At 44.7% G+C, this 72089-nt stretch overlaps 2 protein-coding genes across 4 annotated transcripts; both read right to left on the bottom strand.

The window, feature by feature from the left end:
• Positions 1-22222: 22222 nt before the first annotated feature.
• C9H5orf15 (chromosome 9 C5orf15 homolog) lies at positions 22223-35232 on the bottom strand. The gene is made up of 3 exons (XM_006042814.4): positions 35049-35232; positions 25934-26460; positions 22223-23702 (listed from the first exon to the last, which is right to left on the bottom strand). Exons 1-3 carry the CDS (start codon positions 35185-35187, stop codon positions 23571-23573), a joined length of 798 nt encoding a protein of 265 aa, XP_006042876.1. The 5' UTR covers positions 35188-35232; the 3' UTR covers positions 22223-23570.
• A 2817-nt stretch (positions 35233-38049) lies between these two features.
• On the bottom strand, positions 38050-64116 carry VDAC1 (voltage dependent anion channel 1). 3 transcript variants are annotated; one of them, XM_006042813.3, is made up of 9 exons: positions 63964-64116; positions 52491-52563; positions 51903-51952; positions 50848-51000; positions 50700-50752; positions 44454-44681; positions 41638-41788; positions 39925-39982; positions 38050-38994 (listed from the first exon to the last, which is right to left on the bottom strand). In XM_006042813.3, exons 2-9 carry the CDS (start codon positions 52555-52557, stop codon positions 38903-38905), a joined length of 852 nt encoding a protein of 283 aa, XP_006042875.1. In that variant the 5' UTR covers positions 52558-52563; positions 63964-64116; the 3' UTR covers positions 38050-38902. The 3 variants fall into 3 exon arrangements, with proteins under 3 accessions (XP_006042875.1, XP_006042874.1, XP_044803594.1); XM_006042812.4 differs by having other exon boundaries at positions 52491-52560; positions 63964-64040; XM_044947659.1 differs by lacking the exon at positions 63964-64116 and adding an exon at positions 54965-55076.
• Positions 64117-72089: the final 7973 nt, after the last annotated feature.

Genomic DNA, 72089 nt, shown 5'->3' with positions numbered 1-72089 from the left:
CTTTGGAACCAAGATTTGACCCCAGGAGCCAACTCAAGCATCATATCCTGGATGAATCGTCCCCTTACCCTGCATCCCTGGCTGCCAACATAGGGCCTGGCTCAGTATAGGCGGTCATCAAGTGTCTGTTAAATGAATGAGTTGCCTGTGGGCTCCTAGAGCAGGGTGAAATGCCAAACTTTATACTTCGTTACAGGCATAGCATGTCTCAGAGTAACTTCTCTGTTTTGGTGTTTGACTTGGCAGTGCCCCCTTCCTAATGGGCTGAAAGACATCCCTTGTGTGTCCTCCTCTGCTGAAACATGGTTTATGACATGGCTTTCTGCCTGCAGGCCCAAGGTCTGGAGTCTGGTCTGTGTGCTAATGACTTACAACAGCAAAGAAGCTAAATAGATTTTGAAAGTGTTGTGTTCCCATCCACCTTCAACCAAGTAACAGGACAACTTTAGCTTCCTTGCTGCAAAAAGGGCAAGCTAATGTAGGCAGAACTGACTTCTCAATGAGAAATGAACACACTATTTGTTGGCAGCAATGAGGTGGAGGACTTCCAGGGTCCAGGAGGCTCTTGCCATCAATGCTCATATAGTAGAAGTCCCCTTGACTGAAGTACACTAAGGACAGGGAGATACAAGGTATCATATCTACTCACTGGCAGAGCCTAACAAGCGATTGTCCTATTGCTCAGAAAGAACTGACCAAGGCAAGGGATCAGAAGAACTGGCTCGCTCTGCCTGGCATGTCTCAGCACTTTTGCCAACACATAACCCATTTCATCCAGGAAGAGGGAAAATGCTGCCTCTAACTATGATAAAGTAGATAGTACCCATCCAGTCCTCCCACCATAAACAAATATAAAACTGGAATACTTATTCGCTTGTTCATTCATTGATTTATTTCCCAATCATGTTTCAAAGAACTGGAGTCGAAACAGAGCATAACAGCCCTGCTTACTGAGCTGAAGAGGCAGAGATCAGAGTTTAGAGCAGCTAAAGCAACTATAATCTGAGAGGTAGGTCATTGAAAAGACAAGAGCTGTGGGACTTCCCTGGTGGTCCAGTGGCTAAGATCCCACACTCCCAATGCAGGGGGCCCAGGTTCGATCCCTGGTCAGGGAACTAGAGCCCACATGCTGTAACTAAGAGTTCACACGCCACAACAAAAAGAGCTCACATGTCACAACTAAGATCCCACGAGCTGCAACTAAAAGCCAGCACAGACAAGTAAATAAATAAATATTTTTAAATAAATAACTTTATTCCTTGAGGAACTAGAAAAAGAAGAGCTGCTGCTGCTGCTATGTCGCTTTAGTCGTGTCTGACTCTGTGTGACCCCATAGACAGTAGCCCACCAGGCTTCCCGTCCCTGGGATTCTCCAGGCAAGAACACTGGAGTGGGTGCCATTTCCTTCTCCAATGCATGAAAGTGAAAGTGAAGTCGCTCAATCATGTCCGACTCTAGCGACCCCATAGACTGCAGCCCACCAGGCTCCTCCATCCATGGGATTTTCTAGGCAAAAGTACTGGAGTGGGGTGCCATTGCCTTCTCCGAAAAGAAGAGCAAATGAGCCCAAAGCTAGGCAGAAGGAAAAAAAATAAAGATTAGGAAAGAGATAGAGAACAGAAAAATAATAGAATCAGGAAAACCAAAAGTTAGTTATTTGAAAAGATCACACAAAACTGACAAGCTTTTAGCTAGACTAATAAAGGGAAAAGGCAGGAACACACAAATTACCTAAATGATTCAAGATAAAACAGAAAATTTCTACAGATTTGTAACAAGTAATGAGACTGAATCAGTAATCAAAACCTTCTGACAGAAAAAGTCAGGACCAGATGGCTGCACTGGTGAATTCTACCACACATTTAAACAAGAACTAACACCAATCCTCTCAAATTCTTCCAAAAAATAGAAGAGGAGGGAACACAGAATGAGAATGGCCTTTCATTCTATGAGGCCAGCCTTACCATGATGCTGAAATTAAATAAAAAATCACGAGAAAAAAAATTATAGACCAATACCCCTATGAATACAGACATAAAAATTCTCAGCAAAATACTAGCAAAAGTTGCAGAGTACCAAATCCAACAGCATATTAAAAGGATTATACTTCATGACCAACTGGGATTTATCCCAGGAATGAAAGGGTGGTTCAACTATGAAAACCAATCAATGTGATATATCACATAACAGAAAAAGGGGAGGGGAGGAAATCATCTTAATTGATGCAGAAAAGGCATTTGACACAATGCAAGAACTTTTCATGATTTAAAAAACACTCAAAACTAGGACTACAAGAGAACTTCCTTGACATGATAAAAAACATTTACAAAAAATACACAGCTAAAATCATACTCAGTGGTAAAAGACTGATGCAGAATACAACCAAAATACCCATGTTCACCAGTGCTATTCAACATCATACTGAAAGCTTTAGCCAGAGCAATTAGAAAACCAAAAAAAAAAAAAAACTACATTCAAATTAGAAAGGAAGAAGTGAAACTATATTTGCAAATGACATTATTCTACATACTGAAAATCCTGAAGAATCCACAGACAGCTACTAAAACTAATGAACAAGTTCAGGAAAGTTGCAGAGTACAAGATGAAAATACAAACATTTGTTTCTATACACTACCAGTGAATAATCCAAAAATGAAATTAAGAAAACAAATTCATTTACAATAGCATCTGACAGGATAAAATGCCTAGGAATAACTTTAATCTAGTAAAAGACATATACACTGAAAATTTTAAACATTGCTGACAGAAATTTTAAAAGGCTTAAATGCAAAGACATCCTATGTCCATAGGTAGTGATAGCTTATGGTGAACGATGTTGGATTCAAGATCTCCAAAGAAGAAGATTTAGCTTCAGGACCAGGCTTGGTCACTTGACTCTCTGTCCCTTTTCATACTTTAATAAAACTCAGCTACACAAAAGCTCTTGAGTGATAAAGCCTGGTCCCTGGTCCTGAAGCTAAATCTTCTTCAGAGATCACAAATCCGATATTGTTCACCGTAAGCTATCATCTTGGGGGCTCGTCCCGGATCTTCAGGACAAGGTAAGAACACTCGGAGCTCTGGCCTCTCTGCTTTCTCAGGATACACATTTTCTGCTTTACTAACTCTACGGTGTGCTTGTGTGAATGAATGACACACCCTGTGCAGAGCCAGTGAGGAGCCCTGCTCTGCGGTTTCACGGTGCCTCAGAATGACTAAAGGCAGACCCAAAGAGGGAAGCCTTGTTGGGGGGTTTATACCAACCTGCCAACGCCAAGAGACACCCAACACCCCTGAGAAGGGAGCAGCCAGAAATGGGCGAAGTGTGTGTACCGAACTTTCCTTTCTCGGTCACCTTTTCCTGGTCTCTTTGACCATTTGTAATTGAGCAGGGAATTACAACTACTAACACAATCTGCTGTATTATAGACTTTCAAGGGACTTGTGATCCATGCTGTTATTGTGCACTTTTACTTAGAGCTTCCCATGTATGGAAGCTTTCCATGTATGGAAGCGCTTAGCCTTGCTAGACTAGGCAAGCCTTGCTAGAAAGTTACTAAGAGCACGTTTGGGAGCGAGGCGGAACTCTAGCTCCAGGAACATCTCTCAGGCTAGAGGTTACTCTCTTGGCTGCCTGCCTCAGGGGCCAGTGACCTGAAAGTGAATCTTGGTCACGGCTGTGTCTCCTATATGTGCATAGAAGCACTGCTGGTGACCATGAGGTTTTTGAGGACACAGATTGGGAATTGCAGGATCTTGTCAGATCGGAACTGCAATGGGCTTCTTCCTTTGGAAGCGCTAGCTCTTGGCAGACCAGAGAAGGCTCTCTGATGGCTTCTGTCTCAACTCCTTAGATATTTCTTTTGTGGAAGCTGTGGAAATGAACTGGAAGGGTTGGCCCTGGTAGCTTGAGGACAAAAATCACTCTTTCCTCGTTGGCCAACCCTCCACAACCTCTTTTGCTATCACATATACTGTGATATAAGGGACATCTTGGTTGTTGTTCATCCCTTTATGACTCACCATTTCTACTGTGGTCAGGACTGTACTCAGGAATGTGTATAGGCACATGAAAGACAGATGCTTTCCCTAGTCGTACTAGCTTGGGAGGCATTCCAAAAAGATACTCTGCTCCACCCCGAGTGGCATCAGAGGAAAAGGGCAAATCTAACAAAGGTCTTGGTGACATGGAACTAAATCAATCCGGGATGCCATCAGGTCTACCCCTGGTGCATCTCCACCCGGCCTTGGTGGTAGAAATGGGAGGGACAAGTAAGACGCCTACATCGATAAGGGATGAACTAAGTCCGACCAGGGAAGGAAAGCTTTGGTGGAGAGTCTGTCTACACCCCCATCTAGAACAGGGAAGGACACTTCCAGTGGAAAAAAAGCCATGGCTGTGGATGCCACTTTTTTCTCTCTTACAGGTGGGAGCTAAAAGTTCCAGAACCACTCCTTTAAAATGTATGTAAAAACTGGAACAAGTTTGATCCCTAGAATTTAAAAAGACACTCCTGATCTTCTTCTGTGATACTGAAGGGCCACAGTATCCTTTGGAAGACAGTGAACACTGACCTGGTGAAGGATCTCAGTTATTACTGTTTTACAACTAGACCAGTGCTGCAGAAAACAAGAGAAATGGGTAGAACTGCCATATGTGTTGCTCTTTGTCTCTCTGTGAGATGTGCCAGACTTAGGTCCTAAGGATGCAGGTTTGGGTGTGAAACCTTCAGCTCCCTCCTGTCCTCTTACTTTGCCCCTTTATCCAGGGCTCTCAACTGAACAGGCTGAGAATCAGGGCACCCTTCCAGGAGGGGTTGCCTCAGTCTCAGTAGAAATTCAAACAGTACCATTTGCAGTCGAGACTATTTAGAGGAGCCAGAAAAGTATATAGAAGCCGTTACAGGACCAACTTTACTTTATGAGCTTACTTGAAGAGATATAATGTATGTCTTGGGATAGACAATGACTCCTGACTCAAAAACTTGAGTTTTGGAGGAAGCTACTATTTTGGAGACAAATGGATTGAACGTGAGACAAGGGAAAAGAGGGAACATGAAATAGACCTCCTTCCTACTAGGAGCCAAGTGGTTCCAATAACAGAGCCACTTTGCCGGATGTATTCTCAAAGGACTCAAGCAAGTGCATGCTAAGACTTTAGACTATGCTAAGTTGGCTGACACAGAACAGGGACAGAAGGAAACTCCTGGTAAATTCCTAGATAGACCATGGGAGGCTCTCCCCAGGTTTACTGATGTTGATCTTGAAAGTTCAGAGGAAGAAATGATCTTTAAAGATAGATTTCTCACTCAGTCAGTTTCAGATATCTGCCGTTAGTTATGAAAACAAGCGTTTGGACCAAATCAGTCATTAGAAAACTGTTGCAGCTGACTCAGACGATATACTATGGTACAGAATATGAGGAGGAAAATAGAGGCAAAAAAGAACCAGGCAAAAGACTGAAGCCCCAAAAATAGCTGTTAGATCTGCTCTGAAACAGCCTGAAGAAAAATGCCCAGATGAAAAGGGATGGACTTGTTATTACTGTGGAAAGGAAGGGGCATTTCAAGCGGGATTGCCCTCAGGCATCTAAGTAGCCCTCCTCCCCCAGCTCCATGTCCAGTCTGCAAGGGGCACACTGGAGAAGAGACTGCCCCCTGAGGTGTAGGCCCCAGGGGTTGGTCGGACTCTCAAGACAATCTGGACTAAAGGTGCCCAGGGGTCCCCACAAGCTCCAGTTCTAATTACACCTGAGGAACTCCAGGTATTAATAACTGTGGAGGGCCAATCAATTGGCTTCTTTAGGACACTGGGGCAACTTTCTCTGTGCTCACTGAAGCCCCTGCTCTGCTTTCCTCCTGATCCGCTACTGAAATGGGACTGTCTGGATGAGCCAAACACTATTATTTCAGTCATCCTTTAAGCTACAACTGGGGCTCTGTGCTATGTTCATGAGTTTCTAATCATGCCAGAGTCTCCCTCACCCCTTCTGGGGAGGGATATACTGAACAAGGTCCAGGCCTTTGTTTTCATGAATACGGAACCCACGCTTTTAACTGAACAAAATGTAAATCCTAAAGTATGGGCTGATGGAAAAACTGCAGGTCGAGCACAAAATGCTGTTCCTGTCTTTATCAAGCTCAAAGACCCTCACCTATTTTCACATCAAAAGCAGTATCCCATTAAAGCCTGAGGTGTTAAGGAAGGGTTAAAACCCATCATTGAGAATTTAAACGAGCAGGGGCTATTAATTCCCTGTTGATAGTCCATACAACACTCCTATTTTGGGTGTAAAAAAGTCAAATGATAAATGGAGACTTGTTCAAGATAAACAAATAATGTGTCTAATCCTTATACTTTATTCCTAAATGAGCCAAATATGACTTTAGACAATTGAGAGGATTCTTGAGCATTACAGGCTATTGCTGCATTTGGACTCCAAGTTATGGGAAATTTGCCCAGCCTTTATATAAACTTTTAACTGAGACTCGGTAGGCCCAAACTGACAAGCTGGTTTGGTCCCCAGAGACACAAAAGGCTTTAAGGCTCTTCAAACTGCTCTCTTACAGGCTCCAACTTTGAGCTTGCCCACAGGATCAGAGTTTAATTTGTTACTGAAAAAAGGCTATGGCCACATTGCTTAAGGTAATTGTTACTATTGTTTTAAAGGCGATGGCACCCCACTCCAGTACTCTTGCCTGGAAAATCCCATGGATAGAGAAGCCTGGTGGGCTGCAGTTCATGGCTTGGCTAAGAGTTGGATACGACTGAGCGACTTCACTTTCACCTTTCACTTTCATGCATTGGAGAAGGAAATGGCAACCCACTCCAGTGTTCTTGCCTGGAGAGTCCCAGGGACGGGGGATCCTGGTGGGCTTCCGTCTATGGCGTCACACAGAGTTGGACACGACTGAAGTGACTTAGCAGCAGCAGCAGCAAAGCTCGTAAGTTTACTAATGGGTGAAATTTTCCTGTACTGACTTTTCATGATGTAAGTGGGATCTTAAACTCTAAAGTTCAGAGTGACAATGGCTCCATATTTAAAGCTGCTGTAACTCAAGGGATGTCAAAAGCTCTAGGAACAGAGTATCACACTGTTCCTTGAGATACCAATCTTTCGAAAAAGTTGAAAAGGCTAATGACATTATTAAAAGACATCCATGTAAGCTAACTCAAGAAACACAAGACAGTTGGTTTACAGTTCTACCCGTAGCTTTAATGAGGGCTTGAACTACCCCCTCCTCAAAAGAAGGGACTGTCTCTATGACAGACTGTTTTTGTGCACAGATATTGTCATAGATCCTGAAGCCTTAAAACTAACTATGTGACTCAGCTTTTAGTTTTTCAACAGACCTGGCTGCTGCTGCTGCTGCTGCTAAGTCGCTTCAGTCATGTCGGACTCTGTGCGACCCCACAGACGGCAGCCTACCAGGCTGCCCATGGAATTTTCCAGGCAAGAGTACTGGAGTGGGTTGCCATTGCCTTCTCTGTCAACAGACATTACCAGGAGATTAATTCCTGACCCAGTCTTTGAGTCAAACCAGCCGCTGTTTGAGCCAGGAACCAAGATGGGCCTGAGAATCTAGGTGAGCTTGCTTCTGGTGACTCTGAACGTCCTGAGCCTGCCGTTTGACCCTCAAGACAACACCTTCCTGTCCTGGGCTCCTTCCTACACCACATTCCACAATCAGTCTAATTGCTGGGTCTGTGGAGCACTCCCCTCCTCATCAATTGAAGACTTCCCATTGTGGGTTTCTCTGCTTCAGGGAAAGAACTTTCTTCAACTCTGTGATGACATCTAACAGTGCTAAGATGGACTGATATAACTATGGACATAATGTAACTTTTAATTTTAGGTTTTAACTTGGTTTAATGACTATTTTGCCTTATATCTGTAACTATAAAACGGGGTTTGTTTCTAACCATCTGAAAGCTTTTAAGTTACAAACGGTTACAAGCTCCTATGAGTGCCACAACTTCCTCCAACTATTACTTGAGGCCCCTGGATCAGAGACCCTCAATATGAGGATTAGAATATGTTGCCTCAACAATTTAGGGACAGCGCCCCATCACAGCAGGAAGTAGTTATGGGATGAAAACGACGCCCCTTTCCCTTGACAACATAATTCTCCTAAAAGAAAAGGGGAGGGGGGATGAAAGTCAATTCCTAGGCAGGTTGGTAAGAAGTCCAGGGTCCCCAAGGAGGAGAAAGGGTCTGGGGCTCTCAAGGAAGAGGAAAAGACAAACATCTTTTTTTTTCTCTACATTCCTTAGTCTTAGTCACATAAAACATCTTTTTCTTTAAGCCCTGAACTGATGATTACACAACAAACAACTCAGTTTAAACTCTGTACTAAGGATTATATAACAATGTATCCTGCTTGAGGACAGTTTCTCCTTCCTGAAAACCTTCTGGCTAATCCTGTTATCTTAAAATGTAAATTATGGGAGTGGGTCTAGTAAGATCTTTACAACCTTGAGACAGTCTTTTGATTTATTGTAATAACTAATTTAAAAAGTATATACCTCCCTTGCTAACACTAGCAAGAGGGGCACTCTCCACCCCCCTTCTGATGTCTATGTCAGAAGCTTTCTCTGACCTTTTCCACTGTCATAAAACTCTGCTACACAAACGCTCTTGAGTGATCAATCCTGGTCCCTGGTCCCAAAGTTAAATCTTCTTTGGAGATCACGAATCTAAGCTATCAGTAAGCCATCAGTAGGAAAACTTAACATTATTAAAATGTCTATTCTACTCAGAGATCTACAGATTCAATGCAACCCCTATCAAAATTCCAATAGACTCTTTTGAAGAAATAGAAAAGCTGATCCTCAAATACATATGGACTTCAAGGGGCCTCAAACAACCAAAACAAGTTTAAAAATTATTTTTGAAAAATTTGAAAAGAAAGACTCATACCATCTGATTTCAAAACTTACTACAAAGCTACAGAAGTCAAAACAGTGTAGCACTAGCATAAGAACAGACATGCAGAACAATGGAATACAATCGAGAGTTCAGAAATAAGCACACATATCTATGGAAATTATTTTTGACAAGGAAGCTAAAAGCCTATTCAATGGAGAAAGAACAGTCTTTTCAACAAGTGGTGCAGGAAAAACAAAAAGTAATGGTCCTAAGACAAATGAACTTCCACATACAGAAAAGAATGAAGTTGTAACCTTACCTCACAAGATGTAAAAACTAACTCCAAATGGATCAAGAACTAAATGAAGAGTTCAAACCATTAACTTTTAGAATAAAACTATGTTTCATGACCTTGGATATAGCAGTGACATCAAAAGCATAAGCAAAAAAAGAAAAAATAGATAAATTGAACCTTATCAAAATTAAAAACTTTTATGCATCAAAGAACATAAAATGGGAGAAAATATTTGTAAGTCATATATTTGATAAGGAATTAAGATCCAAAATATACAAAGAACTCCTACAACTGAACAACAAAAAAACAACCCAATTAAAAACTGGACAAAGAGATATAAAAATAACCAATAAGCCCATGAAAAAATACTCAATATTCTCAATATTACAATAAGATACCACTTTATACCCACTAGGATACAAATAAATAAACAAGTGGATGAAAATAACAAGTGTTAGCAAAGATGTGGATTTGGAACCCTTCTACATTGCTAGTGGGATTGTAAAAATCATGCCGCTGCTGCAGTAGTTTGGTAGTTCCTCAAAAAGCTAAACCACAGCAATTTTACCCCTAAGTACATACTCAGAAAAATTGATAACAAGGACTCAAACAGATATTTGTATGCCAATGTTAATTACAGCAATACACTATAGGTAGAAACAGGGCTTTCCTGGTGCTCCAGTGGTTGAGAATTTACCTGCCAATGCAGGGCACACGGGTTCAGTCCCTGCTCTGGGAGGATCCTACGTGCTGCAGGGTAGCTGAGCCCATGCACACAACTACTGAGCCAGTGCTCCAGAGCCCATAAGCCACAACTATTGAGCCCACACCCTAGAGCCCATGCTCCACAACAAAAAGAAGCAATCACAGTCAGAAACCCATGCACCACACCTAGAAAGCAGCCCCCACTCACTGCAACTAGAGAAAGACCCCAAGCAGCAACAAAAGATCCAGCGTAGCCAAAAACAAAATTTTTTAAAAGGTGGAAATAAGTGTCCATTAACAAATGAACAGATAAACAAATGGAATATTACTCATCCATTAAAAGGTATGAAGTTCTAATACAGCTACAACATGAAAACATTGTACTACGTGAAATAAGTCAGATACAAAAGAAACAATAGCATATGATTGCATTCATGTAAAATATTACACTAGGCAAATTCATGGAGACAGAAAGTAGATTTGAGCTTAATAAGGTTTGAGGGGGTTTCTATCGCATAATGACTGCAGTTTCAGCTGGGATGATAAAAAGGTTTGGAAACAGTGGTGATGGTAGCACAGCAGTGTCAGTGTCATTAATGCCACTGAATTACACTGAAAATGGTTAAAATGATAAATTTAAGCTATATTTTACCACAATAAAAAAGTTGAAAAAGAAAACCAACAGCAACCTCAATATTCATTGCAGCACTGTTTACAATAGCCAGTACATGAAAGCAACCTAAATGTCCGTCGACAGGGGAATGGATAACGGCATGGTACATATATACAATGGACTATTATTCAGCCGTCAAAAAGAATGAGATAATTCCATCTGTAGCAACAGGGATGAACCTCGAGAGTGTCATACTGAGTGAAGTAAGTCACACAGAGAGGAGAAAAACCATGTGCCATCCCTTATATGTGGAATCTAAAGAGAGATGATTCAAATGAACTTACACAACAGAAACAGACTCACAGACTTAGAAAATGAACTTATGGGTTGCTAGGGGGAAGGGCTATTTAGGGATGTTGGGATGGTCTTGTACACACTGCTGTATTTAAAATGGATAACTAACAAGGACCTACTGTCTAGCACATGGAACTCTCTCAATGTTATGTGGCAGCTGGGATGGCTGGGGGATTTGGGAGAATGTTATATATGGCTGAGTCCCTTGGCTGTTCACCTGAAACTATCACAACATTGTTAATCGGCTCTACCACAATACAAAATAAAAAAAATTTTTTTTAACCAACAGCAAAAAAAGGAAACATTTCAATTACATGAAGAGCCATTTCACCAAAGAGGAAATACAGATGACAATCACATGAAAAGATGTTCTATATCATCATCTGTTAAGGAAATACAGATTAAAACCATAATAAGACATTGCTACACACCTAGCAGGATGCTTAAGCAACAAATGGTGACACCAAATGCTGGTTGGGATACAGGGAAACTGGTCCACTCATTTGCTGCTCATAGCAATGTAAAGTAAACTCTTTAGCATTCATTTAAAAAACTAAATATGCAGCTACCATATAACCCAGCAATTGCAGTCCTAAGCATTTATCCCAGAGAAATAAAAACATGTTCACACAGAAATCTGTCCCTAAATGTTTATAGCAGCTTAATTCATAATTGTCAAAAACTGGAAACAATCCAGATGTCCTTGAAGAGGTGAATGGTTAAAAAATACATGGCATATCCACACCATGGAACACTATTTGGCAACAAAAAGGAAGGACCTACTGCTACGTGCAAGGACCCAGATGAATTTCCAGATGATTATGCTGAATGCAAACGCCAACCCCAAAAGGTTATATACTATATGATTCAATTCATGTTACCGAATCACAAGTCTGTGTGCCAGGTCCCCAGACCCTGCCCAGCTGTCACCACTGAGGGAGCCAGGCACCCAACCAAACTGGGCCTCAACCAGAGGTGCACCAGGTCTGTCACTGCTAGTAGGTCACAGAGACGGGGGTCGGGGGAGAGGTCCCCCACTGCCTCAAGTCCTGGGCCCGGCCAGTGGGGGGTCTTGGGGAGGGCTCTGGAGCCCTGTAGGACACAGCCCTCAGCCTGTTCCCCAGGCCACCAGCTCACACAGTGGCCTAGGAGTGGGTAAGCCGGAGGCCCAGCGGGAGAAGGCCAGCATCTGCCTCTTACCTCACTTTCCACCTGACGACCAAGAAAGAATGTATACAATGTATACCGTATGATTCCATTTATATGCAGTCCAAAACTTACTATAGCGTTTAGGGATATATATTTACATGGCAAATCTAAGAAGAAAACCAAGGTAATTGTTGCCATGAAGGTCAAATCGTAACTCCTGGCAGAGGGAGAGAGATGGTGATGGTCGGGAAAGGGAGCAAGGACGAGGGTGATAGCTATTAATACATAAGCATTTGCTTTTAAATCATCTTTAAGCTGTACATTTGTCTCAGTCCTCTAGAGTGTTATGTTATATTCATAATAAAAGCAATTTTTAAAGGAAGAAAAAGAGAATACACCTAAATGTTTAGGGCCTAAGAGGAGAAAAAGCTTTGGATAGTTTTTCTTCTAACTTTTGAGTAGCTGTCTCATTTTCTATATTAACAGGCAATTAGTAATTAAGGGAGTCTGGAATCAGACCTTACCTTAATTCAAATCCAAGCTGTCTCTTATCAGCTCTATGACATCAGGAAAGTCACTTAACTGTGTGCTTGTTTCCTGATCTGTGAAGTGGGGTTAATAATAGTAACTACCTTATTTAGCCAGTCTGCACACATGGAAGAGTGATTTACCGGATCCATGGGATACCCTCATTGTTAGCTGCTATTGTAATTAGTCTAAATTACCTTGACCATGAAGAAACAAAGGTGAGGGAATTCCCTGGCCTCATGGCCAGGACTTAGGTTAGGACTAAGCACTTTCACTGCCATGGGCCTGGGTTCGATCCCTGGTCAGAGAACTAAGATCCCACAAGACAAGCCAAAAACAGCAACAACAACAAACAAAAAACAAAGATGAAATCCAGTTTTTGGTGTGTAATATCCATCACACTGTGACTGCTTAATTTCTTTTCTTCTCTGCCTGACAGAGGGCACCATGGGGACAGAGACAGTGTCTGCCTTGACCCACTGTCCTCCCCAGCTCGCAGCACAGAACCAGTGAAAGGAGTCCAGGTGTTCGGCTTTCAATGCAATGCTGTGGTAACGGCAAAAGGGGGACACCTGAGAGTGAACCTTGGCACCCAAACCCTGCCTCCATCCTTGCAAACCCCCATCCCCTGCAGAGCTACAAGATCCCAGCTCAGGCATACTGAGGAGCCTGAAAGAAACCTTCCCTGGGGTCCTGGTTCTCACTGCCTCTAGACAAAGGTTCTTGGTAACAGCCCAAGGCATGATAGGAAGGAAGCTGTGAGGTTTCAGGAAGCCCTGGGGGAGCTGGGCGGGCAGTCCCAGAACTCTAGGCAGCTCCTAGCAGCTCCTTCGGCCTCTCTCTCCTTGGGGGACCCAAAGCTCGAGCTGGCTCTTCTGTCATCAGTGACAAGTTGGGAACTCTTCTCCATACACAAAGTTCTTTCACAAACATAAATCCATTTTTTTCTTCCTTACAAACCCGTAATCAGTTGCCCATTTTACTCAAACATAGAGCTCAGACCAAAGTCATCCAGCCCTGACCTCACCCGACACTCCTCCTTCCCTTCCCTTTCTCCCAGGTCTGTCTTCCTAGAACAGGTAGATACAACCTGAGCCAGGACATCCTCAGCCCCAGCCAAGCCCAGGATGTGCAAGTTAGCCCTGGAGACCCCCGATTCTTCCTCACTCCCAGGGGATCAGGAAATGGGTTTGGCCTCTCCCAAGAGGCTGCAATCTGATTTCGGTGTTGACCATCTGGGGATGTCCAGGTGTAGAGTCTTCTCTTGTGTTGTTGGAAGAGGGTGTTTGTTATGACCAGTGCATTTTCTTGGCAAAACTCTATTAGCCTTTGCCCTGCTTCATTCTGTATTCCAAGGCCAAATTTGCCTGTTACTCCAGGTGTTTCTTGACTTCCTACTTTTGCATTCCAGTCCCCTATAATGAAAAGGACATCTTTTTGGGGTGTTAGTTCTAAAAGGTCTTGTAGGTCTTCACAGAACCGTTCAACTTCAGCTTCTTCAGCATTACTGGTTGGGGCATAGACTTGGATTACTGTGATATTGAATGGTTTGCCTTGGAAACGAAGAGAGATCATTCTGTCGTTTTTGAGATTGCATCCAAGTACTGCATTTCGGACTCTTTTGTTGACCATGATGGCCACTCCATTTCTTCTGAGGGATTCCTGCCCGCAGTAGTAGATATAATGGTCATCTGAGTTAAATTCACCCATTCCAGTCCATTTCAGTTCGCTGATTCCTAGAATGTCAACATTCACTCTTGCCATCTCTTGTTTGACCACTTCCAATTTGCCTTGATTCATGGACCTGACATTCCAGGTTCCTATGCAATATTGCTCTTTACAGCATCGGACCTTGCTTCTATCACCAGTCACATCCACAGCTGGGTATTGTTTTTGCTTTGGTTCCATCCCCTCACTCCTTCTGGAGTTATTTCTCCACTGATCTCCAGTAGCATATTGGGCACCTACTGACCTGGGGAGTTTCTCTTTCAGTATCCTATCATTTTGCCTTTTCATACTGTTCATGGGGCTCTCAAGGCAAGAATACTGAAGTGATTTGCCATTCCCTTCTCCAGTGGACCACGTTCTGTTGAATCTCTCCACCATGACCTGCCCGTCTTGGGTTGCCCCACGGGCATGGCTTAGTTTCATTGAATTAGACAAGGCTGTGGTCCTAGTGTGATTAGATTGACTAGATCTAGTGTGATTAGATTAGCCAAAGATGGAGAAGCTCTATACAGTCAGCAAAAACAAGACCAGGAGCTGACTGTGGCTCAGACCATGAACTCCTTATTGCCAAATTCAGACTTAAATTGAAGAAAGTAGGGAAAACCACTAGACCATTCAGGTATGACCTAAATCAAATCCCTTATGATTATACTGTGGAAGTGAGAAATAGATTTAAGGGCCTAGATCTGATAGATAGAGTGCCTGATGAACTATGGAATGAGGTTCATGACATTGTACAGGAGACAGGGATCAAGACCATTCCCATAGAAAAGAAATGCAAAAAAGCAAAATGGCTGTCTGGGAAGGCCTTACAAATAGCTGTGAAAGAAGAGAAGCGAAAAGCACAGGAGAAAAGGAAAGATATAAACATCTGAATGCAGAGTTCTAAAGAATAGCAAGAAGAGATAAGAAAGCCTTCTTCAGCGATCAATGCAAAGAAATAGAGGAAAACAACAGAATGGGAAAGACTAGGGATCTCTTCAAGAAAATCAGAGATAACAACGGAACATTTCATGCAAAGATGAGCTCGATAAAGGACAGAAATGGTATGGACCTAACAGAAGCAGAAGATATTAAGAACAGATGGCAAGAATACACAGAAGAACTGTACAAAAAAGATCTTCATGACCCAGATAATCATGATGGTGTGATCACTGACCTAGAGCCAGACATCCTGGAATGTGAAGTCAAGTGGGCCTTAGAAAGCATCACTACGAACAAAGCTAGTGGAGGTGATGGAATTCCAGTTGAGCTATTCCAAATCCTGAAAGATGATGCTGTGAAAGTGCTGCACTCAATATGCCAGCAAATTTGGAAAACTCAGCACTGGCCACAGGACTGGAAATGGTCAGTTTTCATTCCAATCACAAAGAAAGGCAATGCCAAAGAATGCTCAAACTACCGCACAATTGCACTCATCTCACACGCTAGTAAAGCAATGCTCAAAATTCTCCAAGCCAGGCTTCAGCAATATGTGAACCGTGAACTTCCTGATGTTCAAGCTGGTTTTAGAAAAGGCAGAGGAACCAGAGATCAAATTGCCAAAATCTGCTGGATCATAGAAAAAGCAAGAGAGTTCCAGAAAAACATCTATTTCTGCTTTATTGACTATGCCAAAGCCTTTGACTGTGTGGATCACAATAAACTGTGGGAAATTCTGAAAGAGATGGGAATACCAGACCACCTGATCTGCCTCTTGAGAAATCTGTATGCAGGTCAGGAAGCAACAGTTAGAACTGGACATGGAACAACAGACTGGTTCCAAATAGGAAAAGGAGTTCGTCAAGGCTGTATATTGTCACCCTGTTTATTTAACTTATATGCAGAGTACATCATGAGAAATGCTGGACTGGAAGAAACACAAGCTGGAATCAAGATTTCCAGGAGAAATGTCAATAACCTCAGATATGCAGATGACACGACTCTTATGGCAGAAAGTAAAGAGGAACTAAAAAGCCTCTTGATGAAAGTGAAAGTGGAGAGTGAAAAAGTTGACTTAAAGCTCAACATTCAGAAAACCAAGATCATGGCATCCCGTCCCATCACTTTATGGGAAATAGATGGGGAAACAGTGGAAACAGTGTCAGACTTGATTTTTCTGGGCTCCAAAATCACTACAGATGGTGACTGCAGCCATGAAATTAAAAGACGCTTAGTCCTTGGAAGGAAAGTTATCACCAACCTAGATAGCATATTGAAAAGCAGAGACATTACTTTGCCAACAAAGGTTCGTCTAGTCAAGGCTATGGTTTTTCCTTGGTCATGTATGGATGTGAGAGTTGGACTGTGAAGAAGGCTGAGTGCCGTAGAATTGATGCTTTTGAACTGTGGTGTTGGAGAAGACTCTTGAGAGTCCCTTGGACTGCAAGGAGATCCAACCAGTCCATTCTGAAGGATTTCAGCCCTGGGATTTCTTTGGAAGGAATGATGCTAAGGCTGAAACTCCAGTACTTTGGCCACCTCATGCGAAGAGTTAACTCATTGGAAAAGACTCTGATGCTGGGAGGGATTGGGGGCAGGAGGAGAAGGGGACCACAGAGAATGAGATGGCTGGATGGCATCACTGACTCGATGGACGTGAGTCTCAGTGAACTCTGGGAGTTGGTGATGGACAGGGAGGCCTGGCGTGCTGCAATTCATGGGGTCGCAAAGTCAGACACGACTGAGCGACTGATCTGAAGAGGCTGCAAAATGGCGTGCAAGGGACTCTTAGGGTCCAGAGGTCAGGCCCAGAGTGGGAAGCCAACCCAGATCTGTGACTCCAGAGCCCACCAGAGCTCTAACCCATGGCAAGACACTGCCTCCTTTGGAAGGGTCTCAGGTGGGAGTGCTGTCCTATCCATACTCCAAAGGGTGGCCTGGGAGAGAAGCCCAAAGGACCCTATAAAGAAGGGCATGTTGGAAGGAAAGGATTCTCAGAACATGGCATCTCTAGATTTCCCAGCAGAGAAATGAGACGGTCTGGGAGTCTGAGGGAAAGAACCGTTAAGGTTTCAGAGCACAGTTGTTATTGGTGTGTTAGGTATAGAAAAGGAAATGGCAGCCCACTCCAGTGTTCTTGCCTGGAGAATCCCAGGGACGGGGGAGCCTGGTGGGCTGCCGTCTATGGCGTCGCACAGAGCTGGACACGACTGAAGTGACTTAGCAGCAGGTATAGAAAGGCCTCCTACCTTAAAAACAGCAGGGCTTTTAAATCTGGAGCCTCATCAATAGTGGCAAAGGAGTCTGGGACTCCTTAGGAGGGAGCTTGAAGAGAGTGGGCTTAGAGCTAATGGGGAAAAAGCTGCTGCTTACAGGTCCAAAATCCCTGGAGTCACTTCAGTCTAAACAGCAGGTCACCACCACACAGGGCTCTTGAGATGGGAGTCAGAAGCAGCTCCAGTTCCATCTCCAAAACCTATCCTGGCAACTTACCCTCCTCAAGGAAGTAAAACCACAGGTGAACAGAATTTAAATATAACTGACTTCAAACCTCAGGACAGCCCCCTTTTCAGCTCCCTTGGAAGATTTCTGGCCTTCACAAGTTACTTGTAATCTCTTTGAGCTTCTGCTGGGATGTTTCCACACCTTTTTCAGCTTACTGCTGAACCCAAAAAGGAGGCAAACTATTGCACCGCCAGATCGGGCAGAAAAAGGGCAAAAGGCAAAGTCAGCTAGAGAGGGAGAGAGAACCAGAACACTGGCAGCTGTGCTCACAGTAACCTTCATCCCCTTCGCCTTCATGGGCAGCAGCTGCTCTGATCAGAACCTAGGGTTTGTGGGAAGCAGCAGTATCTCACACAATTAACGCGGGCTTTCGCTTCATGTAGGAATCTGGGTACTCAGACAAAGCTGACACACTCCATCTTGGTTCTCCCCCACTCTCTGCAGTGCCAGGTCTCAGATGTTACTAGTATTAGACTGTATGCCAACTTCATGAGCCCATTTTCTCATCCTCTAATTTCACAACTATGTCATCACATGATTGATTTCAAGGGGCCTAGCAGGCATCATGCAGTGCTGAGTAAGGGGTAGAGATGAATAAAAGCCAGTCTCTGGTCTCAAGCTCACACTCTGGGGCAGACAAACTATAGAGACAGCTGCTTCCTGCACACGTTCTATTAAAGAGCTCACACTCACCCTCTACAATTCACATATAAGATCAAATTCCCAGGGATTTCCCTGGTGGTCCAGTGACTAAAACTCCACACTCCCAATGCAGAGGACCCAAGTTCAATCCCTCATCAGGGAATTAGATCCCACACGCCACAATTAAGACCCGGCACAGAGCCATGTGGCCTAGCAGTCCTGGGTCCCCTTACCCTACTGCTCTCCACCCAGGCACTCCTTCACTATAGTCTCTTGCTTTGTCAAAAAAAAAATATTTTTTTAAAGTCTGGGGTAGCAGACTGGTTCCAAATAGGAAAAGGAGTATGTCAAGGCTGTATATTGTCACCCTGCTTATTTAACTTATATGCAGAGTACATCATGAGAAACGCTGGGCTGGAAGAAGCACAAGCTGGAATTAAGATTGCCGGGAGAAATATCAATAACCTCAGATACATAGATGACACCACCCTTATGGCAGAAAGTGAAGAGGAACTAAAAAGCCTCTTGATGAAAGTGAAAGTGGAGAGTGAGAAAGTTGGCTTAAAGCTCAACATTCAGAAAACTAAGATCATGGCATCTGGTCCCATCACTTCATGGCAAATAGATGGGGAAACAGTGGAAACAGTGGCTGACTTTATTTTTGGGGGCTCCAAAATCACTGCAGATGGTGACTGCAGCCATGAAATTAAAAGACGCTTACTTCTTGGAAGAAAAGTTATGACCAACCTAGATAGCATATTGGAGAAGGCAATGGCACCCCACTCCAGTACTCTTGCCTGGAAAATCCCATGGATGGAGGAGCCTGGTAGGCTGCAGTCCATGGGGTCACTAGAAGTCAGACACGACTAAGCGACTTCACTTTCACTTTTCACTCTCATGCATTGGAGAAGGAAATGGCAACCCACTCCAGTGTTATTGCCTGGAGAATCCCAGGGATGGGGTCGCACAGAGTCAGACACAACTGAAGCGACTTAGCAGCAGATAGCATATTGCAAAGCAGAGACATTACTTTGCCAACAAAGGTTCATCTAGTCAAGGCTATGGTTTTTCCAGTGGTCATGTATGGATGTGAGAGTTGGACTGTGAAGAAAGCTGAGCACCGAAGAACTGATGCTTTTGAACTGTGGTGTTAGAGAAGACTCTTGAGAGTCCCTTGGACTGCAAGGAGATCCAACCAGTCCATTCTGAAGGAGATCAGCCCTGGGATTTCTTTGGAAGGAATGATGCTAAGGCTGAAACTCCAGTACTTTGGCCACCTCATGCAAAGAGTTGACTCATTGGAAAAGACTCTGATGCTGGGAGGAATTGGGGGCAGGAGGAGAAGGGGACCACAGAGGATGAGATGGCTGGATGGCATCACCAACTCGATGGACATGAGTCTGGGTAAACTCCAAGAGTTGGCGATGGACAGGGAGGCCTGGCGTGCTGCGATTCATGGGGTCGCAAAGAGTCGGACACGACTGGGCAACTGAACTGAACTGAACTGGGGAAGCCAAATAAATAATGTTGTTTCATTGTTTTTCAGTGGCTCAATCATGTCAGACTCTGCGACCCCATGAACAGCAGCATGCCAGGGGGTGTCCTTCACTATCTCCTAGAGCTTGCTCAAATTTATGTCCACGGAGTCAGTGATGCCACCCAAAGATCTCATCCTGTCACCCCCTTCTCCTCCTGCCTTCAATCTTTCCCAGCATCAAGGTCTTTTCCAATGAGTCAGCTCTTTGTATCAGGTGGCCAAAGTATTGGAGCTTCAGCTTCAGCATCAGTCCTTCCAATGAATATTCAGGGTTGATTTTCTTTAGGATTGACCGGTTTCATCTCCTCGCAGTCCAAGAATACCTCAAGAGTCTTCTCCAGCACCACAATTCAAAATCATCAATTCTTTGGCACTCAGCTTTCTTTATGGTCCAACTCTCACATCTGTACACGACTACTGGAAAAACCATATAGCTTTGGTTATACAGATCTTTGTCAGCAGTGATGTCTCTGCTTTTTAATACACTGTCTAGATTTGTCATAGCTTTTCTTCCAAGGAGCAAGCATCTTATAATTTCATGGCTGCAGCCATCATCCACAGTGATTTTGGAGCCCAAGAAAATAAAGTCTGACACTGTTTCCACTGTTTACCCATCTATTTGAAATGATGTGATGGAACCAGACGCCATGATCTTCATTTTTTGAATGTTGAGTTTGAAGCCAACTTTTTCACTCTCCTCTTTCACTTTCATCAAGAGGCTCTTTAGTTCCTCTTCACTTTCTGCCATTAGGGTGGTATCATCTGCATATCTGAGGTTATTGAAATTTCTCCCGGCAGTCTTGATCTCAGCTTGTGAGTCATCCAGCCCAGCATTTCGTATGATGTACTCTGCATATAAGTTAAATAAGTGGGGTGACAATAAAGCCTTGATGTTCTCCTTTCCCAGTTTGGAATCAGTCCATTGTTCCATGCCCGGTTCCAAATGTTGCTTCTTGACCTGCATACAGATTACTCAGGAGGCAGGTAACATGTTCTGGTATTCCCATCTCTTTAAATAATAAATATACATACATATTAAAAAGTAAACAAAGTTGAAAATCATTAAAAACAAAGTCAAAACCCAGTCAAGACATGCTTGCCCTCCTGAGGGGCTTCTCTAGTGCTCCACTGGTTAAGAATCTGCAGGGAATACAGGTTCGATCCCTGGACTGGGAAAGTCCCACAGGATGCGTAGCAACTAAGCCGGTGTGCCACAACTCCTGAACCCAAGAGCCCATGCTCTGCAACAAGAGAAGCCCTGCAACGAGAAGCCCACACAGTGCAACTAGAGAAATAACACTCACAGCAACGAAAACCTAGAACAGCCAAAAATAAAGAAATCTTTAAAAAAAAGAGACAGACATGGCTGCCGGCACAAATTCTAAATGTCTGCTTCTGCCTGCCCCACGACTTTCAACACATTCTTTTTCAGATAAGACAGAGAAACGGTAACTAAAGTGTTATCTATTATGCCATTAGTACCAACATTTGGAGCCATGCTCCTGGTCTCTCCAGAAACTGACACTGAAAGACTATACCACATGTGAGTAGGATACACTGGTGCTCTAAGACTCAAATGTAGGTCTTCTTTGTGCCATTCATTTCTATTTATGCCTCCTCTGCCTCATTTAACCCAACAAACCAATTCCAATACAGAAATATTCACCACAATATTATTTCTGAGCCAAAACTGGAAACGATCTAAACAGTCAAGAGGAAAATAGTTAAATAAATTATGCAGCTATTAGATGCTTTTTAAAAATATTAATGACATAGAAAATGCTCATGATCTGTTAGGTAAAAAGCAAGATACAAAACAATATGAAGTCAAGTTCATTTAAAAGTTGTTACCATACACATGTATGTCTGAATTATACACAGACTTATAGACCAGTGACTTGGGCGCCTTTGTAAGACAGTGGAAGCATTTTTGATCAATGTACAATCGATGCTCCAAGTCAGAGGCTATTTGATTGCGGCACTGGGACATGGGTAGCAAAGACTGTGCCATCAGGAAGCACCAAAGAACCCCAGATCCACTAAGGCGGGCAATCCTCCAGGATGGGAGAGGCTTCAACAGGAAGACAACAAGGAAGCAGGATGCCAGAAGTGCAGCACACTGATTTAGCTGCTTTACTTTCCTTTGCAATCCTACTTTGCTATGGTTTTCAATGAACCACAGTACATAGCCATAAACTAGATCTAAAGTAGGATCTAGAAATGTTATGTGGAATTCACAGAAGCAGAGTCCCAGTGCTAAAAGGAACAAAAGCAAGCTAACACATTTTCTTTTTTTTTCCTCCCAGAGATACACTACCCATCTATCACCACCCAGTGAAGGCCGCATCATTAAAATGAAACATGCTTATAAAATCATGAATTTATATCTTTGCCATTTATTTTTTAAAATCTTATTCAAAATATTAAATAATACAATTTCAGATATGAAAAAATTACTGCAAGAACAGTTCAGGTGTACCTCCACTGTGCCTCCCTTCCTTACTCAAACAGTAAACGGCCCACCCAAGAGAAACGATGGACTGCCCTGCCTCTTCCATCTCTACACAAACAATATGCCCACTAGCTCACCTGGGTTTCGTGAGTGGCGTTTAACACATATTAGGGGTTATGTTTTCTAAAAAGTTGTTGTGACACCTGTAAGTCAACCATGTTTCAAATCATATATTTACATACTGATCAACTCCTTATGATAGAAAGACAAGTCAAAATTAAATAAAGTAAGCAATTTCCAGTTGCTATTAAAAAAGAACAAGAAACCAAACAAGCACAAAGGGAGAAAGAGCCAGTGTACAGATACAGCCTTTATGTATACAAACAGGTATAATTTTCATTTGAAAGACCTAGATCCAATATCATTTAAATTACAATGTCTCCTAAAATTCATTCAAACTTACTATAAAAAATAAGCGAGTGAACAAATATGATATAATTTTAAACTCTGCCCCTTGCTTGAAAGCTTGGAGGAACCCGTGCTACAATCAATTGCTAAGTAAAAGCAATTGTACGTGTATTTAATATTTCACAACAATTTCTACCTCTAAATTTAATTCAGTAATTCAAAGCAAAAAAGCTATCTATAACATTTTATTTACGTCTACTGCAAACTGCAGAGTCTCTATTGCCAGAATTTTTAGACACATTTATTAATGTGCTACTTAAAATCGTGGTCAGAATGAGCAATAATAAATTATACATAAATTATCCAAAAATATCCAAAGCAAAGAGTCCTGGAAGAAAAAAATGTGACTTATATGTAAAGCATTATTACATACATCCTTGTAGATTACAGTTTGACAGCACAAAGAAATGTGTGCTTAAGAAACAATATTTGGATGGCAGAAAGAGAATCTGAGTCAGCAATATCAGATGTGTTAGAATTTAATTATAAGTTTGGGATTTTTTTAAAGTAGCATTACTAACACTTCCAGAAGAAGTACAATAAAGAAATCTAAAACAATAAAAAACTAACAGGTAATGCTTAGCTCCACATTTTGGACACCTGATTGAATTTACCTCTAAAAATGTAGATAAAAAATTATATACTCCTTGTTCGTGATACTTAATTTCCAAAGCACCAAGGCAAAATAAAGAGAGGCCCACCTCTCATTTAAGTATGAACTGCCAATGGCAAACATCTGCACAATATCATATAAAAAGTCAAGCAAATAAAATTACATAATAAGCAAATGCAAATCACAGTGCTTTAAAATATATAATCATTGGTAATCTTCAGAGAAGGCATTGCTTCATTAACATTCTGGTCAAGACGATGATATTCCACTGTTTTGGAACAAAAACCATCACGCCATTTCCTGCTTTGAACCAGAAGGAAAATCTGAAATAAAACAAATCAGATATTCAAAAGAGAAAATAGAGGACATGCTAAAAGTTTTTATAACTGAAATATCTGTCTCCTAGGTTCCCAAACACAAAAGTAAAATGTCAACAACAAAAGGGCTATTTTGTTTTCCATCTTGTAAATAAGCTGAAACAGTGCTTTTTAAATTTTAATGTAAACAGAAGTCCCTGTTAAAGACTGATTCCTGGCCTCTCTCTTCAGAGATGAGCTAATAGGTAGCAGTGGAGTCCAGGAACCTACCTGTTTAACAAGTCCCTTAGGCGTTTAAGTCCCTAGGGCTTCCGAGGTGGCTCAGATGGTAAAGCGTCTGCCTGCAATGCGGGAGACCCAGGTTCAATCCCTGGGTCGGGAAGATCCCCTGGAGAAGGAAATGGCAACCCACTCCAGCACTCTTGCCTGGAAAATCCCATGGACGGAGAAGCTTGGTAGACTATAGTCCACAGGGTCGCAAAGAGTCAGACATGACTGAGCAACTTCACTTTCTTTCTTTAGGTGTTTGTAATAGAGATGGTCCCACACTGAACAGTGGAATAAAACATAACTGGCATTCAAAATTTCATCCACCTACAAATACTTACAGAACTACTGAGAGACCACTAAACCACAAATAAACCAACTCAAAACCACAAGTGAGATATTAGAATCACTGATTCTCTAAGCTGGAAGGCATTCTGAAATTACCTTTGTATCATTTTGCAGGTGAGAAAATCAATGTCCTTAAGGGGAAGTGGGTGCTAGGAATCACAAAGCAAGTTACAACAAAGTCAAGAACTGAGATTTCCTGACCAGTAAGTATTAAAAAGGACACTGTGTTTGATTTCCCTTTAAGTATTTAAAAAGTTTAACTATTTAGCTCAGGACTGCAGAGCGCCCAGATGAACCCTCACACTAAATTATCCATAGAGTCCTATTTATGCCTCCTCTGCCTCATGTAATCCAACAAACCAATTTTAGTACAGCAATGTTCATCATATTATTATTTCTGGATCAAAGTTTGAAAACAATCTAAATACTCAACAGGAAAAAGTTAAATTACGTAGCTATTAAATCATGTTTTTAAAGAATATTAATGATATGAAAAATGCTCATGATTTGTTAGGTAAAAGGCAAGATATACAACTCTATAGGAAATCAAGTTCATTTAAAAATTATTAGCATACACATATATATCTGAAGTATACACACATTTACAGGCCAGAAATATACCAAAATGTTCATAATGTTCAGCTTTGGGTAGTAGCTTACATTTTCTTTTCTATATTTTTCTGTGTCCCTAAAAAAGGCATCTAATACTTTAACAACCAGGGGAAAAAGTTATCAAAATAACATTAAGTTCAATGTAAATACATTAGAAGTCCTAAATTAACATCTCCCTCCACAAGTACTCCCAATGAAGTAGCAATGCCAAATTAAGACATAAAATCTTAAAAAAAAAAATCATCAGGCTTTGGTTTTGCTCAAAATCAATTGGCTTCTTTTTTTTAAAAGCACATGTAGTAGGCTTCCTTGATAGCTCAGCTGGTAAAGAATCCCCCTGCAATGCAGAAGAAAGTGAAAGTGAAGTCGCTCAGTCGTGTCCGACTCTTTGTGACCCCATGGACTGCAGCCTCCCAGGCTCCTCCATCCATGGGATTTTCCAGGCAAGAGTACTGGAGTGGGTTGCCATTTCCTTCTCCAGGGGATCTTCCCAACTCAGGGATTGAACCCAGGTCTCCCACATTGCAGGCAGACGCTTTTACCCTCTAAGCCACCAGGGAAGCCCCGGGTTTAATTCCTGGGTTGGGAAGATCCACTGGAGAAGGGATAGGCTACCCACTCCAATATTCTTGGACTTCCCTTGTGGTTCAAATGGTAAAGAATCCACCTGCAATGTGGAAAGCCTGGGTTCGATCCCTGGAGAAAGGAAAGGCTACCCACTCCGGTACTCTGGCCTGGAGAATTTCATGGACTGTATAGTCCATGGGGTCGCAAAGAGTCAGACATGACTGAGCAATTTTCACTCACTCACTCACATGCAGTAAAGCATTCTGTCATTTGTTAAAATCCACAAAGACATACAAGCTGATGAGATATCACAATATTTTACCATCAACTGAAACCTGATTAAAAGAGGGGAAAAAATCTCTGAATAAGCAAAAGCATTAATAAGAAGTATGACTGAGATAACAGAGGGCAACTAGAGGGGGTGAAAAAAAGCTCAAACTTACCTTCCTTTTGTTGTGATATGTAATATAAACAATAGCAATACAAAAAGCAAAAATAATAAGGTGGAAAAAGAAATGGCTATCTTCCTCTTCTATATTTGAGGGTGGGGTTTTAAAAGGTCTCTCTGACTGTTCAATTTCCATGTAGCCCCTGTTTTCTTCCAAGGCTTCACTGGACTCATCATCCCGGGGGCTGGTGGTCCAGTCATAGTCTGGTTCTCCATAATCCCCGTTGTCCAGAGTGTCTTTGGCAGTAGACGGAGAACTGTTCAGTGTGAGAAGATCCTCCTCCTCTATGCTAGGATCTTCATTGTTATCAACTTCCTCTTGGGACAGAGTAGTAGTAGGCAAGGGATGAGGGGACACGGACGCCACTCCACTTTTTTCTGTACTAGTTGTGGGAGGGAGAGTGGTGCTGATTTGGGAAGCAGAAGGTGTGGTTTGGTTTTCATTTGTTAAAGCATTCATATGTGGAGTAGAAACATCTGACGTGAGTACAGGCTGGCTCAATGACTCAATCTGTGATGGAACTAAATAAGTAAAGAAAGAAATGTTACACTGAAATCTCCAAATTTATCTCCACCAAGCTAAAAGGAAATACACCTATATTTTTCACTAAGCTCAGATTAGTCACCTTCTGTTCTGCAGGTACTGAAATCCAACCTTTGTGAAAGTAGAACAGAGGGCACAAGCTCTGTGTGGACTTTGCCACTGTGACCTAAAGTCAGACCCCTCTCTATTCCTTCTTTTTCTTAAGGTGGCAGGCTAGGAAATGCAACAGGTCTCCTATGCTGCTTAAGTTCTTACTATCTGGCAAGGCAACTGTTATCTGATGAATATTTCATTTTCTATTTTTCATTTTTTATTTCATTTTAAATGCAACACCCAAATCCAGATGTACCTGTTATGCTGTCAGCAATTATCCTGTGTTTTCCCAGCCTGTTCACCCTTCTCTCTTAGTAGACCATTCACAGCTTGCTCTGTCCTCAAATTTCTAAAACCTTTTCTGTTGTCCTCATTGTCAAAGGCTCATATAACTTCCTGACTTCTCTTAGAAAAATGAAGCCCTCAAAAGAGAAGGTCCACAAACTACCAGAACTCTAGGCTCATAAGTCCAACTGTCTACCTGACATGTCTGCTTAGATTTGTCATTCAAATTAACATGTTCAAAATGAAATTCTGACTTTCACTGCTAGGAAGATGGAGTAAATGTATTTTTCCCTATTCTTCCCACTAAAAACAAATAAAACTCTTCCTATTACATATAAAATAACACAATTGTGAAAGGTGGAAAGAATAAGGCAGAGCAATCAGAGACCTCAGGACCTGAGAAACAACCCAGAGTTGACTATCCTGAACTTTTTTTACCTCATGTATTCCTGACTTGGAGCTGAAGAATCCAGTAACCTGGAAACACCCAAGAGTATGGACAAAACGGGCCCCCAAAAAAGCCTGCTCTCTCGCCAGAAGATCAGGAGAGAGGCAGCCTAGCAAGAAAGAAAACTTTTAGACGACTGCTCTTACTCTCTCCAAACAAAGAGCACCACTCTCCACTCACACTTACAGCAGCAAAGACCAAGTGGGGAGCCTAGATTACCACCCTGACCAAGCTGCAATGAGGTGCCCCTTCGCCTCCATAAAAGGATGTGTCTGAGGAGGCCTATGCTATGCTATGCTAAGTCACTTCAGTCGTGTCCGACTCTGTGTGACCCCACAGACAGCAGCCCACCAGGCTCCCCCGTCCCTGGGATTCTCCAGGCAAGAACACTGGAGTGGGTTGCCATTTCCTTCTCCAATACATGCAAGTGAAAAGTGAAAGTGAAGTCACTCAGTCGTGTCCGACTCTCAGCGACCCCATGGACTGCAGCCTACCAGGCTCCTCCGTCCATGGGATTTTCCAGGCAAGAGTACTGGAGTGGGGTGCCATTGCCTTCTCCTCTGAGGAGGCCTAGTGGACAGTCAAGACTTTAGCCATGGCCCCGCAGTAACGAGGCTGTCCCCACCAACATGTCAGCGCAGGCCACAAGAGGAGCCGAAACTCCCACCTCTGCCCAGAGCTGCCAGGACCACCACTGTCCTTAAGGCTCAACGCAGATCAAGTAGAGCCCCTAGGTTTCTAGCTCTAACTGCAAGTAATGTGCATCAACCCCCACCTCCCCGTCAGAGCAATGTCATAAAAAGCAACTAAAAGAGAAAGTTTAAGACCAGAATCTTAAAAACACAAAGTACCACAACTTACCACATATGGAATACATAATTTGACTAGCCCTTTAACTATTAAAGAAACTGAATTGTTAATTTTAAAATTCCCCAAAATTAAATATCCTTGCCCACATAAGAATGGAGAATTCACTGGAGAATTCTACCAAATGTTTAATGTAGAGTTAACACCAATTCTATACAACCTCCTCCAGAGACCTGCAGAGGGAACGAACACCTCATGATTCCTTTTATGAAGCTCCTGAAACCAAAACCAAAGACACTACAGAAAAAGAAAATTACACATTGGTATCCTTCCTGAACAGAAATGCAAAAATTCTTAACAAAATACTAACAAATAGAAACCAGCAATATAAAGTTCCCTGGTGAGCTAGTGATTAGGATTCCAAGCTTTCACTGCCCAGGTTCAATCCCTGGCTGGGAAACTGAGACACCGCAAACCACATGGAACAGCCAAAAAAAAAAGAAAAAAGAAATGACCAATATATAAAACGATACTCCATGATTAGTAAGGTTTATTTCAGAGATGCAAGATCGCCTCAATACTCAAAAATCAATGTAATCTAACAAGCTAAATTAACCTTGGCCTAAGTCTCACACCTTTTGCAAATATTAACTAAAAAATGGATCACAAGTTTAAATGTAAAACTACACAGATTTTAGGGCCTTGCCTGGTGGTATACTGGATAAGAGTCCACCTCCCAATGCAGGGGACATGGGTTCAATCCCTGGTCCAGGAAGATCCCACGTGCCGTGGAGCAACTAAGCCCATGCGCCTGGAGCCTGTGCTCCACAAGAGAAGTCCACACACCACAACCAGAGAAAGCCCTCACGCAGCAACGAAGACCCAACACTACCAAAGTTTAAGTAAATTAATTAAAATAATAATTTTTTTTAAAACTACACAGATTTTAGAAAAAGACCTCCAACAAAATCTTCAGAATCATGGACTAGATAAATTCTTAGACCAAAAACACAATACATAAAAGGAAAAATTCATAAATTGGATTCCGTCGAAATTTTAAAACTTTTGTTCAGTAAAAGACTTTTGTGAGGAAGAAAAGACAAGCTACCAAGTGGAAGAAGTATCTGTAAGCCCCATACCCAACAAAGGACTAATATCTAGAATACATGAAGAATTATGACAACTCAAAAGTGAAAAAGCAAACAATCCAATTAGAACATGGACAAAAGACACAGAGAGACATTTCACCAAAAAGAGTATACAGATGGCAAACAAGCACGTGAAAAGATGTTAACCACTGCTGCTGCTAAGTCACTTCAGTCGTGTCCTGACTCTGTGTGACCCCATAGACGGCAGCCCACCAGGCTCCGCCGTCCCTGGGATTCTCCAGGCAAGAACACTGGAGTGGGTTGCCATTTCCTTCTCCAATAAATGGGATTTTCCAGGCAAGAGTACTGGAGTGGGGTGCCATTGCCTTCTCCCTTAGCAAAATGCAAATTAAATCTCAATGAGATATCACCATACACCTATCAGAATGGCTAAAATAAAAAATAATGACCATGTCAAATGTTGGCAAGGATGCAGAGTAACAAGATCACTCACATGTTGCTCTGGTTACATAACATGTGACAACCATTTCAGAAAACAGTTTGGCAGTTTCTTAAACTAAATGTGCAACTACCACCTGACCCAGCAGTTACAGTCCTGGGCATTCATCCTAGAGAAATGAATTTTTATGTTCACATAAAAATCTTTGCATAAATGTTTATAGCAGCCTTATTCACAATAGCCAAAAACTGGAAACAACTCAGATGTCCTTCAATAGATGAAGGGTTAAACAAGTGTACTACACATAAATGCCAAGGAACATTACTCAGCAATAAAAAGGAACAAACTATTGATACATGAAACAACTCAGATGAACCTCCCAAGAATTATACTAGGTAAACCCAGCCAACTCCCAAAAGCTACATAGTATATGATTTCATACATCACATTATACTAGGTAAAACCAACTCCCAAAAGCTACATATGATATGATTCCATACATCACATTCACAAAATGATAAGATTATAGAAATAAAAAAGATTAGTGGTTGCCAGGAATTCAGGAGGGAGTAGGGACAGGGAAAAAGTGAGGGTGACTTTTAAAAGAGCCACAGAAAAAATCCTCATGGTGATGGAAATGCTCTGTATCTTGACTGTATCAGTATCAGTGTCTGGTTGTGGTACTGCACTACAGTTTTGCAGGATACTATCACTGAGAAAAACTGGGTAAAGGGTACACAAAATTTCTGTATTTTATTTTTTACAACTGCAAGTGAATTTACAATTATTTCAAGATGAAAAGGTTAAAGACATGAATTTTTACTCCCCACTCCAAAAAGAGAAGACAAAGAAACAAACAACAACAACAAAACCCTGCTCTATGTACAGTCTCCCTCTCAGTTATGACAACTCCATTTTTCTGTTGTTCAAGCCTAAAGCTTTGCAGTCATTATTTTAACACTCCACATCCAATCTGTCACCCTACCTTCAAAAGATATGAAGAATTTGAAGAGTTTTCACCTCTCCATTGCTACTGCCTAATCCAAGCCATCATCTCACCCAGATTATTACAGTAGTCTTCTAAATGATCTGCCTGCTTCTACCATGATCCCCAGTGTCCACTCTCAACGTAACAGCCAGAGTCACCCTGTAAAACCTTATGTTAAATGATGTTACTGCTCTGCTTAAAACCACCTAGTAGCTCTCAGCTTCTCTCAAAAGTGAAATTCAAAGCCTTTATAATAGCCTATAAGCTCCTATATGATCTGGTCCCCATTATCTGAATGCTATTACCTCTTACTAATCTTCCAAACTATTCTATCCCCACTGCCTACTTAACAGATAGCAGGCATTCAATAAACACTTACTGAACATGCTCTTGACCCAACTCTCACCACAAATCCTACACTGCTTCCCAAGTAGTGTTTCTGTACCTGCTGCTGCTGCTGCTGCTGCTAAGTCGCTTCAGTCGTGTTCGACTCTGTGCGGACTACACCCTCTCAAAAGCCTTTCTCATAGTTCTTAGCCAGGTAAAACCCCACTCACTCTTCTAAGGATATCTCCAACGTCACCCTATCTGTTGCTGTAACTCCGATACCTAGCATCAGGTAGGAGTCCACCGGGGAAGCTCCAGGTAGGAGTAGTTAATAAATATTGCTCAAGGAGTAAAAATGTGGAAATTAGGACTTCCCTGGTGGTCCAGTGGTTAAGATTCTGTGCTTCCACTGCAGGGGGCACGGGCTGAACCCTGGTTGGGAAACTGAGATCTAACACGCCCTGCAGTGCATCCAAACAATAAAAAACACTAGACGTTACATCCAAGAAAACAAACTTGGAATTCACCTGAAACATTTGATGTAAATTAGATCAACCTTCTGGACCACCACTCCTTCAAAGAAAAAAGGCTAATCCAGTCAGCTATGACGTGTTTTCAGAACAAAGTGGTAACTCTGACTTCACAGATTTACTTGTTCAAGTTTTTATATAGCTTTAGATTTCTAAATATATGTTCCATCTCTACCCTTCCCTATTTGATATTACCTCTCTAGTTAAAAGTTAACTTTTTAAAAATTAAAAGTTTTTAATTTCTCTTCTACTGGTCCCTTTTTAAAAACTTCCTTACACTGTATCAATATTTCTGATAATTCATTCACACATTGAATTCTGAGAAAAAAATGCCTTAAAAATTGAATACATTACATAGTAAATAAATTAAGGCAACATCTGGGAGCAATATGATGGCAGAATGTAGAAAGTAGGCATTTTTGAAATAGCATGGCAGACTTGGTCTTACAGTGAGTATCCCATAATCCAAAATAATGCTTACATTAGTTTTTTTAAACTCATCAAAACGAACACATAAAACTAAAAAAGTCTCAGAGATTGCCAAGAAAACACCCAAGCAAGCACTGAAAGTTTAAGAAATCTAACATGGAACAAGTTTAAATAAAACTGATATGGCAACTTTCTAACATTCTATGGTTACTTGAAGTTTGAAACTCAATACATTCTAGCTAGACTTTCATTTTCTTCTGACAAGAGTAACTGTTTTGAAATCACTCTACCCTAAGGCACACCTACAAAGAACATTTGTATTAGCCAAAGTTCTACACATGCTACGCTGTACTGCAAGGAGCTGCCTCCCTATTAAAAGCACATGTCAGAAGATTTTCAACCATCTCTTAAAAAGTTGTTTCTGAAACTATAGTTACCAGCTACATATACCCCTAAACCATATATCTTAAGCATTCCAGCAAGAAATATAAATGTTTATATGTCAGTTTTTTCTTAGATGATTAATGACCAAAACAACCATGCTACTTAAGTACTTTAGGAACAGGAATACTTGCATCAACAAGAGAAATCCTCCTTATTTACTAGCTATGAAAGGACCTTGGGAAAATGAACCACAGTCCCTCCCCAGACTTACAAACACTTCTGGGAGGGTGGTCCACACACACTCAGTCCTGCTGGGGAAACCCAAGTAAGTAACCACAGCACTGCAGCAGAGGAATGTATGGCTAGACAGCCTCGCTGGCAAATAAGTGAACACTATCCCATTCATACTGTTTTCCATCTGAACTCAGAAAAGATTTAGGCCTAAGAAGGATTGTGCCTTGGCCTGAAAATAAAAAGGAGCTACCACACAAGATACTGCTTAAATGGATTATAAATTCTTATTAGTGCATTTGTTCCTCCCAAGTCTCAGAATATGGTTTACAGGTTTCATTTCTCAATAAGGCCTTCAATATCTTGATTAACAATGTAACATTTCTAAGAAAAGGAATACTTAATCATGCAGCATTATTTAAAATAGCCAAGACACAGAAACAACCAAGGAGCTCATGAATCAATGAATGGATAAAGAATTGAGGTATATATACAGGATGAATTATCATTAAGAAATAAGAGAATGGAATCTTGCCATCTGCAACAACGTGAGTGGATATTCAGGGCATTACACTGAAGTGCAATACGTCAGTAAGAGAAAGACAAATATCATGATATCATTTACATGTGGCATTTAAAAAACAAAACAAAAAAGCTAAACTCACAGATACAGAAAACAAAATGGTAGGGGAGGCAGGCGGAGAGAGTGGAGGTGAAGGGAATCAAAAGATACAAACTTCCAGTCATAAATTAAATAAGGCATGCAGATGCAATGTACAGCATGGTGACCATAATGAATAATACTGCATACTGGAAAGTTGCTAAGAAAGTAAATCTTCAGAGTCCTCATCATAAGAAAAAAAACTGTTGTTAACGATGCAGGGTGCTGGATGGCACCTAGACTTCCTGTGGTGCTCTCAGTGTATACAAACATCAAATCATTATGCTGTACACCTGAAACTAATATGTCAATCATGACTCAAAAAACTAAAAAAGAAATACTTAAATCCTACAGATCCATCAAAATGAAGCAGGGCTATCTAGGACACAGAGGGACACAGAGAAGGGGGACTATGTTTACAATGAATCTCACTTATCCCAGAACTCCTGTCCTCTTAAGCCCCTCAGAAGTCCAATACTCTAGCATTCTGGCTCTTCACCAAGCACGATGGGGTCGCTAAGAGTCAGGCACGACTGGGCAACTTCACTTTCACTTTTCACTCTCATGCATTGGAGAAGGAAATGGCAACCCACTCCAGTGTTCTTGCCTGGAGAATTCCAGGGACAGCGGAGCCTAGTGGGCTGCCATCTATGGGGTCGCACAGAGTCAGACACGACTGAAGCGACTTGGTAGCAGCAGCAGCAGAACCTCCCAGTCCTCAGAGAGGCAACAGTACTCAAAGATAGTTCTTTTCCCTTTTGCTCTCCAAAATATTCCATCAGCTCAGTCCAATCACTACCCCTACCCACCTTCATCTTTACGGCTGATCTCACCGTCCCTTGGCCCAGCTAAACCCCCGGGCACCCAGCCCTGACCTTGGGACTCTCTCTGGATACCACACCTTCTAAACTCTTCAGCACATGTTCCCTCTGTCCTCTCTTCTAGACCCTCATAACTCCCATCTCTATAAAGAAAAAGAATAATTAAAAAAAAAAAAAAAAGCTGTGTGCCATTCCAGTTCCACAAGAATCCAGCCATTAGCCACTGCAAGTGCCCATCACAGTGGGCCTGAGGGGAATTCAGGATAGAGAAAAACAGGATGCAGTATTCTGCCTTGGATATACGGGTCCTATCTAAGGAAATGCCTCTTTAAGGAAAAACTTCAATAACCCCAGATTCCTGTGTCTTCCCATATAGAGAAAAGTACTAAAATTATAACCTTCAGATCTGTTGTTATTAGCAATAATCTTTTGATGTTCGAGTACATGTCCCAGCAAAAAAAAAAAAAAAAATCATACATATTCTGGCTCGTCTCTTGACCTCTTCGAACAATTGCTCAGAACTGAAAAGCTGGCTCCGCCCGCTACAACCTTTAGTAAGACATTGAATAAACTCAACTCACAGCTCTTACAGTTGTGCGTTTTTTGTGTTTTTGTTTTGTTTTGTTTTGTTCTTTTACTCCACACCTCCAAGGGATTTTGGAGACCATATCACAGCCATTCTCTGTAGCAACCCATTCTTTAAGACTCTCTAGACACCACGGCCACTCCTCCTTCCCCGCCCATCTACACTCTAGCTCCCCGGGTCCCCGGAGCTTTCAAGCCCACTTCTGAGGCCTCTTAAAGACCCTACCTTCACAGACCCCTTCAAACAGCCTCCCTTACCACAGACCTTCAGACAGCCTCGCCAGGGCTGAAGACACCCTCCCCCTCTAGATACAGCCACCTGCTCCGGACACTCGGAATCGCCCGTTCCCTGGCCGGGCCCGTCTTGGCCTTCCGCGCCGGGGCCCTCCCCGTCTTCCCGCGCCCGCCCTGCCGCCGCGCCCCTTTTACCACTGGGCATGATGGCGGATGCAAGCAGGAGGGCCAGGACCAGCGGCCGCGCCAGTCCTCCGGGGACCTGGACACCTGGCCTGGGCAGCAGATTTGCTTGCTCCGCGCCGCTCATCCTCCTCCGGGCGGCGACAGCCATAACGGTCTCGGTTACGAGCCTGCGCGGTTGCTAGGCTCTGCGTCGTGACGTCAGACATTGCGTAAAGCATCGCGGCGTCCGTAGGCGTTTGCGTCCCAGCGTGATGACGCTGCGGCCAGGAATGGAGCTCTGGAAACGAGAAAGGCACAGCGGGATTTGGGGCAAGGGGGAGAACCTTAAAGTCGGCTGCAAACTTAGGATGTAATTTGTAAGGTGTGAAGAGGGTCCGAGCAAGCCTCTCCCTCCCACGTGATGGGCTACTATACAGCTAATTGTTTTAAAACATTTTTAGAAGTATTCAACTTCGTAATAAGAGTGATCCCAAAAGAGAAGTAACTGCCCTCCCACTCCCAAAGGCAAAGGAAACATAAATATTAAGAGTGGGTGGTGGAATTTTAGGTTAATGTTTTATTTTTTACCTTTCCCCATAGCCATTTATTACTTCAACAAATACTTAGCACCTCTCCATATTTCAGTATACAGCACTGAAAGAAACTCCCCACCTTTGTGGAATTTTTCTTGTGAGGGAGACTATAGTGTAAAATACATACTATATATAATGATAAGGGTATTATGAAAGAAAAGCAGAGAAGTGAGCTAGGAAAGAGTAGTAAGCTTCTATTTTTAAATCCTGTAACTTAAAACCCCCAGTATATGAAAATGCAAATTTAGAAGCTTCCAGGAAGTTCCCTTAAGGCCCCAGCCATAATGCTGTCATCTGTGTGTTCTGTGAATGTTTTCTTTATAAATGTATATAGGCTTCAGGTCATAAAATTACATTTGATTGATTTGCAGGAAAATCATGTCATGAAACAAGACATTCATTTTACCCCACAGCTCCTCCACTCTGATCTCCATGATTGCCTAAGAAGCTTGCTCCTCCCCCATATACAGTTGAGCTGCCTCTCTGAGGAGAGAGGGCCTGTGTTCTCCTGAATCTGGTTTCCCTTAACATTTATCTGGCCCTGGTGACCGCTCAGAAACACACAAACTCTGTGTTGTTAAGAAAACTAAAAGGTCATTCATCTATTCATTTCCCCAAGCCAGCCACAAGCCCAAATAGACTGAATGGTACCCTTATTGCAAAACTTTCAGGGTAGCCAGGGTTCAAAGTCCTCCCAAGTTCCCTAGAGCTTTCCCTCTGTGAGTACAAAAACCATCACTCAGTTTTACAAATAAGTCTCAATTCTAGCGTCTGCATGTTGGGAGATTCAGGCTTAAACAGGCCTTTTTCCTGTAATAAACATACCTTCAGTCCTCTTTTTTTGTCCCCTTTGTTCCTTTGTCCCCGTACTAGATTGTTCCAATTCTCCTACTGGTGTATCATGAACTCAGGGCATTTTGCACAATATTCTGACATGCTGTATGTAACAGACAATATATAAATGGAAAATATTCCCTCAGCCCTTTGTACCTTTCAAAATATCATTACTGTACCTAGCATCTGACTGGATGTACCCAACAAGCTTTATGCACCACATTCTCTGAACACATTTAACAAAGTTCTCTTTGAAATAGCTGCAGGTCTTTATGAACCTGATGAAATATGACAAATACTGAGGCCAGCAGGTTTGGGGTGACCAGTTTGCTAAAAGTAAATCTGATACCTGTTTGGAATTGCCACTTCCAAACATCCATAAAAAGGAATTCTGCCTAAAACCATTTATCGCTGAATAGGAAAAAAGTTTACATTTGATGAAGCTGAGTAATACACATGCAGAGCTACTATTCTATTCATGTTTTGTAAATGCTTGAAGTCCACAAGTTATTTTTAAATACATATGGCAGAATCCATCCCCAGTGATCCATACCTTTATATGATCCCCTGCCTTTGGGAGGGACAGGTGAATGTGAGCTAGCACTCCTGTGATTAGGCTATGCTATGTGGACAGTTGACTTTAATGGGAGACTATCCTCAGTGGACATGATTTAATCAGGTGAGTCCTTGAAAGGATTAGGACACTATAAAATAGTTATGGGGATGTAATGTACAGCACAGCGACCATAATTAATGGTCTTAAAACTTCTCATCAGGGACTTCCCTGGTGGTCCAGTGGTTAAGACTCTGAACTCCCAATGGAGGGGGCATGGGTTTGATCCCTGGTTGGGGAACTAAGATCCCACATGCTACGTGTCCAATAAATAAATAAAATAAAAACATTAAAAAAAAAAAAATCACAAGCAAAAAACAATTCTGTACAAGTAATGGATGTTAACTGGACATCCAGGTATGGTGACTATTTCACAATCCATACAAATATCAAATCATTTGTTGTACACCTGAAACTAACATAATGTTATATGCCAATTATATCTTAATTTTAAAAATAAAATTTGAGAATTAGGTGTTTGGGTTCTTCTGGAGGAAATAAGAAGTGTGGCAAGGATTTGCTGGTGAAATTTTTCTGTTCCAGCTGTTCCAGCTTTCAAAATGGAGAAGACCATGTGGCAAGGAATGCAGATGGTCTGTGTTTGCTGAAGCAGCCCCTAGCTGATGGCCGGCAAAGAAATATCAGTAGAAACCACTGTCTTACAATTAAAGGAAACTGAATTCTGCTACAACCATATGTGCCTAGAAGAAGACCCCAAGCCTAAGATGAAGACACAGTTTGCCTGACATCCTAATTTCACCACTGTGAGAATCTTAAGAGAGCCCAGGTACCTAGTGCTTGGACTTCTGACCAACAGACCTGTGAAATAAGTAAGTATTGTTTTAAGCCACTAAATTTGTGGTGATTTGTTATGCAGCAATAGAAAACTAAAAATATCACACACACATAACCACAGCAAGAAGCTGAAAAACATGACAAACATATGCCCTGTTTATTTACACTTTTATTAATAAAGACAACCAAAAAAGGATAAGGTTTCAATATTTTATTCAAGTTTTATTTTAAGTGATGTTAATTACAGCATTTGAAGGGGAGAATCTAATTGCACACAAAATGGAACTCTAAAATGTACCCATTAAACTGCTAAAAAATAAACTTTAGTGGCAAGAATACAACAGAAGTCCAATTTAGATTCTGAGTGTTGTCACCATGTGATTACAGTCACAGAGACTCTTCCCAGCTTGCAGCTGGGGCTCTTAGAAGCTATTTCATACTCTGGTGCAAGGGCAAAAAAAACACAACGTGAGAGGGAATTAAGTCCTGAATTATTGGCTTCATCACAACTTCTCCACCCGAAAATGGCACAAAAGAAACAGCTACCACACCCTGCAGACTACTTTTTGTGTAAAAGAGGTGATGGATGGAGGTGGAAAAAGTCCCTGCCTAAAAAAGTCCCTTTCAGATAAGTTTGTACACACCATCAAACAAAGAGCCTCTCCTCAATCAATTAGGGGAGGAAACCAAGGTTCAATTCTCAGGAAGTTACAATTTCATTCAGTTACTCAATAGGAATTTACAAAGTGCCTGCAAATTATCAGCTTCCACTTGCAGCCATTTCTAGGTAAAAAAGAAACCTGACATCTCTAATGGGGCCAGCAAGCTCCCCACCAAGTCTACAGCTGAAAGGACCTTTTTTGAAATTGGGTTTCTTCTGTACCTCTGAAAGGGTAACACCCTAAAGCTGAATCATCTTTAACCTGGAAGTCTAACATGGTATTTAGCAATACTTGCATCCCAGACATACAACATTAAAAGGTACACTAAATTCTGAAGGTAGCTATGCTGCAAAATAGTTTAAAATTAAACGATTGTACAATATTCATTTATGCTTGAAACTCCAGTCCTAGACCAAGCTTGTGGCCACCAGCGTTGACATTCTTGCCATCCAGCAGAGCCGACAGTGTCAGTTTGATACCTGCAGGAGAAATCAGGGAGAGGAAAGGAAGAGAGAGGTAGAAAAGAAAGGAGAAGAAAGGTTAGCTTAGGAGGGTCACTGCAGCACACTGGAGACACCACATCAGGTTCAAAACCTGTTCCAGCCATGTGTGATCAGCAGGAGAAAAACCACAGGGCCCTTCAATCCCTGTTACTCAACACCATCTGACTAATGACTAGGCAGCCTAGGATGAGCTGATAAAGCAATAATGATTCTTCCACAGCTCACCCAAAGCCACTTAAGGGACTCTGCTTTCCTTTATCCTCTCAATATCCGTGCTATAGTCAGCACCATGCAGTAAACTTCTTTAGCAAAAGCCCCCTGAAACAAAACCCTAGCCATGAATCAGACTCCAAGGTCTTACACTCCCACTCACAGCAATGGATACATACATACACACACACACACACACACAACTAAATGCTATTTTCTCTAGAATAGCTTGATTCTGCCATCATGTAATCTTAGATCTCCAGAATTCAAAGCCCCAATTTAACCAAACTAACCCCAAGGTGGTATTATTTCCTACAGCTGTAACATTAATTCGATGGACTGGCCTAGCTAACTTTGCAGAAGAAACCTGCAAACCAGTTTTACAATGAGGATGATCGATAGGCTGGTTTTACGAACTTGCTGGAAATAAGTATCAAGTATTAGGTATACACTGGGACAAAGAATGGAAGAAAATAACTAAAAATGTAATATATGTTAGCCTTGGCCTTTTTTCTCCTACTTATCACCTCTCCTGTTCTCCAAATGTTTTATAATGACAGCACTCCTTTATAAACATTCAACTATAAAATGTGATATACACATTTACAATGTTCTCTACAGTTATTTATAAGCAATTAACCTAAAGCAGAAAAACCAGCACCACATTTTAAGACAGCTAATCTCACCAATACATACCTGGCTTTAGGGTCTGAGTATATCCTAATCCTATCAGGCTGGAGTTGTTCACTTTAGCCTAGTCAAGGAAAAGGTAAGAGTGAAAATGTTAAATACTTCATGTTACCGTCTCCGAACTGAATAAGAGCTTTTTAACCAACCAACTCTGGATTTCAGTATCAAATTCTATTTTTTAATGACCTCTTTGTTCACAGGATTCATTAAATTCAATATGAAATATATTAAGTTTAGGAACTAGGTCTCAGAAAGTAACACAAAGAGATAACACAATTTTAAATTAAAGGGAAGTTATTATTTACATTTGATTCCTTATGGTATGTGACCCAACTCCATTTATACTGAGTATATCTGTATTCTTAAGTTACAGCAGGTGAGAACACCTTCACTTATGGCCAGAGACCTAAAAGACTTTCTTGTATAGAAGAGTTCTTCAAGATCTACTTGTTGGGATAAGGAAATACAGAGCAAATATCTGATGAGGTTATGGAGCTTTTGTTAAGTGGCAGAACATTGTTTGAATTTTCTCTTCATGAAAAACAGAAACAAAAACCATAATGACATGAAGGAAATTCAGCACAGACAAGCCTGAATATTTGGAGCAAAAGAATTCCTGAAGAATGACTTAAATCTTATACTTAGTGAGTGCTGATTAATAATCAATAAAGCAAGTGAGTCAATAATAATTTTCCCCTTATTCTCCTGCCTGAGTTGTAGGGAAATCTGGGCCTCTCCCTGACCCCATTCTGGGAAATGAGAGGTCAGCAGAGCAAGCTCAGGCTGTGAGAACATCGAGTCCTGGCGAAAGCAAGAGCTACCAGGATGTGTGTTTTCCCGCTCACATGCTGTTTTTAGACCTGGCATCTCCCACAGAAGAAAAGAGGAAGGAAGGCCTCCAGGCAGGCAGTGCCCCATCTAGCTGTTCCATTTTGCCCATGCCATCCAAATAACACGGCCCCTTTTCCTTTGTTTTAAAGTGCCTAAACTTAAAGAAGCCAAATTCAGTTCCTATCTCAGGAGACTGCAAATTACACAGCCAGCCCAGAAAGCATCCTGCAACATGAGATTTCCTCATTTCACCCCAAAAGGGCTACAGCTGGCAGTGCCCTGTGACAACAGAGATGAGCTCAACAAGATTTAATGCAAAAACTGCAGCAACCCAAGGGTCCATGAGCTATGCTACAGAGGTCTGCAAGATAAGAGGCCAATCAGTCAATACGAGGACCTGATTTCTTAATATGCAGTACAGGAGCAGGGCAAGAGAATGAAAAGTGAGGGGGAAAGGAACATTTAAAACCTTGGGTTCAAAGTTTACAGTCTGCAGCATGGACTAGGGACTGGTTAGAGAAGGAGGCTCCATAGCAAGGCACTCTGGGTCAAACACAAACCCCAGCACTTACCAACTGCCTGCGCTTGGGGAAGTCACTCAGCTGCTCTGAGCTTTCAGTTCCTCATTTGTGAAAACATGGATGGCACCTATCTCAAGTGGGTGGTATAAGAACTAAATACAGTAATTCACATGTAATAGGCTCCATACAGTGTTTGGCACCCACAGGAAGTACACTAAGTACTATTACTCTCATTGTTTTACTCATGGTAAACCCTTTCACAGTGAGAAAAATCACCATCTGAAGCATGGAACTCCATCAGCCCAAGAGGATTCCAACTAAGGGATCACGTGGGGTCTCAGCAATGCATGATTCCACAGGCACCCACCGAGAAGCAGGCATCAGGGTCAATCTGGTACTTGGCTGCTATTCCGAAGCGAGTGTTGCTATTTCCTGCGGTCCAGGCCAGATTAACAGCAGTCTCCAACTTCTTGTTCACCTTCTGATAAATGGAGCCACCAAACTCTGTTCCATCATTTCTGCAAATAAGCACAGCACAGATACCAAGCAGCTTAGCAAGGGGGGCTGAGCTGGGCAAAGCCAACCAAGTCTTAACAGAGGATGGGAATGTTGTAAATGGTCTGAACTGATCACAAAACAGGCACCAAATTACAGGAAGCCTGATAGGAATGGCACAGACACCAGGGTTAGGAAGGTTCACAGAAGGTAAAAGCTATCTCAGACATCACTGGGAACATGCAAGGCAGCTCAGTCGACTACTCGGGCTGCATGGAACTTGAAGTTTGCTTCCAAAATATTCTTTAAAATAAAAAGGGTGACTAGGGCAATGGGATTGTGAATTCTGAGTGATTTCTTCCTTCAGCTGCTAAAGTTATTGCATTTATGAAATGCTGTATTATAAACATAGAAATCAAGAACAAAGCCAGAAATCTTAAGAAAGTCCAGACCATTCATACTCCTCAGAAGGCAGCCTATAGCCAGTGCTTAGCAGCAGCTGCTGCACCCACTGCTGAGGGTGCACGGCCAGTAGGAGGAACAGCAATTACAAAAGAACTTAACCTATAATTGAGGCCCGTTGGCCCATGCATACTGGTGACCCATGCTGCCACACCTACAGTCGTGGTGAGCCCTGAAAAGGAGCAACTTGCCATATTATAAAATGTTTCTGTCTTTCAAACATGGAATGAAACCCAGCAGGCCAAACTGCTTCCTCTCTTTGCAGCCTCTAGGAATACCCTCTTCCCCTCCCTGACATTTTTAATATAAAAATACAATGTCAAAGTTCTGCTCCATCATTTTGGGTGTCTCCAGTGGAAACAGCACTGGAAACTGTTAAGGCAGAGTCCATATACTTTGGAATCCAGCAAAGAGCCTAGAACTCACTAACCCAACAAAAAAATTGTTGCTGTTTCATTACAAACTCTGCTCTTCACTAATACACTCCCCTAAAGTAGATGCTCACAGAACACATTCTAAGTTCTTACGTTCTCCCCTGACATTCAGCCAGTCAGACACTGTGATTCCAAAAAGTACAGGAAGAACCCAGACACCACCTGATTCATAGGGAATCTAACTTCTTCAGAAAGTCAGTATGCTATAAAACAGCAGCTTGTCAAACACAATAGATTCTGCAGTGACTGTGGTATAATGCAAAGAGGGAAATTTTCTTGGGCTTAAATGTGTTTAAATGTTAGATTTCTCAATGCATTCTAAAACCAGCAACACTGCCTTCCTGTACTGAACTCTTAAAACCATAGACAGAGGGAACTCGCTGCACAGAATTCATCTGTATGAAGCACACAGAATATCTGTTACACATCGGGGCCTCTGCAAGACCAGGGCAACCCAAACTAGCTGTGTCAGCTGTTTCCATGTCAGTTCCAAAAATGAACCATGTCCACTTATTGAAAGCCTTGAGGCTCAGAGAAGAAAAATAGCTAACAGTCATTGTTCTTCCTAGAACTGTACAATCTCCCAATTCCAGACCAAGGAAGCACTTTGCGAATCAGCCAAAATTCTCAATTAAAAAATACTTCTATGCCTGTGATATTTTTCCTATGACTGTCCTGCATGTTATCTTTTTTAAATTTACATTTTTTTCTTTACCTTTTTTGAGTATACACTTCTGTGAGTTTTTACAGACAAACTTGTGTGGCCAGGATATAGAACAGTCCCACAATCAAACTCCCCTGTGCACCGCTTTGTATAACACCCTCCCTGTTCCCCTCTCAACCACTGGGCTGTCCATCTCTATAGTTTTCCTTTGACGTTTTAGTTTTAAAAGACTCACATTTTATTAATTTTTTATACTAATATACATCTTTATGTTAATTTATTATAAAAATACTCAAATTTTTTATTAATAGAAATGTTACTAGTTTAGACACAAATACCATTTACTTGTCTGTAAATTTTAAGTCACTTCTTTAGTGACCTCTAGTGGAAAGAAAGAAATCTGGTAAAGTTGTAACCAACTTATACCACTCATCTACAGAGTGGTATAAGTACTTATAAGTGGTATAAGTACAGGAAGAGCCCAGACACCACCACTCATCTACTTATACCACTGGATCTACAGAGATATCATGGATGAAATTTTTGTTTCCCTTCGATCTAAATCAGTACTCTACTTCAACCCTCAAGTTTAATTACAAAGGGTCCTCTCTAACCTACCCTGTAATTTTCTCTTCCCTTCACAATACTGTCCAGTTAATAAACTTTTAAATGGACTTCCATGCAGAGAAGACAGTATTTAACTGAGACAATCATCTCCTAATTTGTCTTCCATGCCAACATTCCATTCAGTAGAGCAAGCTGGTTCTCAGGCAGTATACAGAGAGAGAGAGAGGGCTACAACTCCCCACCCCCATCCTATTAACTAAAATGAAAGGACTTCCAGTGTCCGTAAGGCTGCAGGGAAGGGATGCTCCTGTGGACTGACATCACGCTCTTGCCATAACTGATCAGTCTTTCTGTGTGCACCAGGGACAACATTTTACTCTCCACAGAATAGGAAGAACCTACATCACCTCAGGAAATGGGTAAGTGAGAAACAAGAAAAACACTAGCAGGCCATTTGGCTCATCTGATTCCAACAAACTCACCTCATAGTGATTAAAAATTGCGCTTAGAAAAAAATCATGAACAACAATCCCCAGACTGCACACACTCATGTACACTTACACGTTAGTGTGAAGCTGGAACTCATCGGTCTTGTAGCCAACTGCAAAGTTGCTCTGAGTCACTCGAGACTTTGCAGTCTCAAAATTCATCTGGTAGCCAGCCAGCCAGCCTTCATAACCCAGCACCAGAGCGCCCCGAATGGAAGGACCGGCTATGTCAAAATCCACATCGCAGCCCAGGTTGATATGTTCCCGCTTGTACCCTGTCTTGATTTTAGCATTTTTTTTCCTGGAGGAAAAGAAATCATATTAAAACCAGAAGTTAACTCATTTCATGACAACCACGCTAGAAATACACATTTTAAAAAACTAATCCCTATTTGAATAAGGGGGTAGGAAGGCAAAGTCAGGGCACCAGATCTCCTTAAGCAGCTGTTGCAACCTCTCTTCAACCAAAATCCAAAATAATGCAGAAAAGCCACCTTAATGAAGTGAGAACACAGGCTTGTAAAAGAAACACTAAGTGATTTTTACTAGCATCTCCCTATGCTTAATGTAGTGACCTACACAGGCATTCATTAGGTAGAGCGCCACCATGTAATTATGAAACAGACACATCTTTGCTATTTTCCACTTCTGCTGGGGGAAAAAAAAATCTGTCATGAAGCTAGCTATCTAAACAGCAGCTCCTTTTCAACGATTTTCTTTTTTGGTCACATCCCACACGCTGTGGGATCTTAGTTCCCCAGCCAGGGACTGAACCTGGGGGCCAGCAGTGAGTGCACCAAGTCCTAACCATTGATTGGATCACCAGGGAAGTCCCTAAACAGCAGCTTTTACTGTGTGGCTCACTTAGTAAATAAAGAAACAAATACTAGATCCCTTCCAAGTAAATTCAACAGGCGGCTTTTAATTCAGTATCCATGCTACTCCAATGAGTATAGATTTCAGAGAATCAGGTAGAGAGGTAGAACCTGGGTTCCTGCAGTCATAAGGGGCCAGAAAGCCTTTGTAGTCTGGACAAGACCCCAGATTTGCACGTATGACCAGATCAGTGCCTCCCTTCCCTATTTCACAAGACCCAACATTTCTCAGGAAGTGCAGGTGAGTTGTGTCACCTGCAAATACATTATCATCATGCCTTTTACCAAAAATCAGCATTAGAGACAAGATCATATCTATCCAATAAAATTGACTATTTCCACCTGATAGTTTCTGTCATTCAATTGCAAAATGAACATCTTCCACAGCAAGAACACTTCCAGTGGAGACGACAGGAGAAAGCAGGTATGCTTCAAGGATCAAGAACCACATAGCCCTGTCCACCCCAACTTCATTCATACTGAGATTAAAGCTTTACCTCCAGCACCCAGACTGTGGGCCCTAAATACCATTCCCTCCTAAAAGGAACCAACACTCCTCAGAAAACTGCAGATTACAGGTTGAGGCAGGAAAGGTGCAGGATGAGCTTGAAGCACCCATCGAAGCTATCAAAGAACTCGATGTTGGAGCAAAAGGACTTGAGAACTAACGTGAAGAGGCTCCCAAGGGCTTCAAACATGGGACAGTATGAGCAATGGATTGAAGTGTATCAAATGTTTCAACCTATGACCTCAAGACACATACACATTGGTCATCTTTAGAGACTAGTGGACCAATGTGTTTTGAAAACAGTTAATAAAAAAGGCACCAAACATGTATCCCACCTTTCCTATACTAACTATATGGCAAGATAACCAGAGTTGATGAGAAGTTTTTCTTTACTGAAATATTCCAGCTAAAAAAAATGAAGGAAAGATAAAGGTAGAAATATCACCAATTTGTAACCCCTTGAGTAGATCATGAATGGCACTAACATACAAAGAGAAAACCAAACTTCTGTGTGCATCCTTATGGAAGCATATTTCATAATATACATTTTATTTTATTTTTTTTTTAATTTTATTTTTTTTTTAAACTTTACATAACTGTATTAGTTTTGCCAAATATCAAAATGAATCCACCACAGGTATACATGTGTTCCCCATCCTGAAGCATATTTCAGCACCACACCCGCCCAATGGACTCTAAATGTGATGAAGCCTCTAGACTTAGCAATCCACAGGAAATGTGGGGGACAGGGGGACAAGTTAAACACCACCAAAGAATATAAACAGCAAAATTTATGTGTAATTCTAGAAAACAAATGATCTCTTTTAAATAAATAAATCTCAAGGGGAAAAAAAAAAAACCAAGATTCTTAAAAACTAAGATTTAGGGGCCATATGAACCAATCTTTAAAATTATCTATGGACAATTTTTGATTCTATAAAAAAGTTTCATGAAATCAGCTCAATCTCAAGAGACAATATGAAGAAATTATGATTAATTTTCACAACGTAATATCGTGGTTATGCTTTCTTCAAAAGGAATCTTATTTAAAGATACATATTAAAATATACACAAATAAAATTGTGTGATATCTGTTATTCAAAATAATCTGAGGGTAAGAGGGATTGATTATGGATGTATAAATTAAACATGACTGGCCATGGGATGATAATTATTAAAAGCTCAGTGATGAAAACATGATGAAGGTATAATATACTTTTTGGCATTCGTTTGCATGTTTGAAATTTTCAATAATAAAAAATGTAAAGATTAAACACTCCAAGTTTCAATGAGTCAAAATTTCAGAGATCACAGGTGAAAATAAAACTAACCGCCTTCCCTAGTGACAATGAAACTTGCAACTTTTGTTCAAGTTGCTTCTGTGCATTTTTGCAAGCTTTGAAGAAAAGGAGTGACAACTAAACTCTCTCTCTCTCAATAAGAAAAACTTAAGGGACTTCCCTGATGGTCCAGTGGTTAAGACTCCATGCTCCCAATGCAGGGGGAACATGTTCGATCCTTGGTCAAGAACTAAGATCTTGCAAGCTGCACGGGGTAGCCAAAAGGAAAAAAAGAAAACAAACCTGTTTAGGTCTGCCTGCTCTTTAGAGGAAGAAACCTGGGTTATGACGATGTACCTAACTGGCACCAAACAGGGTAGGGTAACTGATGGAAAAAACAGCTGCTCAGAGGCTGACATTTAGAAAGAGGGAGAAACCAAGACATGGAAATAGCAGGCATCTTCTGACCACAGGGAAAACGCTGCTGCTGACACCAAATACAACCCCTGTGACAGGGGCTCTGACCAATGGTGTGGACCAGCCACAGTGGACAGTTACAAGGTGCCCCCACGGATCACCTCCATGGATTCTGGCCAGAGGCACCAGGTCCCCAGGGAATGCGCACTGCTGGGGTGGTGACTAAGGTTTCTCTCCAGGCTTGGCTCTAGGCAGCATTCCACACCTTTGGAGCTTTTCCCCTTTCAGATATTATTGGGATTCTTTTGAACCTATTTAAACAATGGTGCTAATTTGACAAGCACCTGAGAGGTATACTCTGCTGCTGCTGCTAAGTCACTTCAGTCGTGTCCGACTCTGTGCGACCCCATAGACGGCAGCCACCAGGCTCCCCCGTCCCTGGGATTCTCCAGGCAAGAACACTGGAGTGGGTTGCCATTTCCCTCTCCAATGCATGAAAGTGAAAAGTGAAAGTGAAGTCGCTCAGTCGTGTCCGACTCTCCGCAACCCATGGACTGCAGCCCACCAGGCTCCTCTGTCCATGGGATTTTCCAGGCAAGAGTACTGGAGTGGGGTGCCATTGCCTTCTCCGGAGAGGTATACTCTAAGCTGTGGTTAATGAGCTGGCTTTACATGTGGCAGGTACCAGTGTCCTGATGAGGTCATCTGCAGCCTCATCTGGCTGTGGTGATGTTTAGCTCCTTAAGGGAAGCCAGGATGCTTTCCCAGGCTGTACCCCTCAGACACTTGGAAAGACAGCTTTCACTTCCAATCTTCATCAAGTCATCAAAACCTTCCTCAAATACCCAATAGCAATGAGTACATCTTGTGCCCACAGTCTTGGTTTCTAAACACCATTCCTCAATAAAAGGAACCAAAGCTTCTTGGAGAAATGGCTGATAGCAGGACTAGAAAAGGACAAGGACACTTTCTGAAGAAGTATTCATGACAGAGGCTTGTCAAAAGCACACAGGATGCCAACTTGAAGGCAGGCCCAATGGCCATACCTGGGACAGCATGAGAAACTAAATTATAGCAATGATTATAATCTGTACAGTAAAATAAATGTCTAAGAATCCACACTGATACAAATAACTGATCAAATAAATAAAAGGTGGTGAAGGAAGAACTCTTCTTCACAGTAAAATCTCAATAAATGTAGAAGGGATGATGGGAACAGAAAATCACCATTTGCCAAACATAATTGTTATAGGCCAGAATCACTAATGGATGCTAATACTTGTTGAGTCAAAGTATAAAAAATAAAATATCTGCATGGTCTCAGAGCATCTCCCAGACAAGATACTTGTTAATTATAAAGAGAAAAAAATTAGTTTTACAGCTAAATCTGCAAACACCACTTTAATCAAGTGACCCAAGTACCATCACCAGTAAGGAGGCACATTAACATATACCTCCTGATGTCATACACCAAGATGGAGAGAACACAACATGATGTCTGTGGTTGTCACAAATGCATAACCTGCGTTTAACCACGAGAAAACATCAGACAAATCCAAACTGAAGGATTCTACAAAGTTTTCAAAGTGACAAAGTCATAAAAGATAAAGACTATGCCCCAGGTTAGAAGAGACAAAGGAGACTTTGCAATTAAAAGCAATGTAGTATCCTGAACTAGATCATGAACGAGAAAAAAGACATCAGAAGGACAAAAGATTAGCTAACAAATCTCCTGGTCTGATAATTATATGAGATATTAACATTAGGAGAAGGCAAGTAAAGAATATAAGAGGATTCTGTACACTATTTGTGCAACATTTTTATATATGTTAAATATAAAAATAGTTAAATATGCAAATAAAAAACTTTTCGGTTATGTATATATTACTGCAAGTCCTAGAGACGTCTCTGCAAACTCCCCAAAGGCAGTGAGAAAACCCTTTACAAATCCCAAAGTGTGCCACCTCAGGGCAGCAAGCGAAGTCCTAAACAGCAAATTCAAGCACGTGGGCACGTCCTCTAGCCCTCGTGCTATCAGTGACTCTCTGGATAACTTCTCCCATCACGGTGCCTGGGTGGAAGCAGACGAGCAGGAAGGCCATGCTCCTGCAGGAGAAACTCCAGTAGAGATGAGAACAAGGTAAATTCAGCTCCTGGCCAATAATCTTCAGACCACCCATAATCAAGTTATAAAAAGACTACAACCTAGAGGCAGGATCCCAGTGTGCCCAGTCCTTGTGGTCACCCTGCACAGGGTCTGAGCTCGGGAGAGTCTCCCTCTAATAAATATTCATTGGAAGAAGAAAAAGGAAGGAGAGAAGAAAATAACATGAAATGGCAAAAAATGGAATTCAGAATGCCACTGAACCACACACCTAAAAGACGGTTGAGGTGGTAAATTTTATGTGCATTTTACCATAATTTTTAAAAACTAAGAAAACTAAGAAATGAAATTCAATACACGCCCTTGAGGCTTATCATCAGTGTGCAAAACAACCTTCCCAGATCTAAAAGACCCAACTGCTGAGTGGAAAAAAACAAGAGTGTGTTCTGGAGGAGAACAACTCCCTCAGCCACTGTGAAAAGCTCCAGGAGCTGAGGCAGACCAACACATCCTCTTGCCTCCCGTGCTGTGCCGTGCTTAGTCACCAAATCACGTCCGACTCTTTGCAATCTCCTGGACCGTAGCCCGCCAGGCTTCTCTGTCCATGAGATTCTCCAGACAAGAATACTGGAATAGGCTGCCATTTTCCTCCTGCAGGGGATCTTCTTGATCCAGGGAGCGAAGCTGCATCTTCTGTGTCTCCTGCACTGCAGCACTGATAGCTCATTACCTGCTGAGCCATCAGGGAAGACCCAGGTCCTCGATAACCAGCAAGCCTAATCTGCCTGTGGCTGGAGGGCCTGAAGCAGAAAAGCGCAGCCTCAGGAGCCACCTTGCAATTAAGCCCACACACTCTCAGTGTCCCTAAGTAGGAAGCTGGGGAAAGGGCTTCTCCAGCCTGAAAAAAATGAGGCTGGCAACAGTGACCCATTAGCCCCTGCTTCCAAACACTGCCCTACAGCCTTGGCCACTTAACATTACCAGCAGCCTCACTCACAAGGAATGGAGCTTCACTGGACCAGAAGTCCTGCAGCCTCCTCAGCTGAGGCCAGGAAAACAATAACAAACAGCACAGAATGAACCTTACTATAAAACACTGCTAAGTGTCCTTAAGGAGAAAACATGAAATTCTTACCCAGTGTTTGGTGAGAAGGATGAATCGAAGGTCAGCTTCAGGCCACGCGCAAGCTGAACAGAAAAGAAATTCACCAACAGGTTTAGTCACAAGACAGACCAGCAGATGTCACTTGATAAAACTGCGTCTTTCCACAGGTGAGCATTACCTGATCTTCCACAGTAATCTCTGTGCCCAGCGTGTTGTCAGTGTTCCATTTCTCTGTAAACGTCAGACCATATTCAGTCCATCTGTACTTGGTTTCCAGGCTGCCCGTCACTTTGGTGGTCTCGGTGTTGGCTGAACCTGAGCTCGTAAATTCCTTTAAAGAAGACAGTCACAGCCTGCATGCCAGCACTTCATTCTGCATCACTCCACCCCTAAATGGACTGCACTTTCCTTTATGCAAGAGGTGAGACCCTGAATGTGTGGGTGCCAAAGCTCCATCTATAATTCAATTAGATATTTAAAGTGTCAAAAAGGCTGCCCCAGTGGCTCAGTGGTAAAGAATCCACCTGCCAATATAGGAGATGCGAATTCTATCCTTGGATTGGAAAGATTCCCTGGAGAAGGAAATGGCAACCTATTCTGGTATTCTTGCCTAGGAAATCCCAAGGACAGAGGAGCCTGGTGGGCTACAGTCCATGGGGTCGCCGAGTTGGACACGACTTTGCAACTAAACAACTATGTAAAGATGGAATCTGCTAACTAAAGGAATCTTACAGAGAATTCTATATCAGGAGACAGCTTCCTTCCTCCCCTGCAACTCTTCAGTCTGGACAGGAAGGCATCCTGTCCTCCTTCCAGCCTGTCTCCAGGCTCACACAGAGAAAAAGCTTTGAGCTAAAGCGGACATCACAGTAATTCTACCCAAAACTTCTTCCTGCCGACAATTACCACATGCACAATCTAAAAGAAACTACTAATTTTTTTTTTTTTAATAATCATGTGGTATGGAACACAGGTCAATTTTGAAATAAGATACATAAGGAAAAATAAATCGGAGGCCTGCCTCATATTCCTATGAGTAGTAATAGATGCTGAATTGGGGACCTAGTAGCTTGGTTCCTCTGGACCACCCATTCCACAGAAGATGCAATAAATGTGACAACCACAAGTTGCCACAATCAGAAAAGTTCCTTTGTTTGCCACTCAGATGGAAGTTATTTATTATTTATTGATCTACAATAAATATCCATACTCCATGTGGGCCAGACAACTTACCAGTCCATTTTCGGATTTTGTTTTCAGATCAAGTTTTATTAAGCCAAATCCTAAAGAAAGAACATGGTCACTGTTAATAGGTTAAATAACTCAAGAGCAGCATCTCTGCCTCCCTTAGGAAATCTTAAAAATGCCACGAGTGCAGAGGGTACCAGTCTCCACTGCTGCCTGCCTCTGTGGGTGGAGCTTGGTTGCCATGGAGCCTGGTTGCCACGGAATAGTGGCAGATAGAACAGGCACAGCCCCACCTGCAGTCCCAGTGGAGTCTGAGAAAAAGGTGTGTGACAGCGTGAGCACCAGCCTAAAGACAGGCTAAATTTAGAAGCCGCAGTCCACCGCAGCGGCACCCAGACCTGCTCCCGCCTGGAAAAGGAAACAGGAAGGTCCACTTGTCTGAGCAATTTGCTAGCCTACCTGGACTGGGCGCACAACCAAAACTGTGTGACTAGCCACAGAAGGCTTATCCTTTTTCCCTGACATGAAGGTTCTAAAAGCTGACTGACCCAGCTCTCTCAAACTGTGACAGGTAGAATACCAAACAAGCAAACCCAGTCTCTGAGCTGAAAGGCCACTCCATGCAACACTCACCATAGCCCTTGGTGAAGACATCCCTGGCAGATTTGCCAAGATCAGCATACGTGGGAGGCACAGCCATCTTCTGCTATAATAAAAGAATCACCATAATAAACACCCTGGAAATTACAGATATTCATTTTCCACCAATAAAAATCATCAGCACTGACTTCCAGGTACCTTTTTCCCCCAGGTGAGTGCCATTTCCTGCTTCTTGTGAGGCCAGAGGTGGAAACACCCAGTAGGTTTTTAGTGACAGCAGACCAGTCTGACTTTGGATACCTCTTCTCCTAGGTATCCCCAGGATTAAGCACAGGCCCAGAATATGGCAGGAGTCAGTCAGTATTTGCTAAATGAATTGATTGTCAAAGACACACTCCCATGAGCCAGCTACTTTACTGAACTGCAGGACTCTTGCCAATAAGACATTATCTCCTTACAAAATATTGACTGCTAGCACATTAAATACACTGAATAGAAATCAGGGCTTTTCAGAGTATCATATTTTCCAGACAATTCTGATTTCATTCATTCAACAAACATTTATGGAGTACCTACTATGTGTCAGAATGGACTCAACATTTCATAAAACATTTGTATTTTATGGGAACCCACTTTTAGAGTATCATATTCCTCACAGAGGAAAGAGTAAAACCTACCTACCTAACTAGGCAACTTTTTCCCATGGAAGGAAATGCAAACACATCCCTCCCAAATTTAATTCGAACATCTACTTAGTGCCAATGTGACTTTATTTTTAAAACTATCAAAGTACTACTTGGGATTGATGCATATCACTATGTCAGTCAACAAGCATTTATTAAACACCTCAGTGTTCAAGGAAGGCAAGAACTTCAAATAGTCCTCACCCTAAGGACCAGGCTGTGTTGCTGGGAGCCTCCGCATTGACACATTATGTACCCAGAATTAAGACTCTAATCTGGACGGCACACACCCCGTGCTCCACCCAGGAGGAGAGGGGAACAGGAGAAAGCATTATCTTCTGCATCTTTTTCATCTCCAAAATTGTTAGCCTCAACTGCCCAAAACTTCAAGTAACCCAAAGATGTATCTATTTTAAATACAGGACACCTAAATTACCAAACTGGAACTGCATACACCCATGTAAAGTCACATACAAATGTACCCACATAAATAAACATCCAAAGGGCATGTTCCTGGTTCAGTGGGAAACCAATGAAAAGTGGTCCAAGTGATCCCAGGGGAGCAGGATCACAAGTGCAAGTTCAGCCTGACCAAAGCCTTAACTTCAAAGACACTGCAGGGAGCACACAGAATCAACGATCATAATGTTTAAAAACAAACAAACCTGTAAGCCTCCACAATTTAAATGATAAAACTGTGGTCCAAGTCCTAGTTTACTTTTTTTCAGGTTTTGCTAGCTCTGTCCCAGCTCCCTTTTGTATCAGAGCAGAGAAGAGCAGCCCAGTAAGCTGTTTACGTGATCCTATTTTTGTTGCTGTTGTTATTTCTCGCACATGATCAGGCTGGAACCAAAGGCAACTCAGTTTACATTAGGATCAGGGCACAAAGAACATGGGGGAAGACCCATTTTAGGCGGCTTCCACTGGTTTTTTCCCAAGTCTGTGAACTCTCCTCTCCCAACCCGTTCCCCTTTCACCGCAAACGAACCCTGTAGGCACACCCACCACCCCCCACTCAGGGACAGACCAGGAAACCAACCACCAGGCCCTCCCTGCTTTAGCCCACAGATGGGCCTGGGCCCCTCCCAGGAGAAGGAAACAACCATGGATTGAAGGCTGAGGTAACAGAGCCCCAAGGAAACGTGCAGAATGTCTCAGCAAAGGGCCCCAAACGTTCTGCACACACACCAGCACTGACAGTTATCAGTGGACAGAGGACCCCTCTTCAGTGCTGTCCCCTTCCCACCTGGGCCACAAACTCAGCCCCAGCCGGGTGACAGAGAGAACAGTCCATACCAACATCTCCAGGTCAGCTAAGACCCCCTGTACCTCAGGGGTCAGGGCCTTCCCAAGTACCCTCCCCTGGCTCCAGGACCCACCTCACCAGGCACACGCGGCTTTCACATCTGGACCAGTCCATCCCTCAGGAAAGAGGCAGAACACTCATCATTTAATGCTCCCCAAATGCCCTTGCTTATCCCTAATCCCCAAAACTGAAAAGCAAAGCCACCTGTCAAAACACACTCCACCCACAGCAAAAATCACCCTAAAGTGGCCACTAAGGAGATTACCATCCAGGACAAGAGAGGTGGGATGGCAGAGTGAGCGCTCATAAAACCAGGCTCTCCTTGCGTCCCCAGCGCGGCAGCTGGCAGGGAGGGTGCACAGGAGCCACGGGCTGAGTGGAGCCAAACCCGCTCCTCAGCCTGAGGCAACACCGCCAAGGAGGGCATGACCCTGACGCCCTCTTCGCCAAAGGCTCCCTACAACTGTGTGGCTGTAGCTCCCCCTTCTGCTCTTCCTGCGGTCTTCCTCTCTGCCTACCTCTTGTCTCTTGCTGCACTTATCTGACAGGACTGAAGCAGTTCCGCCTGTTTGAGCTCAGCCTTCTTACAGCGGCAAACAGCACCCAACACAGTCCTCAGCACCTGCTTCAAAAACAATCTCACTGTAGAAATAATGATTGCCACCCGTGCTTTCTCAGGCCAGGACTAGAGGGGGAGGGAACTCAGCGTCCTGCTTTCTCACTTAACAGCCTGCCTGCACTGACTCGCCGGCTGAACCCTGGTCCTGGCCCCTCCCGCCGCCTGGATCGGCTCCAGACCACTCCCCATCGTCTCTGCAGCATCCGTCCAAGTGTCTTCAGAAAAGGGAACCATCAAGTGCTGCTGGTGAGGGTGTAAACTGGCGCAGCCACTGCGGAAAACAGTATGGAGATTCTTAGAAATATCACATGATCCAGCAATTCTACTTCCAGTATTTATCCAAAGGATACAAAAACACTAATCCGTTAAGACATATGCACTCCTATCCTCCTCGCTGCACTACTTACAACAGCCAAGAAATGGAAACAGCCTACAAGCTCATCAGCAACTGAATGGATACTGAAGATGTGGCACGTGTGTGTATGTATGTGTCTGTGTGTGCATCCACACACACGTGACATACTACTACTCAGCCATTGGAAAAAAAAAAAAGATGAAATCTGGCCATTTATGACAACATGGATGGACCTTGAGGGTATCATGCTAAATTAAATAAGTCAGACGGAGAAGACTTTTATGTAACCTCCATCTTGTAGGGACATATCCTCTTTGAATCCCCTGTGAGTTCACTCATATGTGGAGTGCAAAAAAAAGAGACAAAAATAAATGAACCCAAACACAAGGCAGTGGTTACCAGAAGGGAAAAGGATGATGGGCGGGCGCGGGGGGCGAGGGTGAAGGATCAACTATATGGTGACAGATAGGAACTAAATTCTTGGTGGTGAGCACACCGCAGTGGATACAGAAGTAGGAATATATGGTTGTACATGTGAAACACAGACTGTTAAAAGAGGCTCAGCTTCCAGAGACTGAGCATAAAACAGGATATTCTGACATGGGCAGGCAGCCAGCCTTGGACAGACGGAAATCAGAAGGGGAAGGCAAGACCACAGGTCTCTACCTGGGTGATGGCTTCAAGGCGAAGCCTGGGAGCTTGGTTCCCAAAGATAAGTGGGAAGCAAGAATTGGCCAGGTCAGGCTGAGCAGACCTGCCTGTAGTCACTGATGACTTTGAGAAAGACAAATAAGTCACACCAGAAGATAGGAATCACTGGTTCCCCTCCACTGCCTGCCAGCCTACCTACCCAACACTCCTTGGCTGACCTTGAACAGATTATGCAAGCTCCACTCCAGCTGAGGAATGAAAAGCCAGCCCATACTGGAAGCTCAGAGGGGAGAGATAGTGTATCGCCCAGCATGGTCTGCATAACAGCTATGTAACCTCCATCATGGGGGGACATACCCTCCGGGACTCATGAGCTACATGGCAGTGACAGCTTCTCTGCTCCCAGTGCCCCACTACCCCTACAAAATGCACACCTACCCCCAGACCACACCACGGGACTCAAAGCATCCCAGACCTGGCATGTGCACACTTATCCAAAATATGGAAAAGGCTATGTGTACAAACATGCCAAGGCCTAGTAAATGGCAGGTATTCAGTATAAATGTCTGTTTAATGAGTAAATGTGCAGCAAGCATCAAAGTATTTTTACAGCAGAAAAAAAGGAAACAGTATCTGATAATAGGGACTAAGTGAACAATGTAACCAGGAGGCAGGAGCTCCCTCCACTGGGAAGCTGCAGCACTGCCACAGGTGGGGGCAGGCAGTGCTCAGAGGGACTCTGCAGGGGGCGACATGGGCTCCATCACCTCCGCTGGGCTTTTCTGGTGGGTGGGGGTGGCTGCCAGGGGTGGACCCAAGTCATGTCTAAGTCTTTGCAACCGCATGGACTGTAGCCCGCCAGGCTCTTCTATCTATGGGATTCTCCAGGCAAAAACACTGGAGTGGGGGCTTCCCAGGTGGCTCAGTGGTAAAGAATCCACCTGCCAATGTAGGAGACACAGGAGACATGGGTTCAGTCCCTGATCTGGGAAAATCCCACATGCTGCAGAGCAACTAAGCTTGTGTGCCTCAACTATTGAACTTGTGCTCTTGAGCTCAGGAACCACAGCTATTGAACCCAAGTGCCATGACTACTGAAGCCTGTGCGCCCAGAATGTGTGCTCTACAACAAGCAGCCATTGCACGGAAAAGCCTGTGCCCCCCAACTACAGGGCCGCCCCCGCTCACTGCAACTAGAGGAAAGCCCATGCAGCAACGAAGAGCCAGCACAGCCAAAATATAAATAAATAAAATTTTTTTTTTTTTTTTTTTTTTTTTAAAGAATTCTGGAGTGGGTTGCCATGTCCTGCTCCAGGAGATCTTCCTGACCCAGGGATCGAACCAGTGTTTCCTGCCTCGCAGGTGGATTCTTCACCGCTGAGCCACCCAGCAAGCCCACCACGGATGTTGGGAGACCCACAACTAACATGCCCCATCCTCACAATGGCCTAAGGAATGCTGAACTCAAGCTGAGGAGACCAACCAAGCGCCTTCAGAAGACAGCACTGCCACTTCTAACCTCAGAACCAAGCATGGACTTTATTCAAAGGGCTTCAAGGAGCCACATTATAGAGACTGACACATCTGTGTTTGGGAAGCTCATTCAACCAACAGATCCGCACAAATATAAATGACAGTATCTACTGCTGGTGAAAATGCTCACCCCCATTCTCGCCAAGTAGGAGAGTATAGTACAGTACAGCCCCCGAGGAGCCCATTGCTGGCAGCGCCCAAGTGGACATGCAGTCATTCCAGTGGCAATTCTACTGCTAGGAACACACTTGCAGCGCACCCAATGCTCGAGAGGATGCCCACTGCAGGGTTATTTTTAACACAGTACCCAGAAGCAACCTAAATGTCCACCAACAGAGAAACAAATGAATAAAAACTACAGTGCTTACAAACTAAGGAACACCGTGTGGTAATCAAAAAGAATGAGGGAGATTTCCACATGGTGCCACAGAAAGCCACTAACAGGTCAATGAAAAATGCAAGTCATAGAATATGTATAATTCCACGTGACTGAAGGAAAACTTACTGGGGCTACCTCGGAGCTGCTTCTAGAATGGAAAAGGGGTTTAGGAAAGGAGTGAGATGAAAATAGCATTTTCATTTTTGATTCTATTTAATCACTTAAGTTGTCTGGGCACTTGATAATTTTTTTCTAAGCTAGGAACAGAAAATTTAAAAACCTAACAAATGTGTCTGAAATTAAGCCATGCAGCATTCACGATGCCACAAGTCACACTGCAAAAGGCTGCTGCAGCAGAAGTACCAGAAGGAAAAGCTCTCTCAGTGTCTATACTGGTTCCAGGAACGGATTCAAATCACAGAGGTGGCAGGGCTAACAGGTAAGGCCTGTGGGGGGCACATTCGACCCTCAGGTGACCAGCTGTAGCTTTGGCCACCCTGCCCAGAAGGCAGGAGGAGGGCAGAGCTCCCTAACGTCAGTGTTCGTGACTCGCCTGAGGCACTGACTCAGAAGCCTCCTCCCCCATCGGCAGCCTTTCACTGCTTATCACACAGGCAGGGCGGCCCTCAGATGCCACGGAGAAGAGTGGGCTGGCTCCCCACACCAAGCACCCACCAGAATTCCCCACTTTGAAGTATGCTCTTTTCTCCGCAGAAGCTCCCTTGGAAGGATCCAGGCAGCAGAGCCTTGATGCCCTCAGAGAGCCAACGGCCGATCTGCAACGGCCGATACAGAGAGCAGGGTGGCCACGGGTCCAAAGGGCTCAGGCAGGAACAGCTGAGAGCAAGTTTTCTGAACACAGGTAACACCCAGTGAGTCAAGAGACGGTATTTTCAATGACAAGGGTATATGAGGACTAGGACCTAAACATTAAGAGCCACCTGCCATGGAATTTCTCCACTCATCTGCGTACCCAGGTAGCAGGGCACAGTGACTAATGGAAGGGGCTACGAGACTGGAAGAGGTTCCAGCTGTGTGACTTTGGACAAGCCACTTGTACGCCTAGGGTCTCATTTTGCTCATCTCTAAAATGGGGCTAACAGAGTCTTTCTACTGCCATTGTTGCAAGGATTGAGTAAGGCAAACAGAACACGTAGAATTGTCTGACACACGGTGAGTACTCGATAAATGGTAGTAAAATGGTAGTGTGGCCACAAGCCACTATTCTAGATATTCTCTGTTTGCCCCGCCAGATGCACTTTCCTCCTCCATCCTAATCTGTGCCCCAAGAACTGATCATGTGGCTGTGAGGTAGGCTCAGCCAATAGGGAGTACCAGCAGAAGATGGGAGAGTGAAGTTGGGGTATTCATCCCCCCAACTTCATCCCTCCCTGTTGGGCCTCAGGTGGGCAGTGACTTCCTTCTACTCAAGGCCACATCTCCTGCCAAAGGGCCCCCTCCTGGTTCTAAAGGACCCAGAGGCCCACACTCCCTCTCAGGTCCCCATACTCTGGCCACACCTTTGCAAATGATCCGTTCATCATGCTTTCTTTAATTACGCCATGGGACTGTACATCTGATTCCCGCAGGTCCTTAATCCACACACAATCATCTCCATCAGCATCACCATCTTTGGTTCCCCTTAGGAAGGGAGACTTGTACAAAAGCCTTGGGCTCTGCTCTTTCTTTTTCCTTTTTTTAATATTTATTTATTTGGCTGCTCTGGATCTTAGTTGTGGCACTCAGGATCTTCGATCTTCCTTGCGGCATGGGAGATCTTTAGTTGCAGCATGTGAGATCTAGTTTCCCGACCAGTGATCGAACCCGGGCACCCTGCATTGGGAGCACAGAGTCTTAGCCAGTAGACCACCAGGGAAGTCATAGCTCTGCTATTTCTACCGCCATTCTAGGCAATCTGTGATGGCAGAACTGGGCCAGCCTGTAAGAGGAGCATCAGACCAGCCAGGGATTAGAGCAAAAGCAACTCCTCCAAACTCTGGGGACCAGGAAAAGAAACTTCTCAACGAGGAGGCCAGAGCTGCTCTGAAAACCAACACGTGAGGCCAACACCATCAGGAGCCTCGCTACACCCCTACCCCTCACTTTCTCACCAGAAGAGGCAGCCCAGGAGAATGGCTTTGACTGGATCTCCAGGATGCTGGCAAAGCAATGCCCGGGCTCGGGGAGGTCTGCGCTCTCAGTGCAGCTGTCCTCCTCCCCCCACCCTTCCATGAGTGTCTCACAGAGGGCAGCCAGGCTTTCCAGGCGTTGCTTCTATTTTAAAACACCCTGGAAGCGGGGCCACCACCGGCACAGCCTTCCACAAGCCTCAAGAGAATGTAGCTGACTTAGGGACACCCTGCCTGCCCACCCATCCATCAGGAGGAGGAGACCTGGGCTGGCAGGCAGCACGCCAAGGTCTGGGTCCCAGGAGCCCCTGGGGCTCCTGCCTGAGCAGGAGGTTCGCTGCCTGGCTTGCCCCAGTGGGGGTAAAACAGACAGTGCTTGGGCGGGTAGACTCGGGAGTCCAGCACACCTGAGTTCCAATTCTACTCCACCACCACTCTCTCATTCTGAGATCTTAGGCAGGTCATAACCTATCTGCATCTCCTTTCTCTTCAGTTCCAGTGCAGGGTAAGAGTACTTGACTCAGCAGCCTCTCAAGGACTAAATGAGACTGCTGGTATAAAGCACTTCGTACAGCAGCAACTTAGTACAGAAACAACTAAACAACAACACAGTAGCTGGTACCCAGAAAACACGTAACAGGCACAGGTAGTATTTATTTAAGATTGTCACTTTATATGTTTCCTATCATAATTACAGCTGCTGGGCAGGTTGCCAAAAGGTCATCCTGAATCACAGGGTCCAGACTCCTCCCCAACCATAATGAGGCGTTGTTTAGCTGAATACTGTCCGGCCAGGTCCTGGAAGAATGCCTCCCTCCTCATCCCAAGAAAAAACTGACCCTTCTCCTGGCAAACGCCCTGAGCCACTGCCCTTGCAATAAACAGAGCGACTCCACTGACTGCTGCGCACTGACGGCTGGCCTACACCCACCCAGTACACACTCACTCTGATCAGTGTGTAAAAGAGTAACACTTCCCCTCTGAACAGCAAGGTCCACCTTTCAAAAGGCAAGCAAATCTATTAGCTGCTCAGTGGCACCTAGGAGCGGCAGCTGCAGAGTGAAAGCACCAGGACTCGGGGCTGGCCAGACCAGACTCTGAATTCCAACGCATTCCCACTGAGCTGTGTAACCTTGGGACGGTTATCTCACCACTCTGTGTCAAGCCTCCTGACCCACGAAATGGACACAACAGTACTCCTCCCCCAGGGCTCGGAGGGCAGCGGATTCAACATCATAGTTCATATGTCAACCGGCCAGGAGGGTGCTGAGCAGGCCCTCAGTAAAGAATGGCTGAAACGATCATTATCACACTCTTACAGCAGAGAAACAGGAACGAGCAAGTAACTCGGCCTGTACTAGACCCTGCGGCTCATGTCAGAGCTGTGTTGCATGAGCTCAGTCTGCTCCCCCAGGATCTTTCCAGCATAGTTCCAGGTAAAGAGCTAAGATTCCCACTCAGCCTCAGCCCTGGGAGAGCAGGCAGTGAAATGGAAGCTTGTGCCCAAGTGCAACTGAGGGGCGACCAGAGTGGAGCCCAAGGCTGCTCTGAGCACCCTGAGGGGCTGCCTGCAGGCTTGGGCTGACTCTCAGGCACATGTGCCTCTCTTACCAAAGATGTCACTCCTTCAGAAATCCCCATTGACAGCAAAGTGGACTTTGGAAGCATCTTACCAGCAAAGGTAGGGGTGAATATCCCCCATGACCACCAGCTTGGAGGTGGTTGTCCACATCTGCCTAGCATCCAATGGGGCCAGAGACCCACAGACAACTCCCTACTCTTGGTCCTCCCCTGAGCTCCTCTGTTTATCTACAAACAGCCCATGCCTACAGAATAGCAGAAATAAAGTAATCAACTGGGAACAGCCTCCAACCCCAGGGTCAAGCACTTTATTTAGGACAACTCCATCAGAAGCCTCTGGCCCACTCACCATCAGAGAGGGAAGAGGCACCAGGCCCACAGGCTTTAGGAGAATCCTCTTCACCAATGTCACCCTCCCCTACAAGCCAGAAACGCCAGTTCAACAAGCTTCCCAAAGGACTTGGAAAGTCGCAGAAGGAGGATAACATGTTCAAAGCAATTATTTCAAATTAGGAAACAGTTTTGCCTCTCACAACTCTAGGGTTGGACACACTGCTGTAGCTCCTTAATTATTTGTGACTCTGCTAGGCAAGGCTATCTTCTGGAAGTGAATGAGATGTGTGTCCCTCAAAGAGGATGTCCATGACCAAGGGACTGTGGGCTGGGCCTGCAGCCACTATATATAACCGTTCAATAATCCCACAAATATTGATACTGAGTGAGCACCTACTATCAGTCACACGTTGGAATGGTAAAAAAAAAACTATCCTTCTGTCCAAAGGGTGAGTCTACTTTGGATAAAAAGTAAGAGTACATTTACCCCCAGAGACCCTTCTCAAGTACCTACTACTGCCAAGTGGTACCACTCCAAGCACTGAAAACAAAGCTGCATCAGGCTTAAGTCTGACCCTGTAGGAACTCAGTTCAGAGCTGGGATGGAAAGAAGGCAGACCCTGGGCAATGTGCCCTGGTCTTACCAACAGCATATTTAGGCAAAGGAGGAGCTCATTTCCCTATTTCCCCTGGAGAGGGGAGGCGGTTCGGCAGCTCCAGGCCTCAGGTGGAACACGCTTAGGCTCAGCCCAAGTCTGCAGCCACATTCAACTTCCTGCTCCAGCCTGACCTTGGCTGTCTGTAAACTTAAAGGCTTTTCGATGAATTATCCTGAAAGTTACTCAATGCGTGGCACACAAATGTGTAATAATAATGCTTAAAATAATAGGGGCTACCTTTATTGAACCCTTTCCAGAGCACCACGTGGCACAAAACAGTCTGCAGGGGTTGGGCTAGGTTCCGCCAAAAAGCCTCAAGGGTAAGCTCAAGGTTTCCTCCAAGGCCTTCTCCATATCATGCACCTTTCCGCACAGTGGAAGTTAACCAACTCATTCTTCCCAAAAACCCAATGAAGAAGAGGGATGATTGCTCCATTCTACAGATGAAAAAACTGAGGTTTGGTTTCTTCCCCACTATGTGACCTTGGACAAGTCACTAATGCTGTCAGCCTCAAATCCGAAGGACTAGGAACCAGTTTCCTGAATCCACCACTACATTCGGTGAATGAATGAGCCATCGAATGAGACAGGAATTTCTCCTAAGGCCAAGGAGACCACAGGGCTCCCCGCGGGACCTCTTTTCCAACGCCTAACCTTCGACCCAGGTCCAAGCTCCGGCCCTGGTCGCCGCGGCCTAACTCGACCGTCAGCCTCCCGTTCCTCCCGAAAGGCGCTGGCACGCGTGGACTGTGCTGGAGGCCAGCGTCTCCGGGCGTGGACCCGACAGGGCGTGCAGGGCCGGACCGCGGGACCACGATCGAGGCGACAGTATGGCTTGCACAGGTCCGTGAGCCCGGCCCGGCGAACGTAGGTGGCGGGCTGGCCCCTGCCCGACCCGCGCTGGCGGGATCGAGGGCCAGAGGGCGCCTCCGAGGAAGGTCACCTAGACCGGCGGCCGGCCGGGCCTCCACGCGGCGGCCCGTGCCCTTCCGCTCGCAGGTCCCCGCTGGCTCTGGTCCCCAGCCGCAGGCGCCTCGGGATGTCTGGCCTCCCGCTCCTGCGCCCGGGCCGGCTCGCCGCCCGCCCGCCCCGCGCGGCCTGCACTGCCCGCTGCTGACCCGACAGGCCCGCGCGGGCCGCTCCCGCTCCCCGCCCCGGCCGGGCCCTAGGCCCCTCGCCCTCGCCCGCTCCGCGCACCGTCTCCTTCCCCAGCTCCCCGGGGGTCGGCCCGCTACCCAGGGCGCAGGAAAAGCCCAGGCCCCTCTCCACTGCACCTACCTCAGAAGCGTTGGCAGTGGGCTCCGCGGCGGCTACAGCGGGGGCTGCAGCGTGAGGAACGGAGCGAGCGGCGGGGCCGAGGGCGGGGCGGCGCGGACGGCGGCGGCGCAGACCCGCCCCGACCCAGCGCTCCCAGCCCGCGAGCTCCGCCCCCTGGGCCCTCCCGGGACACCGCCCCGGTCCGGCCGGACTCCGCTTCCAGCTCCCGAGCCGCGTGCCGACCTTTCAGGCACCGCCCCCACCCCAGCCGGGGCCCGCAGCGGATGCTGTGCCCACGGGCGTGAGCGGGAACGCGTGATTGCCTGCGCGCGCCCGGGCTCAGGGCGGCAGGACGGCGTGGGACTGACGTGCTCAGGGCTGTGTGCGTGCGCGGGGACACGCTTGTCGCCGCCCGCGCCCGCCGTCCCTGCTGGAAATCTCGCCTGGTTGAAGGATTCGGGGAGGGAGGGATGGGTCTTCCGGTTAGCTAAGCAGTGGCCGAGGTCCTCTGCACCAACAGAAGACACGAGGGGCTCTGGGCCTCCTGCTTGGCCTCAGGGCTGGGAGACAACACCCCCTCCCCCGGGACTTGATGTGGCGGGGGCCGCTGGACCACGGCCTGGCCTGGGTGGAAGAAGTGACCCCCAGGTCTCCCACCCTCGCCAGCAGAGCCCGCGCGGACTGTTAAAGCGGGTTCTGAGCCCCTGAGGGCAGTTACAGCTCTGGCCAGAGTAATGGGCGCCGGAGGCGGCGCGGGTACAGAGTAGCGCCCACGAAGGCCGCTCCTCGGCTCTTGGCTCCCAGCTCCCGACACAATGTTTCAGGCGCCTCCGACCCCGCTTCTTGCCTCTCTAGGCTCGAAGATCCGGATCCCGACAGGGGCTTGGAACCCAGCGCGCCGAGCAAACCCCCGTGCGCCGAGCATGCACTCAAGATGGGCAGACAATTTAAACCGATCGCATTGAGAAATGAAAATCTCGTTTTGCAAGAATGTCCTCTGCTGAGTCCAATGGCGCGCGGACTAGCTGAGGGCTCCTCGGACAGCCCTTGTCCAGACAGGGCCTGCCTCCCCTCCCCGGCGTGGTGAAAGAGTGCGCAGTCTCCCTACCAGGCCTTCGAGACCCAGCCCTAGCGGACTTCGAGAATTAATGAATTCCTAGCCAGGTGAAAATTCTGCACATCCTTCGCCTTCAGCCAGCAGACGTTCTCCAAGGCTTGAGGCGTCCAGGGCCCCCACCTGGAGGCGGCGCCAGTCTATAGAATCAGGACACTCGCTCACAAGCAACTGTGGCACAGATTAAAGGAGTAGGCAACTGGGGCGTGGGGAGAGGCAATCAGGTCAGGCTGCTGGAAAGAGGCGGCAGCTTCAATGCGGCTTCCAAGTAGCAAGTGGTGTTACATCGTCCTGAGGTGTTGAGAAAGAAGGCAGCTTAGGCTGGGGGCGGGAGTGGGAGTGGGGAGAAGAACAGAGCGCCCTGGCCCCTGTAGGGGCTAAGGTCTTACTGAAAATATGAGGAGGAGTTCCTGGACCCCTTGAGGTGCTGGAGAATAGAAGACCGATGCCACAACTCTCCCCAGGCCCATATCTGTTCCATGATTGATTGGGGACTCCGGGCTCCCCAACCTGGCCGTCCCCACCTCCACAGCCCACTCCTGGAAGAGGGGCTGACAGAGAAAGCCTCTGAGTCACCCACCAGTGCAGTGAGGCAGAGTTGAGGACAAGAAGACTTTAGGGAGGCAGGCAGGACCAGACTCTGAACAGACAGGGCTTCAGAAACCTCACCTGAGCTAGGAGCAGCTGCCTGCCCAGGGTCAGTAAAGCCCAGGTGTGACATTTGGATCAAATGTCCAAGGTGCTCCTCCCCTCCAGCACCTCCCTGTCAATCCTCCTTCCATGACCTTTGGCCTGGGGAGAATGCCCCATGCTTCTGGGGCTCCTCTAGGTACTGCTGCGGCTACTGCTAAGTCACTTCAGTCGTGTCCGGCTCTATGCGACCCCATAGACGGCAGCCCACCAGGCTCCCCTGCTCCTGGGATTCTCCAGGCAAGAACACTGGAGTGGGTTGCCATTTCCTTCTCCAATGCATGAAAGTGAAAAGTGAAAGTGTCGCTCAGTCATGTCCAACTCTTAGTGACCCCATGGACCGCAGCCCACCAGGCTCCTCCATCCATGGGATTTTCCAGGCAAGAGTACTGGAGTGGGGTGCCATTGCCACCTGAGTGCCTTTTGAGTCACATACTACTGGCTGTGTGACCCTGAGCAAGAGGTCTAGTCTCTCAGTTTCAACTTTAGAGGGTTGTTGCTCATGTATGAATGTGAGAGTTAGGGATGACAGAGGATGAGATGGTTGGATGGCATCACCAACTCACTGGACATGAGTTTGAGCAAGCTCCGGGAGTTGGTGATGGACAGGGAAGCCTGGTGTGCTGCAGTCCATGGGATCTCAAAGAGTCGGACATGACTGAGTGACTGACTGTGAGTTTAAAATGGGAGACATAGAAGTAAACACTCAGAAAATTGAAGGAATAAGGCTGGTCACAGAAGCCCTCAGGTCCAAGTGTTGACCCTTCCCCACTGTAGTCCTGATAGAAGAGCTGAGTAAAGGTAGCCTGTCCTACCAGACTTACCACACTGCCAAGAGCCACTCCGCCAGCCCACCTCCACTCCTTCTGCCACAGCTGATTGGGATGGGGATGGGCACCAAGAGCAGCCAATCAGGTCCTCTCTTGCAAACTAGATCAAGTCTAAACATTATCCTTTGGAGGAATGACCCTTCTCTTCCTCCTTTGAGTTGTTGTTGTTCAGTCGCTATGTCCAATTCTTTTGGACCCCATGGACTGTGGCATGCCAGGCTCCTGTGTCCTCCACTGTCTCCTGGAGTTTGCTCAGATTCATGTCCATTGAATCCATGATGCTATCTAACCATCTCTTCCTCTGTTGCCCCCTTCTCCTCCTGCCTTCAATCGTTCTGAACTGAGCGTCAGGGTCTTTTCCAATGAGTTGGTTCTTCACATCAGGTGGCCAAAGTATTGAGGCTTCAACTTCAGCATCAGTCCTTCCAAAGAATATTCAGTCTTGATTTCCTTCAGGATTGACTGGTTTGATCTCCTTGAAATCAAAGGGACTCTCAAGGGTCTTCCCCAGCACCACAGTTCAAAAGCATCAATTCCTTGGTGCTCTGCCTTCTTTATGATCCAACTCTAACATCCATACATGACTACTGGAAAAACCATAGCTTTGATTGTACAGACTTTGTCAGCAAAGTGATATCTCTGCTTTTTAATAGCCACTGAACAACAGCAACAACAACAGAGTGAGAGAAGGTGATAGAACAATAGAAACAGAGATCGGTGAGAAAGAGAAGCCAGAAGATGCTACAGGGCTGGCTTTGAAGATGTAAGAAGAGGCCATGAGTCATGTGATGCAGGCAGCCTGGAGAAGCTGGAAAAAGCAAGCAAATGGATTCTTCCCTTAGGACCTCTAGAAGGAACCAGCCCTGCTGATACCTTAACTTTAGGCCAGTGAGACTGATTTTGGACTTCTGACCTCTAGAAATATAAAATAATAAATCTCAATTATTTTAAGCCTCTAAACCTATGACAGTTTGTTATGATGGCAATAGGAGACTAATGCATGAACCCCTGAAAGACCATATTAAAAATGATTTATTGGAATGCTGTCTTAGCTCAGGCTGCTATATGTAACAGAAGACCAGGTGGCTTAAACAAGAGCCATTTACTCCTCACAGTTCTAGAGACTGGAAGTCTGACATCGAGGTGTTAGCATGCCCAGGTTCTTGCTAAGAGCCTTCTGCCTAGTTATGTCCCTGCAGGGTGTTCCTTGGTATGCGAAGGCAAAGATCCTGTGTCTCCTCTCCTTTTCATCAGGGCATGAATCCCATTGTGGGGGCCCACCCTATTACCTAATCACCTCTCTAAGGCCACTCCCCCCAAGACCTTTCAAATTGGTGATTAAGGTTTCAACAACTGAATTGGCGGAGGCAGGGGTGGTGGGAGCATGGAGCACAAACATGCCATCCATAATAAATGGCAAGATTCCAAGTGACTTTTCTCTTTTACATTCTCTACTTTCCAACTTTTAAACAACGTGGTAAACATATAAAAATCAAACAACAATAAAAAGAGGCAGGGACTCCTGCTATATAAAGCTAATTGCACTTTGGAGCACAGACCTTCCTACCCTTGTGTGGCCAACCCAGGCCTCTATCCAGGCCCTGCACTGGTACTTGTCCGGTCCCCTACGAGGGACACCAGTGTGTGTGCCTGTGCACATGGGTGTGGGCTGTGGGGGTGGGAGTGAGGGGTGTAAGTAGGATGGACGTGTCCTGGAATCCTACCAGAGACCTCTGAGCTAAGAGAAGCAAGAGTTTCTCCTCTGCTCGGCATGTGCTGGCTCCTTAGAGAGATGAAGAATACCAGGGGGAATTCAGCTAGGGCCCCCTTTTATTGCAAGGGCTAGGAAACCCTTTCCCAGACCCCACCCGTGAGTGGACACATCTGCTTTCCCCTAAAGGCAGAAAAGGAGCTGCCTCTTCCCCAGCACTTGTATACTTGCATTCACTGAAAGAGGGTCTGGGGTTTGATGAAGAATTTCCTGATGAAGAATTTCCAATTTCTTTTTTTTTCTTTGGAGAGACGTCTCTGTGCCAGCAACTTAAACCAAGAGTTGCTCTTTCTTTTAAAAAAAAAAAAAATTTATTTACTTTTGGTTGCGCTGGGCCTTCGTTACTGTGCGTAGGCTTTCTCTAGTTGTGATGAGCGGGCTTCTCATTGCAGTGGCTTCTCTTGTTGCAGAGCACAGGCTCCAGGGTGCGAGGGCTCGGTAGCATGGGTTTAGTTGCCCCACAGCATGTGGAATCTTCCCGGACCAGGGATGGAACCTGTGTTCCCTGCATTGGCAGGCAGATTCTTATCCACTGTACCACCAGGGAAGTCCCATAATTTCTACATCACAGACTCTGCTAACAGGCACAACTTGGTTGCTTTTTGGTTTTGTTTTTATTTAAATTGTGAATGAGGTCAAATGAAGTTTAAATGGTTTTGTGTCTTACACCAACCTGGTAGGGCTGCCCAGAGGTGCTGGCTTCCAGGCACTGCCTGTCCCGGCCCGCCATGTAGGGAGGAGTGGTTTACACACTGCACACGCACAAGCCACGGGGATACGTGGGGCTGAAATTCCGGCCACGCACAGCTCACGGAGCCTTGGGTCCCGATAAGACTATGTCCACCACAAGGAAAGGCCTGTGTTTTTGCTTCTGGGCAACTTTTCACAATCTGTTCAGATGTGTCAGCTGGCAGCTAAGGCGCATGTATCCCTCTGCCAGGCATTGTCTGCTGCTCTTCCCACAGCGGGTGGCTTCTCCATTCTCTGGGCCTCAGCTTCCATGTGCCTTCTCAGAGCTGCCTTTCCCCACCCACAGGCTCAGGCAGGTTCCTTTCTCCTCTCTGCCCTTCCTTGGGGCTCAGCCCTTTCCCCCTCCATAGCACATTGCACATTTTAAATGACTTAATAGGGGACTTCTCTAGACCTTTGCGGGTCCAGTGGCTAAGACTATGTGCTCCCAATGCAGGGGGCCTGGGTTCAATCCCTGGTTGGGGAATTAGATCATACGTGCCACAACTAAGATCCTGTGTGCTGCAACTAAGACCCAGTGCAGCCAAATAAAAAAATAAAAATAAAAATTTAAATTAAGTAAAATGACTTAATAGTTGGTTTGCTCTCTGTTATCTGTCCTCCCCCCTCCCCAACTAGAATGAGTGCCAGTCACATTGCAGGTGTTGAAGGATATGGGGCATAAAGAAAGGGGACTGAATTGGAGTCACTTACCAGCCCTCTTTGCAGGTTGCACACCTTGGGGACTGCTATTTTCTGTCCTAATGGCTGGACATCTAGGAATCAGGCTCCATGTATTGAGAATCCTCTGGAAAGAATGGACTCACAGCCGTGGAGTAGGCTGGGACTGCTTAATTTGTCCATGTAGTTAAGCATTTAATCTGCACCCAAGAAAGGTCTGACCTTTGCCCTAGACTTCTGGAAAGAAATCTCAGCACTTGCAGTGTCATGCCAGATAGGAGTATCTTTATTTAGGGCAAGGGTTAGGCCACAAGGTTTATCCTGTGGCCACACAGGATAAACTAACAATGTGATTCAGGGTGGGGACTGGCCATGCAGGATAAGCTAGCAGTGTGATTTAGGGTGAGGGCTTTGACTCTCACGATATCAGCTGGACGTTCAGAGGGACTGGAGGCTGCTCTCAGCTGAGTGGGCAGTCAATTACAGAGCCCCAGTGAATCTCGGGACGCCAAGGCTTGCGAGAACTTCCCCGGTTGGCAGTATTCCATGTGTTACTGTCACACATCACTGCTGGAGGAGTTAAGGGTGTCCGGGAGTCCACCGGCAGAGGACAGCTGGATGCTCTGTGTTTGCAGCCCTCCTGGACTCTGCCCCATGCATGTGTCTCATCTTTTGGCTAATCTTAATCTGTATTCTTTCTGTGTAACCAACCAGGAAGTTTAACGGCCCTCAGTGAGTTCTGCAAGTTCTTCTAGTGAATTATCAAATGTAAAGACTGTCTTAGAGCCCCAAACTTGCAACTCGTATCAACAATGGGAATCATTCTGTGGACTGTACTCCATCTAATGTTGCACTGTCATGAATCCCCCACCACACCCCCCACACACACAGTGTTTGGAACCCCCCACCACATACACACACACACACACACACAGTGCCCTGAACTCTCCACCACATACACACACACGTGCACACACACACACATGCACAGTGCTCTGGACCCCATTACCACCACACACACACACACAGAGTACCCTGAAATCCCTACCACATACACACACACACACAGTGCTCTGAAACCCACCACCACATACACACACACACAGTGCCCTGAACTCTCCACCACATATACACAAATGCACACACATAAATACAGTGCTCTGAACCCTCCCCCCCACACACACAGTGCTCTGAGCCCCACCACCACATACATACACACACGCACACGCACAGTACCCTAAACCCCCCATCACATACACACACACAAACTCATGCCCTGAACCCCACCACTACATACACATACACACACACACACACACACACACACACAGAGTGTCTTGAACGCCCCACCACAGACACATACACACAGTGCAGTGAACCCCCCTCCACACACACACACACACACACACACACACAGAGTGTCTTGAACGCCCCACCACAGACACATACACACAGTGCAGTGAACCCCCCTCCACACACACACACACACACACACACACACACACAGAGTGCCCTGAAACCCATCACTATATACACACACACATACACACACACAGTGCCCTGAACCCCACCACATATACACACACATCCCTGAAGCCCCCACCATGTACATACAAAACGTGCCCTGAACCCCCCCACATGCACGCACGCACACACACACACAAGATGCCCTGAGCCCCCCCACATGCACGCACACACACACATACACACAGTGCCCTGAACCCCCCACCATGTAAACACACACAAGATGCCCTGAACGCCCCCACGTGCACACACGCACGCACACACACACACACAGCCCGAGGACTGGCCTAGCCTGGTTTCTCCTGGCTGACTGTGGTCTGCTGTCAGACCAGGTGTCTGCCCTGCTTGGGACCACACCGTCTGCTGGTTCTTATTCCCCAAGGCTTCCTCCAGGAGCTGGAGAGTAGCTGCTTCCTCTACTCCTCTTTCCCAGCTGCCGGAAAGAACTTTCTTTCCCGTGTAGGCAGTGACAGGTAGACAAGTCAGCAGCCAAGTTGGCTAGAAGCCCAAGTGACCCTGCCGTTGTCCCCTCCGCAGTCTCTCATGTCTCCTCCTCTGTGACTACTCTAGTCTGCTGGAGAGGAGACTGTGGAGGATGGGCTGACCAGCAAGGGTTTTCTCTGGAAATGCCTGAGCTTTCCTAAAGCTTGTTAGGACCCTCCTTCTTCCACTGCCCACCAGCGCCCCCAGCGACCCAGAAGGGGACTGCAGAGCCACAAAGTTCCGGCCACAGCTAGCACAGCCCAAGACAGCAGCTTCTGATGGCTCTCAAAGTTTTGAAGTTTCAGGTTCAAATCTAAACTTAGCA

The sequence above is a fragment of the Bubalus bubalis genome, chromosome 9 (assembly GCF_019923935.1).
Source record: "Bubalus bubalis isolate 160015118507 breed Murrah chromosome 9, NDDB_SH_1, whole genome shotgun sequence".
Taxonomy (NCBI): Eukaryota; Metazoa; Chordata; class Mammalia; order Artiodactyla; family Bovidae; genus Bubalus; species Bubalus bubalis.
The sequence above is the reverse complement of the archived record's forward strand: the minus strand, read 5'-3'. Positions and strand labels throughout refer to the sequence as shown.

What these genes read in the sequence shown, in the direction of transcription:
- C9H5orf15 (XM_006042814.4), bottom strand. Translation starts at nt 35,187, where the DNA reads ATGGCTGTCGCCGCCCGGAGGAGGATGAGCGGCGCGGAGCAAGCAAAT. An exon ending in ATCCGCCATCATGCCCAGTG is followed by an intron (nt 26,461 to 35,048) that starts GTAAAAGGGGCG and finishes TTACTTATTTAG; the next exon opens with TTCCATCACAGATTGAGTCA. An exon ending in CATATCACAACAAAAGGAAG is followed by an intron (nt 23,703 to 25,933) that starts GTAAGTTTGAGC and finishes GTTTTATTTCAG; the next exon opens with ATTTTCCTTCTGGTTCAAAG.
- VDAC1 (XM_006042813.3), bottom strand. Translation starts at nt 52,557, where the DNA reads ATGGCTGTGCCTCCCACGTATGCTGATCTTGGCAAATCTGCCAGGGAT. An exon ending in TCCTTCTCACCAAACACTGG is followed by an intron (nt 44,682 to 50,699) that starts GTAAGAATTTCA and finishes CTTTTCCTCCAG; the next exon opens with GAAAAAAAATGCTAAAATCA. An exon ending in TACTCAGACCCTAAAGCCAG is followed by an intron (nt 38,995 to 39,924) that starts GTATGTATTGGT and finishes TTTCTCCTGCAG; the next exon opens with GTATCAAACTGACACTGTCG.